Genomic DNA, 53614 nt, shown 5'->3' with positions numbered 1-53614 from the left:
TGCTTTCACCAACCAGAAATAATCATAGATGTGGCTTTCAGCTTGCTGAATATTTTATAACATGTGATTTAATCAAATTTTTAGCCCATGCATGGAATTTTTCTCAGACCTTCTCACATTTAGACACGTGGCATTTCGCTCTTTTAGCAGACACAAGTTGTTCAGTTCACTTAAGAGTTTTTATTGTTCTAATAAAATGCTGATATGTATTTTTGGTCACTCTCACTGATTTAGAAATCAGTGATCTTACAGACGTGGTGGCAGATACCTGCCGATCCTGACTGTACCAACATGCACCTTTCTCTGCAGAAAACGTAGCCGGCGTGGTACCAGCAATGGTGGGAACAGCCAGAAGCATTTCTACTGCTGGCGCCGACTTTCACCCAGACCAGTGAAATACTAATTTCTCATGCTGAGAGGGGTTATCAGAAGTTGGAAAGGTGGTGGGAGTTTATTTCCAGGCGAGCAGTATATTCCTAGCATGAACAATAAAACTGGAATCTGACTGTGCCCTGCCTCTAACAAGCTCACGGCAGTTTAGCAAAGCAAGGAGACAGACATAGGCTTAATATAAGCAGCTTACGTTAGTCTCGAGGACAAAGAACACGTGCTGACACACCACTTACAGTGCAGCCAGCCCGGCACCTGGGCATGGCAACGGGCTTGGGAGATGTGACACACACAGCAATACAGGCAGTGCATGCGGCGTTAGAACGGGGATGGCGGGAGGGGCACACACGCCGGGCTCCGCTTTTCCCCACGATCCCACAGCAGCTGTGCGGGGAAAAGCACCGAACTCACCGAGCTCCCAGACCCACCGCGACCCACCGCAACCCACCGCGACCCACCGGGACGCGGCAGCGCCGCCCGAGCCGCGCCTCCCCCTCAGCCCCGGCCCCGCCCCCTCAGCCCCGGCTCCGCCCCCTCAGCCCCGGCCCCGCCCCCTCAGCCCCGGCCCCGCCCCCTCAGCCCCGGCCCCGGCCCGGCCTCCCGGACCACGTGGCTCGCGCGCCGCAGCGCCGCCGCCGCGCAGGCGCCGTGCGCGCTCCCGCTGCCCGGCCGAGCCTGGGGCTCGGGAGCAAAATGGCGGCGGCCGGAGCGGGGCCGGGCGGGAGCGGGCGGCGCTGAGCGGGAGGATGGCGGCGGCGGCGAGCGGCTGCCGGAGGTGAGGCACCGCGGGAAGCCGGGCTGGGAGGGGATCGCGGGCTCGGTGTCACGACGGCGGAGGGGAGGGGGCAAGACCGTCGACGCCCCCACGGCGGGACTCGGTGCGCGCCCCCCGGGCCGGCTGCGGGCGGCTTGTCCCGCTGCGCCGCTGCCAACCCGGAGCTCCGCGGGGCCGCGGGAGGGAGCCTTGCTCCCCGTGCCGCTCCCGGCCCTCAGGGTCCGCGCTCCGGAGCGGCGGCGGCGGCGGCCTCGGCTGTGCCTGTGCCTGACCCGCGTCGGGTCCTGCCTCGCCGCCCTTTCGCTCTCTTCGCTTCTCCCTCCTTCTCTGCCCTCCGCCCGGCGCACTCCCCGCGGAGCAGCAGCGTTGCTCGGAGCCGTCTCCCCCCGGAGCTGGTGCGGGGCTCGTGCTCCCTGGCCGCGGAGCTCCGCCCGTGCCGGGCCGGTGGGAGCGCGGCCGCCGTGGCTGCGGGGCTCCCGCCGGGGCCGCTCAGCCCGGCCCGTGCCGTGCCCGTGCCCGTGCCCCTGGCCTGGGACGGCTGCGGCTGCTGCTGGCCCGGGGTCTGTGGGGTCCTGCCCCGCTCCTCTCTGTACAGGTGTTACCGCGGTCGGTGCTCCTGGAGAAACTTGGAGAGCTTTGTCGGTGATGTGTTTGCTCGTGCCTCTGGAATATTCCTGCTGCCCGTGGGATAAGTGCTGTTCTGTTGGTTCGTGTTTCTACTTGCTCTTCCCCGCCGTCCCATAAGAGACCGTTGGGTGAAGGATGACACACATGTGGAGTACTAACATAAAATACGATAGCAGGATAATAAAATACGTGTTGATGCAATGATAGTTTGTGAGAGAATTTACCTTAGGCAGTGTAGCGTCGCTTGAGGCTTTGCTTCAAACCTATGTAATATAATAACAAATTTAAAATGTTTGGCAGATATACCATTGGGATGTGATCACCTCAGGTTTTGCCACATACTGCATGCTCTGTTTTCATTTAGAAATTGAGAAAATAAAAACAGAAGTTGAAATAAATTTTTTTTAAACCTCGTAACTCATGTTGAGACACTGAAAAGCTTGAGGAGATAATGCTTTACCCTCTTTGTCTGAAAGATCTCAGGGAAGAGGATGAGTTTTCTAAGCTTCTCTTGTATTGTTTCAAACACTTCATCCTAGCTCTGTGTTAGTACCCTTCTTCACACAGGCTAGTGCAGGGAGGGGAATTTCTTCTTCGATCCTTCTGCATTTGAACCTTTTGCTTAAGAATTCAATGAAAATACTTTTTCCTCCACCCCTTGTTGACTAAGAGTCTGCTACCAGTGTAACAAAAATAATTCTGTAGATGTTATTTATGAGGATGTGGAACAGAAGGCTGTTAGTAATGTACAGATTCTGTGGACCGTGATATTTACAAGGCAAGGTCTGAGTGCTTATTATGTAAAATATCTGTGTGAAGATAATGAATTCAGAGGTATGGGTTGTGATGTTTTCTCCCTTTTTGGAATAATTTATCCACTAGATAACTAGTCTCAGTTGATGGACCAAAGCATTATTGAGCCATTTAAGAACTTGCTACTTTGCTGTGTCAATTAGTGTCGTGTAAACAGTACTGTCTGTTCGTGCTTACATGTAAACATGTGATGAATGTCACAGTAAATCAAGCTTGTGTCTTAAGTTACAACACAAAGCTGCCAATTGCTCACTGGTTTGTATTCAGCTCTAAAGTTAGACTTGCATAGTTGGGCTGCATGCAGGTAATCTTGGAAATGGAGCTCAGTGTTTTGTGTCAAATGTACAGCCAGTGTTTGTTTTTTTTCACTGGAGATGAAAACAGCTGTTGAGCCCTTTGTGTTTCAGCTCAGCTGCACTGAGCATTGTTTCACTTGCTTTCATACTTCAGCCAATGTATAAATGGGTTTGACATTCTAATCTGACCGTGCTCCTTTTATGTTTAAGCATACAAACCAGAAGTTGTCTTGGTTCATTTACTGTGGCATTTGTTGCAGTTGTTGCCATTTTAAAACTCCTTACCTCTTACATTAGTAAGTAAATTCTCTTCATATGTCCAGATTCCCTTGCTGAGTCATAGATACAGTGGTGATGTAGTGCTTATAGCTGGCATGGGCTGATTTGCAAAGACTCATACATGAAGGAATAGAATTACTTTTATAAGCTCTCCTGGAAGACTTGCATGGATTTGTCATAGGGATTTAATTTTTTTTCCCCTCTTAGTTTTCAAGCTTGTCTGAGAAGCTCCAAACTTTGTGTTGTGAAGCTATGTTGCTCACTGTTAAATTAGAGTAGAATGTGCTGCCTTTGCAGCCAGCTTCTTAAATTTAATTCAGTGAAACTGCCAGAGCTTGATGAATTAACAACAAAATATTGAGTCTTCATTTTGAAAGCAGCCTTTCAAGTTCCTGTATACATGGTGTCAGGTTTACAGATTAATTGTCACTGATGATAATTAATCTCACGGTTTGTTGGGGATGAATTTTAGGCTGGGACAATGTCTTCTTGTGTCCTGTTAGTAAGCTGCATTGGTGATGTGGTGTCTTGGGTGCTGCAGGTGGCCACAGGAGGAGGTGGGACATTAACCCTGCTTGCTCCTCTGCCACCCTGGTGCTTGTGATGTATCAGACCACATGCAAGAAAAGGGGAGTTTTTTCTGATGTCTTGGGTACACTGTGGTGATCGAGGTAGTTGTGGCTGCCTTTCAGAGGCAAAGAGATGAATGAAAACGTCCTATGGACATATTGATGGACTGTGTGTAGTTCACATTAATCAATAAATAGATCTATAGGGAAACTGTGAGATTGCACTTAAGAAGAAATAACTGTATTCCTTATGATACTGATGAGAATTACAGCAAATCTTGATACAGAACTGCAAGTTTTAGTATTAACTCTAAATTTCTTGTTGTTTGTTTGCTTTTTCTTAACATATTTAGATGACTTTTGATTTCTGTTACCACATGAATGGCTTTTCCTGTTTTTTCACACTAGTCTGGAAACCTGATATACAACTTTATTGTACATGCAGTGGGGACCAGGAATCCTAGTTCAGATATCTTAGGTGAGCTTCCAGGGAGTCCTCTGGCTATTGCTTTGTTTAATTTCCCAGGTTCTTTGAAAGATAAGCCTTGTCAGTATCCTTTAATCTTTGAATAGTAGCTATTGTGGATTTTAGAATGCTCTTTCCTATATTGGCTTACTAGTATGCCTGAACTCTAAGAAGGAGCTGCAGATGCCACAATTGGTTCTAGTGTTGCATTTTACACCCATCTAGTCTGTCCTGCATGTCTCCCAAGAAGGATACCATCTGTAATGATGTTTTCTATATAATGAATGGACACTAGGAGATTGAAATTGTTATTATGATTATTATATTTTGGTTTATTTCAATTATTTAATTTTACTTATCTCAACCCATGAATTTTACTGCATTGTTTTTTCTTTGCTTTCTGTTCTGTTCCCTATCCCATTGGCAGGGGGAACCCACAATAATAAGGATGCCTATGAGGTTCTTGATTGATGTTTAGAGGCAAAGTTGGTTTAAACATTTTCAGTCCACTGCTGCTTTCCCTTACTTCCTGCACTGTCCCCTCAGCTGTGTTGGTAGGGCTCTTTACATGGCTTCACTCTGAAACATTCAGGAAATTGATCTGTACGAAAAATAAACCACTAAAGCACAAAATAACTTCATGTCAGATCCTTCATCTGGCTCATCACATTGCTGTGCAAAGTCTGTTTGCACAGTGTAGAGGTGAGGCCAGGGAGGTAAAGGGGATTGGGGTGGAACTGTGTTGCCTGACATGCTGGATTCAAGTACATACCTAACTATACACTTAGTTAAATTTAAATCTGATTTGTTTGCTCCATTGTGTGCAGGTGTTGTGCAAGCTTACACCAAACACTGCTGAATGTGAACTTTAACTGCTGGTGGCCTTGCAGACATGTCCAGCCTGTTGGGGATTTTCTATCATCAGTGGATTTAAACTGGTTATTTAGATGTTTGAGTGCTAAAGCATGCAAGAAAAAAATTAACAGCAGTCAAAACTGATTAAGAAGAAGCTTTTAGTACTAAGTGTGGAGGTATAGTGTTTTGGGCAACATCTTAAATCAGTTTTATGTTTCAGAAGTATCTTCTAAGTGATTTTATTTTGTTTTTCAAACTTGGCATTCAAGTGTGAGCTGTTACCTGTTTAACTGACCAATAATTTTCTAAATCCTGTTTGATCTTTGTCCTCAGATTTTGTCCTAATTCTCAGTGATCATTCATTCTGTATATTTTTTATGGCATTCAAACGTCACTGTATGTTCAGGTCTTCCTGTATTAAAAGACTGGAGTTTTTGTATTCATCCTGGCTTTTCTGTGCTATCATACCCTGTTTCCAACTCACTGTAGTAAATAGTAAAAAGTAGAATTTAATTTTCTGAAATCTCTTTTAGAGCATATCTTTCTAGTTCTGCAGTTACTGTGATTCCCCATATTGTTAAAGAGCCTTTTTATCTCTACTCTCTCCTCCTTCTTACAGGACCATTTCATTATGGCAACTTGTAGCTTTTAGATTTTTTTTAATTAATCTCTTTTTCTTCATGGCTTCTGAACTTTGACATTATCTAGTGGGAAGTGCTTTGGAGAGAGATCAGGCTGGTTAATGATATGCAAGATTGCACTAATTTGGAAACCTTGTCCAAGATCTGTTGAAACCTAGTCTCAGGATAGCTATCAGGACATTTTACCATTCTGCTGATGGTAAGAATTGCTAAACTCAAAGGAGTTGATGTAAACAGTAATGTAATCAGTGACTGCTGCTTGGTTCTTTAGTTGGGCTTATTATTTTGTGACCTAGAACTTGCAGAAGCTCTGTGGGATCAGTAGAGCTGTAAAATATATCTCTGTGTGCTTGCCTGTGCATATTAAACTGCAGCTTGGGTGAGAGATTGTTCTCATAGTCTGCCACTGATTTTAAACAAGGTTTCATCTACAAAGAGCAAGAATACCAGGGTCTTGTGAAGGTGTCCAACATGAGTAAAACTTTGTAACTATTTGTATGAAAATTGAAGTATTTTTTGAGTGACCAAGTAGATCACATTGCATTAGTGAGAAATTGAAGTGCTGCTTTGCTTATCATCTGCTATTCCAGATCCCTGTACTGCAGTGAAGAATATAAAACACTTCTGTAAATGGGTAGGTTATTTTAAGTTCTTTAAAAATAATCAGTATGAGTGACAAAAGTTCCTTTTCATGCTTTTTTTTTCTCCTGACCCCAATATTGGAAATGCTGCTTGAGAGCTAATTAAAAGCATTCTAACATAACAAATACAATCAGAATGCAACAAGACAGTATTTTGTGGACTGGTGCTCCCTTATTCTTTGATCTCTTTTGATCTTCTGCTTTAGCTTTTTTCAAATGATGATTCTTCATGTAAAGATGGGGGAGAAGTGGTTCATTGACTGTTAGAACTGGGTTTGTTGTGGATTTGGTGATTTTTTTGACTTAGTCTAGGAAGATGTCTTTTTTAAAGCCTTCCTGCTGCTGTGATAAGTATACTGCTTATCCACTTAAATTCTGCAGTGTATAAGTTCTTGTGCTGAAGTTCTTTTTACATGTGGGGGCATTTAGAGGTTTTTCTCATGTACCCAGATGTGTGTCTTAAAATACATAGATGACTAACAACCTCTGAAGCTGCTTGTGGTACTTAACTGAATGACCAGGAGATTTCATCCTGAAGAAGGAAGGAGCATAGGCATACACAGTGGAATTTTGCATTACCCATTTAAAATACCCCTGATGAATCCCAGATTAATGAAGCATGTGACTATATTAAAGGCTGATGTCTTGAACCTTGGTTCATCCTGTACTGGTCATCTCAATTTCAGCCATCTTGAGAGATGAAATGAGATGCATATAAAATGTCTAGGATGCAGGTAGAGAAGATAATGTTAATAGGTTCATGGATTTCTTTGCAGTCATTCTAGTAGTGACTGCTGCTCTCTGAAATACATCAAATTGCTTATACTGTCGTTTTAAGTTGAAAATGCCTTTGCCAGCCTATAATGAGGTACTTCTAGGAAGCCTTTGAAATTGTTTTTTATTACACCACAGTGACAGGCAAGGCATAAGAATGCTGAATTGACAAAATGCACGCTGGAGATGGGAAGCTTTGTGTTACTCAGTACTCAGTGTAGTGATGGCCTTGGTGCTGAGGGAGGAATAACCTAGGTTGTGTCAGTACTGAGAGGCAGCAGTTGTTACTGGGGAGCTGCATGCAAGCCCATAATCTCTGCAGAGGAACCTGTGTGACAGCATGAGGGGCTACTCCGTGTCCTTGTGAGCCCCCCACACTCCCAGTGCATCAAGTATCTCCATCTTCTCTGCAGTTTATTTTCATGAGTGATTAGCTTATCTAAATTTTGGATAAGAATGTGTGTTTAAACACACATTTAAATTCTTTAAATTCTCACATCCCACCTTGGCTGACTGTTTCGGTTTTTAGAGGTTTTTTTTGTATGGCCAAAGATAATATTTAAGAGAATAATTTGATGTATCCTTTCTTAAAATACATTAAAAGGTACATTATTTAGGTCAAAAAGTACCTCCTGCTTCGTATTTGGTCATTAAAATCTCTTTAGGGTTTAGTCTTCCATTAAGCATTTCTGGAAATGTGTATTTGTACTTGAAATGCCAAAATATCCTTCTAACACAGTAAGGTTAACATGCTGTATGAGGCCTGTCTAACTGTATTTTGTAGTTCTAGGCATGGTTCTGAAGACCTGGTAACCTGTGGTAAAGTGACTCTCATAAGTATTTCTGCAGTGCATCAAAGCTGCTTGTCTTTAACTGCAGTTGACTACAGTCTTTGATGTTCTAGCCGGGGCAATTGCTACTTGAAGTTGGTTTTAAAGCTTAAATTACATGTCCTCTGAAAATGATGTTAATCAGAAGTACAGTCTTATTACAAACTTTCTAAAATACCTGTTCATACTACTCAGGGCTTTTCCACTACAAGTAAAGTAAAATTTGTCGTGTCTTGTTCTGAGTTTCTCAAGACATTTGAATTTCTCTGCTGAGAACATCTGAGGTAATTTTGTTACTGCATAATTTCTCAGTTAATTATTGGCTCCAAGTTTCCCCTTTGGATTAACAGACTTGTGCTGATCTAGGTATTTCCCCACCACTACCTTGGGCATCTGCTGCCCTTTCTCTTCCTTCCCTTCTTCCCTCATTCTGTTGTTTAGCTACCAATTTATTTTTGCTGGAGAATTAAATTGGAAAGTGCCACATTTTGTGACTTGAGTGTTAGCTACATCAAAGCTCAGTTGTATCAGGCACTTGCCATCTTCAATAGTAATGAGGGTGCTTTTATTTAAATATCTTGTGGATCTGGAGTTTCATCCTTGTTTTATGTTTGGAAGGAAAGGGAACTTGCCCTTTTCTCCACATATATGAGATTGATGAGTTTCATTATTGAAATGAACCTTTCATTTTTTGTTAATCTGAAAACTGATCCAGCTAAAAACTGTTCTGTTCATTGAACATGAAAGGAGAGTTGAGTGGGAATGATCATCTAGGTAGAGAGGGAAGTGAGATTTCTTTGATTTCTTTTTTTTTTTTTTTTTGGGGGGGGGGCAGTGTTGTCTTTTTTTCTATACATTAATGAACTTTTCAAATGATGGAAGAATCAAAGGAGATTTGAGGAGTAGAGCACAGGCTGGTAAAGTTACTGCATTTTGCCCTTTCTTTGAATGTGAAGGAATTGTGGAATCAAGGACAGCTGTGCATGAAACAGAAAGATGAACAAAATGTGGTCTAAAATTACATTAGGAGCAATGGGTTTCTTTAATGAAGTAACTCCTGTAATTAGTGCAATGCAACGAATTTTGCTTTTCTCCTAAAAGTTTTGTTTTATTTCTTTGAAAAATCCAGTTATTTTTTTAGTATTCTGGGACATCTGAAAAGCTTCAAATCTTGTGGGGAGAGAAGGAAGAGTTAAGGCATGTCAGCAGTCTGCTCAAAGGGCAGATTTGCCTTAGCAAATAGTTAAACAAGAAACCACCCCATAAGCTTTTCGAACTCTGCAGCCTTTAAAAGTCTGTGTTCATGAGTTATGTGTGGATGTTGCTGAATTAATGAAATTAAATGTGTACATGATTGGTGCCTCTGTTTTCAGAAACAACGTTATGTCAACATTCGTGATGCTCCTTTGACTGTTCTGTAAAACTTGCACATTCATGTTACAGAACAAAAAATGCTTTGGAAGTGCGGAGAGAGCTTGTTGCAGGAAATGTGGAAGACATAACTTCCTTTTCTTGCCAAGGGGAAAATGTAAACAAAGCTCCAACTTAATTGTAGGCTAAGTACTAGTCTGGTTTTCTGACTAAGCCTTTCCTTCCTTAATTGATTTCTTTTATCACTGAGAAAGTATGTTTTCTGAAATGAATTCCTGTAGTTTTGGGCAGGACATTCCTTGAAGTTTGTGAGCTTTTAGTTGTTGCTCCACTTTTATGGAATCTAAATGTAGGTATTAATGAAAATAACTACTGAAACTGAAGTTACTGGTATAACTTTTGAGGGAAAATATTTCAGTATTAATGTATTTTGCTACTATCTTCAAAATGGCTGAAATGTTTGAAGTATACAGCATAGAAAAACTTCTTGGCATCAGGTGTTATAAATGTTAGTTGGTAGTATCAGTGTGGCTCTTAAAATTTTCTGCTGAAGTTAATGAATTTAAAGTAACTGCAGAAGAGTCCAACCAATGGGGACGTCTTTCAAATGTCTAAGTTTTTAAGTAACTGATAAAATCTTAGTATATTCAGATGTAATTGATTTATAAGAACAGGTATAAGATCATTGTGTTAGTTGTGGGGGGGTTGTCTTAAAAACCTCTAAATACAAGGGAAGTGTTCTGTTGCTTTGACCAGGGATTTCACCCTTGCTCAGGGAGGCAGCAGTACATAACCAGTTCACATGGTCTCAGATAAGTCAACTGTTGTATAAATACCATGTCCAATCAATTTTACAAATTGATTTTGTATTGCTTCCTGTAGCAGTGAACAGAATAGACTTGGGAAGGTGTGAGTGTCACATCTGGTGCCAGGCCAGGGTGACTCGAAGAGAGAACAGAAAGCATGACTGCAAGGGTATAGTTTTGGGGAGGTGGGAGGCAGTCTGATAGGAGTAGTCTGCTCTCTTCATATTGAGAGCTGTGAGATCCAGTTCCAGTTTTAGCTGCCTGTCAGACAAACGTGCTGGAGTTCCCTCTTCCTGTCTGTTATCTGCCACTCTCTCCAGCAGTGGGATGATGGATCAGCCATTTGAAATTACTTGGTTTGTGATCATATAATCTCTGTATGCAGTGTGAGGAGGAGCAAGAAAACCCCTTGGCAGGATGGAGTGTGAGGGAAAAGTACACAAAAAAGTTCCCTGTTAGTTTGACTTTGGTGGTAGTATCAGATCACCCTGGTGTACCCGTGAAGAGCTGACAGGCAGTGAGTCCTGCATACATGTTCTCTTCTCTCTGTCAGAGGATGAGTTCACTGCATTGAGGGGAATATATTTAAAAGGCACATAGGCTTGGATTTGTATTTTTTCCTATATGAGTAATACCTAGATGCATGTGTATTCTGGCACTGCAAATTTAAAATCATCCAAGCATTCAAAAAAGCAGCAGCTCCCATGGACCTCTTCAGTAGTGATGGCTGCTATGTGAAGTGTTGTTCACCAGGGAGGGAACAAACTGCACAGACACAGAGAAAAATAAATACAGGCCAAAGAAGCAGCAATCAGCCACCTGGATACTGGGAGCTTTGTACTGGTGAATCCCAGCAGTAGCTGCTGCTGTCTAAATTGCCTTTCTCTGCTAGGACTGCCCTAGCTTTGCAGGTGATTTTTCCTACTGTTAATTTTTTAGGAGCTCTGGAGAAGAAAAGTGTATTGCAAAGGTGGTATTATAGCTGCCCACTTAAAGTAAGATGTTTCCATTGACAGTGGTAGTTGGCTGAGTGAAGATTGAGGCAGTGCTGTACTTGGGCAGCAGCTGGGGCAGCCACACCAAAGGATCAAGTGAAAACAAACACGGTCCAGTCAGGACTTGCAAACCTCTCCAAACATCTGCTACAGTGAGGAGGTACAGCTCTGCTGCAGGAATAGGTGCGTGGGGACTGGCAATGTTTATTTTTTGAAGACTGTGTCTACTGAGTATTAGTCAAAGTGAATGTTGTATTTGATTGTGGGGAGCAAAGTAACCTTTTCTTGCTGTTCTTCTCTGTGGCATCATCTGGGTTCCTTGAGCCATTTGGTAAACTGGTGCAGGGAGCTGACTACACTGGGGAGAAAAAAAGTCTCACAGAAGAGAATTCCTGTGTTCAGTTGCTGACACAATGGAGGAGCTTTGGGGAGGTGCTGGTGGTAGCTGTGGTGAGCACTGGCACTGAAGAAATGTGTGTGGAACTAATGTTGGTGAACCAGCTTAGGTTTGTATACACCAAATAATGCATTTTGAATCCAGATTGCAACTGTAGTTTTGTTGGATGCAGGACTTGTCGTGGCTTGTGGCTTACTGTTGAAAGTATTCAAACTGTAGCTGTAATGAGTTAATTTTATGGCTGTGACTTAATGCTCCTCAATGAGGAAAATCAGTGTTTCTTTAATAAAATTCCTGATGTCTCATGAAATGACTGGACTAGATTGCTTTTTGAGTTTTTTACCACACCTTTTCATGTTCCCTCTTCCAGTTTTTCTATTGTATATAGATGTATCCATTAGTGTTAAATGTGTAAGAAATGATGCTAGGAGCCAATACTTCAAACTTGTTTTATCAAAGAGAAGAGGCTGAGTGGGTGAAACTGCTGTTGTGTGATGACAGAAGGACCCACAGAGAGGATGGTGTACAGAAGAAAAGGAATGGTGGTGTATTAAGGCCTGAAGTGTAGAGAAAATTGTTTTGGATATACAGCAATATTGGTAATGGCAGTTTCTAGCCACAGGCAGGGGTTTCAGTGGAAATAGATGAACTGTGTATTGTTACCAAGCATCTTGGAGGCTTGAGTATAAAGGAAGAGTATTGTATAGAAACACTGTAGTCATGAGGAATGATGTTCCAAGCAACAGAAATGTCACAAGATGTTGTTACTGATACAGTGACTGGCTGGCAGGATGAAGAGTTGATTGCAGCCAAAGTAAAATAGAAGTAATTTTTCATCTGATCTATTAAAAGAGGCCACCTTCATGGGAAGGATGATCAATATGTGGGTCCAAGGCTTTTTAGTTTGCTTTGATGTTGGAGCTATTGTTGTGAAAACCCCAAGCAGTGTCATCACCAGAGATGACTCAGGCTGTGGAAGTTAATAAGGGAGCTGAAGCTGAGTGATCAAAAGGTTGCTTTGTGAAGGTGAGTTGAAAATAGTAAGTCATAAGATGGGGTGGGTGCTGCTTGCCTGCTGAGGTAGGCACAGAGCAGTGTCTGGGATTGCCCTGTGAGTTACTCTAATGCACCCTCACAGGCAGAGCATGTTCTCAGGGGAAGTGTGAGTGTGACTGTGCACTGAATTGACAGGCACTATTGTGTACAGGAAACTCCCACGTCCTCATTCAGAGTAAATGGCTTTCTGTGAAATAATTGGGCCTGGATAAAAGGGGAAAATAACTCCAGTACAAGGAAAACTGTAGGGTGTATGGATCTTCCATATGATTGGGGTTTGAGCCAGGATTTTCCCATCTTAGTAGATTTGTTAATTGAAAACAGGATTTTGTGTTGTGGTTGGGTCACAGCTTGAGCAAGAGGACGAATTCCCTTTCTTAATGAGACACGGAGGGATCTTTGGAAGGCACTCTCAGACTAAATGGAATAAAATTCCTTGGGGATAGAAGGCTGTGGAGATGAAAGACTGCTTGCCCTGTTCCAGAAGAAGCAGCAATCCTGTTGACAGATAAACAGTACGGGGATGAGAAGCCTGTGAAATAGGCTCTGTAAAGGTGGTACAGCTTCATGTGGAAGGTTATTACTTCTGCTCCACTTTTGCCTTTTCCAGAGGGGGAAAAAGAACAGGTGACCATGGATATTGCTGCAATAATGGACAGTCATTATCTGGAGACACACTGAGGAGGAGAGTGGTCTTACCTCAGTATCCAAGGCTGAATGCAGCTGAGATCTCCATGAGTTAGGTAGCTGCCTGACAAGACAAAGTGTTGGCCTGAACTTTGATTGAAAGAAATAATGCAGGCTACTTTAAAAAAAGAAAAAAAAAAGTCTCTTCCTTTTTCTGAGGTACTTTTCATGTAATTTGGAAGTTCCTGTTTTTGTCTTAACCAACTGATGTGTTCGTATATGTAAACCAAAGAATATTTGCCGTTCCTAAAAAAAAACAAAACAAGTGGGTAATTTTTGCTCATAAGAGGCCTTTTGAAACACATTTAGACTTCTCAAAATTTATCACAGTATGTCAGACTATGCTGCAATTATTCTAGACTGGCTAAAATTAATTATCCTCATTTTCCTGTAAATGGATATGTTCATACCTAATTAATCTGTTTAGTGATATTGATAAAGATTTGGTGGATAGGATTTTTCTGATTTTCTTATAAAGTAGATTTAATTATGTTTTTATCTAAATCAGATAATGTTCCTTTCAAGTAAACTTGTGAAAAAATGGAGTCATTGAAGAATACATGCTGTCATTTCACTTCAAGAGAGTCCTAGAGGGCCATAAATGAGCTCTTGCTCATTTGGCTGAAAGAAGTGTTTTGAATTCATCTTCAAGAGCATTACTTGAGTCTTTCATATGAATGTTAAAAATCAGAGTAGACTTTTAGTATATTAGTGTGGTTTTGCAACTAACTGTAAGAATCACTGATGTGGAGAGATGAAAATTTATTTGCTGGTATATGAGGACATTTAAGTTGCTTGGGAGGAACAGCCTATTCCTGCAGGATTGTACTGCTGTAATTCACTTAGTCTCTGTGTCCTTTGTGTGTTTGAATTTTTTAGCTGCTGGATTTTTTTGTGTTTAGAGGAATCTAAATATGTTGATGTCCCCCACCTCCCCACTGCTGTTAGTGATTTGACCTGTCAGTCCCTGTTAATGACATTATTTTTTTACTTCTACAATGTGACATGTTCATATCATACTTGAAGTTGCTTTGCCGATATCAGAAATACTACTTTGAGCACTGTGTGCAAAGCCAGCATTGAAAAGAGGTTTTTTTTCCTGTAAGTTCTGTGGATTTTTTACAACTGTTGAAATGGTGCTCAGTGTTTTCAATTTCTGAAGTGTGTGTATCCTCAGGACTACACCTTTGTGCTCTGTTTGAGCATAGTTCTTTTAACTTTCACTCTGATTCCTCAGAGAAAATGTTGAAAATCAGTACAGATTGTTTGTTGGTGGGTTTTCCCCACTAAAACTCAGTCCAGTGATTCTCAACAAATCTAGAAATAAAAAGCTAGGACTGTTATGGTGTTTTTATCACCTCTGTTTTGAAAGAACTTCTTGATGGAAAAGCATACTACTTCATGGAAGAGAAAATGCTGTAAATTTTGTGCTTAACTATAAGAAAGGGTTCTTTGTGATAGCTGGAACTCATGATTCTCAGCAAAGACTGAGTAATGCAGTCACTTTCATAATCTGGTTATATCTGCTTTTTCTTGCCCTCTTGAGCTGGTAACTGCTGATGTGGCTTAAGTTCTGGTGCTTTTCCTTATTGGATTTTTCTTTCTTTCCAATGCAGTGAATAATGAAACAACACAGATTCATTAGCCCATGTAGAACATTACCCATTTCTTATATTTGTACGGAACTGATCCACACCACAACCTTTCAGCTGTTGCAGTTGCATCTTACTACTGTATCATCCAGTTAATTTTGAATAATGATAAATGTTGATTGCTTGACCTGATTATAAAAAGGAGTCAAAATAGTCTTTGTGTGGATTTGCATGTGTGTCAGGCATAATCAACTGAGCCTTCAAATTTCAGTTGTTTCCTTTGAACAGAAAATCACTTGCCAGTTATAGGATTTCTTTAAGGTACACTGTCCCATATACATTCAGTCCTTTAGCATGTACTTTTCCAAGACTGGAGACTTGACCTCCACAAAATCTGAGAATGTGCCAGTACCTCTGAGTGTCCCATCCATGGAAAAAGAGGAAGGTCAGGACAAGTAGCACTCAGTTCCTGTCAGCCCCTCTTACTTGGAGAACCACTTTCTCCAAGGAAATTGAGGTAAATACTCCATGCATATCTGAACAAGCAATTGGAGCTCCAGCCACAAGCAACTTCGTCTTCGTTTTTAAGAGCTTGTGCCTTTGGATATTGTTGGCTTGTAATTCCGGCAGTGTACTGCATGACAACCAGCATGGGCTGGCTCTGGAAACTTCCCAGTGGATGGGAACTTGCTTCTGTTCTTCTGAGCATGGGATTGTTCCTGAATCACTTTGTGATGGCTCAGGGCTCTCAATTGGTCACCAGATCACTGTTCTGCTGGAGACAGGTTCAGGATGTTAAGGTTGGTGGGATACACTCTGGGCATGATAGCAATGGCCCATTCTCACAAGTTCTTTCTGTTTTAGTTGATCTACCTAACTTCTATGAGAATAAGTTTCACCTTGCTGAAATTTAGTTGACGTGTTTCCTTACTAGGGTTGGTGCTTTTTATCGCTGCATCTTGTCATCTCATCTTGCAGTGAAGTTGTGCTTGTTACTCGAAAAGAGCTGTTGGGGCAAAATAGCATAGCATTTTTAGGCTGGATAAAAATCTAAGCAAACATGAATAAGTTGTTCTTATGATGCCTGGGTTGTCATTTACTCATTGTAAATTTAAAGCATGTTAGGTAAAATGAAAACCTGAAATACCATGTTGGTACAGGTATGTGCATGTACTTGATATAATTTCCTACTTTAGTTTTAATATTATGCTATTACATAATCCTATGGCAGCAACTCCAAAAGAAATACAAAGGTCTTAAAATTTTACAGGGGAAAAATCAAATGGTTGTAAAACCTGTTGTAGTACTCTTGACTTTGCCCTTTACATTAATTGGATCCCAGTGATTTACAGGAAATTTTATGAAACATTTGTATTGAGTGATGATATAAACAAAGTGTCACTGTTACCCAAAGTCCATTCTGTACAGAGACTTTTTGTTAAATCAAAATTCCCAGTCCAGGAATACCTGGCTGCCAGCCCAGATACCTCAGATGCATGTCATCTAGCTTCTTAGGATTTTAGATTCAGTGTGACAAATATTGAGAAGACTGAGAAATTTATTTTAGGCTGGAACCTTTAAGCAGACTTGTGCTTATTTTAGATTTTATTCTGAGTATCAGTACAATCTGAAAGTCACTTTTGTGCTGTTTTGTAGGATTTGGAGTGGTAATTTTGGTTTCTATTAACTTCCTCATTTCATATAACACACTCCATATACTTTTTCTGCACTACAGGCTTTTTTAAACAAGCTTTGACATAGTTGAACTCCTTTCCTGTGTATGTGTGTACGTTCAAACACATCTGTACGTGCGTCACTGCCCTCAACAACGGCTTCACTTGGTCAGCAGATGTTGAATTTAGTTTCACTGTGGTAAGGCTTATGGGGATGCATGCAGGCTTTTAATAAAAAGTAAAGAAAAAGCTCACCTAATGGTGGTTTTTAAAACAAAATTCCATGGGTGTATCCTGAAGCTAACATGCAATTTAAAAATTCTTCAGATAAGCTGAAATAAGGGAACTTTTGGTGTGCAGGATAACTTCTGCAAGAAAAGACTAAATCTGTCTTTCCTTTTGAAGCTAAAGATCTAATTGTTTGTGGTTTTGGAGTTTTTCCTCTCCTTTTACCCTTTCACTGTGGAGAAGCTGCATTCTTGACTTGGCATTTTTGTAGTAGCTCAGTTGTATTGTCTGGACTGAGCTAGACTAGATGATGCTAGACTAACTTCTGTTCAGGTGGGTTGTGTTTAGTACAGAGGCTGAAGTGGACAATAGCAAACAAACCAAACCAAAAAAGGGCATCTAAATCCATGGGTAGTTCAAGTACACTTTGCTGTCAAAAGATGCAGTAGTGCAAGTATTCAAGTGACGCCCTAACAAACAAATTGGGTGGCTGATACTGTTCCAACTTCTTGTTCAGGTTGGCTGTAATGTGGGTCAGTTCATCTGATTTACAAACTACTTGGGACAGAACCAACAAGGTAGGAAAAGTGGGTATGAGAATGAAGAGAGGAAGGCAGGGCTTCCTTCAGGACTGAGTTCACCTCTGGTGCTAGCTAAATTTTTTGGAAAATGCAACATGGATTATATAATATTATCTTGTAAAATTTAGTGCTGTATTAAAAAATAAATGTACTTTCAGTTGATACATGAGGTTAAGGACAGTAGTGGAACTAAAGCTATGATTGGTTTTGAGCCATGGGGCCCAGTACACTTTATGAACTACAAAATATTTGAATTCAAGATGCAAAATACTCTTAAGAAATCAGCCTGCACACAGATGACTTAGCAGTGCATGGAAGTTATGTATTCTAAATTTAGTGAACCAGGGACTTGGTTCTGAATATTGAGTGCTTATTTATTAAAAAAAAGCGCCCAACACTTCTATTTTCTTCTCTCTTTTACTTAGCTCCTGGGCTCTTTCCTGTGTCAGGAAGAACTGAAAACTGTTAGTAGACATCTAATAGACAAATTATCACACCACAGCTGAATGCAGAAAAGTGGAATAACAATGGCATTATTTCAGGACTCAAGTCCAAATGAACCAAGTCCAATTTTAGGTGAGAAAAGGGAAATTGTTGGCATATCTGCTCAGGTTGCTAGCCTTTACCTGTAAGCAAGTTAGCATTTAAACTGAAAGGTGACTTTTGCCTTCACAAAGTTTGTCCTGGGTGTAACTAATTCCATCTAGAAATTTATGCCACATTTAAGCAACATATTCTTGGTGCGTATAGAAATTGCTTGGAGCTTCACTGTATTAATGATTTTATTTTCTAAGTGTTTTTTCTAAAGTCAGTGAAGTTTTTCAGAAATGAAGTAGAGATCCACACCATATGGATTCAGTAACCTTTGAACAGCTTATTTCTGCACAAGGGAGATGAGTGCCTGCAATGGCTAACACTGAACTAATCCAACACCTTGTGTTTGCTGAGAAGATTTACTGGTATTTGCTGGTGTGATGTTTTGTGTGTTCTCTGGTTCTGTCTTCATCCTGAGTAGGCTTCTGTTCGTGTAGGAGGGTGTTTTATCTTTGTTTCCTGATGTGTAGCAAGCTGGATCTGCATGGAGGCAAGTTCAAGATTGCATGCAGTTGAGGTGGCCTGGCTGTGTGGCTGGGCAGGGCAGGCATGGGAGCTGCCTTTGCTCATTTACGGGCCTGGAGGTTGCTTGAAAGCTGCTGTGGTGGTTTCATGGTTGTGTCTCCTGCCCTAGCAGAGCTCCACTGGTGCTCAGGAGGCTGCAGCTGTGTGAGGCCACCCTGGGATATGCACACACCAGAGCAGCAATTCTGCCTGATAACCTGGCTTTACAGACATGGCTTTCAAACCCTTCCCTACTCTTCCTCCTCATGTAGCCGGCCCTCAAATGCTGGAGCACTTGTTCCCCTCACCTCTTTGCCTGCAGCAATTTGCAGCCTTTTTCTTCTGGGCCTGTCTCTCACTTTCTGCTCCCCAGGATCTGCACTTTGAAACATGAACTTGTATGTCACTTTCTTAGCCAATTTAACATGCCAGAGACTACCAAGAAAGGAAAAAAATTCAGAAGCATGTAGCAAATCCACATGTGTTCACAATATTCAAGGGAATCTAAAAAATTCTTAGCATAGACTTTATCTTTCTGTTATTCTTTATCTTCAAGTTTGTGTTTTGAAAGGGGACACAAGATGACAGTTGTTCTTCATGTGGTAATTTTTATTTTTCAGTATTAATATTTTAACACTGCTAATATTGGAATAAATTATAATGACTTTGTTGTACATTAGCAATGAATCCTTGTTCAAATCACCTCAGAACTAATTTCTATGATGTTTTCAAATGCCAAAAAAACCTTTAATGAATCCTTAAATGCCTTTTTTTACTATTTTAAATGCACTTCTAGGTTTTCTCAATTCTAAATTTGAAAAGCAGTAATGAATGAGAACTGTGTAAATGTAATGAATAAAAATGCAGCTGAAATAAGTCATGATGGTATAATCTCCATCAGGACTGGCTTATTTAGCTTTCTCAATCAGTATAATTCAGTTTGGGATTTTTTAACCATGTGGGAATAGGTATAAACATGCATGAAAGGTCGCTTTTGGTATAGTCATAGAAGAGCATCTAGTCTAGACCAAGTTCTCCTTGAAAATTTCTTAGCTAAAAACTTGATGGCCATCCTATTCCATGTTGCAATTTATCATATGATTTGGGAATGGTTTGGAACATTACAGATTCTCGTGGGGAAAAAAATATTTCTGGTCTTGGTTTAGTCATGCAAATAAAAGGGTATCTTGAAAGTGTTTGAGGTTTTATTTTATGAAAATACTGTGTGCTGGAAGCTGAGTTTGTTTTATCTAAATCATGTAACATTTAGTGACAAATAATGAAGTCACCTTATTGGTGTTTTTGTTCTTCAGAAATGGAGGAACAGAACGCTGGACCTGGGATTGAAGATTTCTAAAGGATTATGGGATTATACATTGAAGAGCCAGCAGGCGGAATGCCTGAGTGACTGAAGAAAATGGGTGCTAATGCATCAAACTACCCTCACTCGTGTTCCCCAAGGGTAGGGGGAAATTCACAGGCACAACAGACATTCATAGGTAACTCTTTCCAGTTATCTTGTCACTTTCATAAATGGCTTGGTGGATTGTGAATGGACTGGATTTGATTTGCTTGCAGAAATGTTATGGAGAGCTGCTATTTTCTAGGTCACCAGTTTGAATCCATTCAAGCTCAATCGTGCATGAAATTCGGTACTGTCCATCTGTTTGGCCTCTGTGTGCAATGAGTTGATCTGCCTTTTGCCAGTAAACAGTTGCCAGATTATTTAAATAAAATAAGTGGAGCTTTTTTATAATTAAGCCATGCATGCTAGTTTTCCTGGTTCAAGAGCAGTCACTTTCTGTTAACACTCATACTGTTTTCTGCTCTTCCTCAGAATTTCTGTCAAACTGTGTCAGAGCATGTAAAAGCCTTGATCATCAGTATTCATTGTAATATTGACATTGTGTCCAAGTGAATTACCTCCCTACTGCTAGAAGGGATATCTCTGGTAATAAACCTGTTAAAGTAACAAACAGGCTTCTCTGCCTTTTCCTGTTTCTGTAAATGGCGAAGGGGATGCTTACTGTCCTAACAGTGTTATTTACAAGCCAGGACTTTGCTTAGCTGGAGACATGTGTTGAAGTGCCCTTAAGAAAGTATTTTCTCATCCTAGTCATAACTGGGACAGCCATTACCTTTATGCGTTTTTCAGTTTAGTACAAAGAGACCTCAATGTAGATCTAAGTACTGTCACACTATAAATAATAAACAGCTATGTTATGAATCTGAAAGAAGGCAGTCTCTGAGAAGATAAATATTCCTTAAAAAAAACTCAACCCTGACAGCCTGAAGAATGATCTTAGCAGTAAATAACATCAATAGTTTATAAATGCTTTTCTCCTTTATGCTTCAGCTTGCAACACTGCATAAGTAGTTATTGATATTCAGTGTTACTTCTCTTTTTAATCACCGTTGAAAGCAGAGTGATATCCTTAGCAGAGGAAAAATTGACTCACTTTGTAAATTTTCTCTTTTTTTCTCAGCTTTCATAGCATTCCTGGCTCTGAGGTCTGTCTCATTTGAGGACAGATCACAAACTGTTACATTTAAGGATGTGTATGCTGTCACAGCATGTCGAGGAAGAACTTTTAGTGCTAACATCATGGATATTCACGCTGTAAAGTTCCCCTCGAGGGTTTGTGTATTTTCAGTGTATCATACCTAACTAGTAAAAGATTTGCTCCAGTCTGCATATGTGCTTTCTAAAATGTGGCTAAAATGCTTCTCTTACATGTCTTGGTGTTTTTAATCTGCCCCTATATTGAGTGAAGAGAAACCCTAAGAGGCCTTGAAACAGGCAGATTTGCAGAGTGAAACACCTTTTGAGCAGATTTGAAGAGATTTCCAAAGGCTACAATAAATTCCCAATAAACTTTCTACATGATATGTGGAAGGTTTAGTTGATGCTCTTTGTTATTAAACTCAAAATAGAAACCCATTATGTAGTATGTCACAAGAAATTTACTGACCCTCATAACCTATGGGAAATGGTGGCTGAGACTCTTTTTGAGGAAAGCCTAAAACCATGTGCTTGTCTCATCTTAGGGAAGGCAGATGAGCTTTCTGGGTAAAATTCTTGCTGAAAATATCCTGATATTATGGGGTTCAATGAGTGTGCTATCTACATCACATGGGTACGTCTCTTCTTCTCACTTTGTGGCATTTGGCTCTTTCTCGTTTTGATTTTTGTTTCCATTATTGGTTTTTGTAGCTGTCTCAGCAGAAAATAGGTGTATCCTAAAATTGATAGCTGAGGTCTTCATCATTTGCTAATACTAATGTTTTAGTGTTAAATCAGCTTTTACATGTTTGGGGTTTAGGTGTTATGGGGTTTTTGTTTGTTAGGGGGTAGTGGAGTGGAGTGTCTGTATTGTGAGGTTTTTTTATGTAGAAGGCATTATATCTATTCACTGCCCTAAAGCAGAACTGGAGGACAGAGTTAGAATAGCTGTATAATATGTATTAGTTGCCTTATTCCTGGAAACTGGATTTAGGCCTGTAGGTTTGTTTTAGACATGCTACTTTGCCATTAAAGCACTGCACTGTGTTTCATGCTAAATGTAGGATGAGTGCTGAAGTCTGAGAACTGATATGGGCAAAGCACAGTAGTTTCATAGTGTGAGCTCCTATTGTTACTTTACTTCATCCTAGTTTGCTTATAGTTTATGAAGAGGAGATAAATCAGTAAAAATAGTGTAGTGCACTTACTGGAAATAATGCTTTTGTTTTAGCAAAAGCTTAATTAGTCATCTTCTTGCTGTTTTGTCTGCAGCATTCAGGGGGAGGATTTCACAGCATTTCCTAGGGTGGTACATCTGTTCAAGATGTTTGCTTTTTTATATAGAGCTCTATAATTAGATATTATAATGTGTGGGCATGCAAAGAACTAAACAGATCCCATTTTTCATTGTCAAGTTCCCAAGCAGCTCCCCTAGGCAGTCATCTGTTTCTGTAAATATTTGTCCCAAGCTGGGTATGGTCTAGGGGCATGAAGTAGCAATTGCTTTTGAACAGCATTTAATAGATTGATACCTTTCAGTATAGTGCTGAGGAATAATTAATTTTTTTCCTACTTTTAATGCTGCTACCTTATGAAGGAATACAGGCAGCCCAAAAACATTCTCTTCCAGATTCTTTTCTTTGAGAGATATGGGGCCAGCAGCTGTTGTGAACCCAGAGAGGCTGTGATGGTGCATCTCTGTTTCTTACAAAAAGCAGTTTTGTGATGGTGCTTTTGCAGTAGTGCTTTATCTGTTGGTAAGGGTTAATAGCACTGTTTGCAGTACCTCCAGAGTTAAATCTTTTAAGTAGCTCAGGGTACACAAAGGTTTGAATGGCGTTTTAGTATTTTGTGGTGATTCATGTGCAAGTAATACCTCACAGCAGCCTGTAGGGAAGAAGGAAATTAAGACTTGCCGTGTCCTAGTTTTCCTTTAGTGGAATGTTAGAGAATGTTCTGCACTCAGATTTGCCATCAGAATCCAACGTACTTCAAATAGAAATGAGCTGGCATGTTCTCTGGCAAGAGAATCTGTCGTTATAGAGTGACCAAAGTGTAGTTATGCTTCTATTGTGAAATGTACTGCTTTCAATGAAGGAGGAATTCTACACTTCTCTCTATCAGCAGGAGGCTGAAGCTCTACTTTTCCATTGTCATATTTAGTATAGCATGTGGAAGGATTTTTTATGGTGGATTTTGCAGCACAAGCTCTTTGTTGAAGTTGTCTTGTGTTACTCCTATTATTTTCATTTAAATTGATATTCTTTTCACTTCTTGAAATTTTAATATTATTAATAACATGTTGCCTGACCAAGCAAATTTTAAACTTGGATAAAATGGTTAGATGTCTTTCCTCAAATAAAACCAAGTTCTTTCTCAAAGTTTTTACTAATAGAAGAATAAAACCACTGCATTGCATGGTTTGTGGGAGTTTTAATTAGCTGGACGTAAAAGCCACTGTGTAAGTTATTTAGTTATTGAGGCTTAAACAATAAAACAATTTACAGAATTGTTAGGTTGCTACAGCTGCCTTAGTCTCAAATACAGCTTTGAATTAGTACTGTGTCTTTCAAAGTTCAGGAAATACTTGAAATTACATGGTAACTAAATGCCCTGTGTTTTGTCAGACTGGGCCATAACATCACTGTGAAACAGCATCACAGCAAATCTGCCTGTTACAGGTGGAGCTGTGAGACTCCAGTGATAGAACACATTGTAAAAGGCCCCAAAAGTTCTGGTTCTAGGGTGGACTTTGGAAGATTAAAAAAAAGGTAACAAGTAGTGAACCTGCACAAGTGTACTAACAGAAACATAAACTATTCCTGACAGAAAAGAGACAAATACTATTTCAGATGAACCTGTGATTGTTATTGATCTGCGTAGCATTTGCAAATGTTTCCTTCTGATTCTTCTTTGGTCCAGAAGTGGGAGTTTGGTTTGTGTACTTCCTTTTCTCTTTTCTTGTTGTGTCTGAGGTTCTTCACCATCTGGCTTAGAGTGAAAGCTCTGTAAATAAACTTAAATTAGAAAATAACCCTTAAACAGAAGCATGACTCTCACATTAAAGCTATGGTTTTTAACTGCCTTTTTTCCTCCTAAAACACTACTTTGGTTTTCCATTACTTGTTGAAATGCAGATTCTAATTCCTTTTTTCCTCACTGAATTGCTATCAGTATTAATTCCTAATAAAATTTCCCTATAAATTATTTTTTGAGAAGAAAAATAATTATATGTATACTTTAGTTGTATAATGCTCTGTTCACAGGAAATCTTCAATAATACAGTAAAATTTCCATTCTCCATATTATTTTTGATGGTGTGTATGCACAAATGAGTATTTGTAGTTCTGTGGAAAGGAGCCCATTTTATGTGTCTGACTTTGGCATTACTTGATTATTGCTGACAGGATTTTTACTTTTCTTTCTAAATTATCTCTGAAAATAATCCCCGAGTGTTTTGGTACTATGTTCTCTCTTTTTCTGTTGTGACTGTAGCCATCTGATACCAGGTATGTGTCTGTTGTTTTAGTGACACTTAATGCTAGAACAGACTTTGAAAACACTTTGAAGGGGGGATTGTGAGTATTTCACTGAGATATTAGACCTAGAAAAAGTTAATACAATTACACTTCTACTGTTAAAATTGCAGTATTCTCTTCCTACTTAGATAAGTGTACCATATGCTCTGGAGCTACATCAACTGGCACTGCTTGGTTCTTAAAATTGAATATGTTTTTTTAAAAACCCAACCAAACAAACAAAAAAACCCAGACATTAAAAACCAAACCAAAACACCTTGAAACCCAGCAAACTACAAACTTTGTAAATGCAAATAAAAGGCTTTGTTCTTAAGGGCCAGAAAAGGCTTCAGTTGTGATCTTATCTGATGTGAGGAGAAGGAAGAACTGTATAACTTGCAGAATCATTGATGGAGTATTTAGGTGTTATGGCCCTTCCTTTTAAATATAAAGAATAAATGTGTTCGATTTTTCTTTTTGCCTTTAGGGACATCATCCTACTCTCATCAAGGTTTTGGCTGTGAATCAAAGCTGTATAGCCTTGACCATGGCCACGAGAAACCTCAAGACAAGAAAAAGAAAACCTCTGGCCTTGCCACCCTCAAGAAGAAATTCATTAAGCGTCGGAAATCGAGCCGCTCTGCCGACCACGCCAAGCAGATGCGGGAGCTCCTCTCAGGCTGGGATGTCAGAGATGTCAACGCGTTAGTAGAGGAATATGAAGGAACATCAGCCTTAAAGGAACTTTATCTACAAGCTAATTTGGCAAGACCAGAAGCCAGGACGCTACAAAAAGACATGGCTGAACTTTATCAATACAAATATTGTACCGATGTAGACTTAATATTTCAAGAAACTTGTTTTCCTGTGCATCGTGCGATATTGGCGGCAAGATGTCCATTTTTTAAGACGCTGCTTTCTTCCTCACCAGAGTATGGGGCAGAAATAATAATGGATATTAACACAGCTGGCATAGATATGCCTATGTTTTCTGCTTTGTTACACTACCTTTATACGGGCGAGTTTGGAATGGAGGATTCGCGATTCCAAAACGTTGATATTCTTGTGCAGCTTAGCGAAGAATTTGGAACGCCAAATTCCTTAGATGTTGACATGCGTGCCCTGTTTGATTATATGTGCTACTACGATGTGGTTCTTAGCTTTTCATCCAACTCTGACTTGGTTGAAACTTTTGGTGGAAGTCAGAACTGTCTAGATGAAGAGCTCAGAGCACACAAAGCTATTATTTCATCACGGTCTCCCTTTTTCCGCCACTTGCTGCAGAGAAGGATACGCACTGGTGAAGAAATCACAGACCGAACTCTACGGACTCCAACTAGAATTATATTGGATGAATCTATCATACCAAAAAAATATGCTAAGGTCATTTTGAACTGTATGTATACAGATGTGGTAGACCTCTCCGTTTTGCACTCCAGTCCTTCGGTGGGCAGTTTAAGTGAAGTTCAGGCTCTTGTAGCAGGAAAACTAAACATGACTAGGGCTGAAGAAGCCATGGAGCTTTATCACATAGCACTGTTCTTGGAGTTTAACATGCTTGCACAAGGTATGTAATACTGCCCTCGTTGTAGAATGTATGACCTCATTAGAACAACTTTTAGCAATTTTGCAGTGTAGGGATGCTTATTGTCAGCTATCAGTGGCTGACAGTTCCTTTAGAAATGGAATTTGTTTTCCATCTGTAAGTTGTCAATAATGCATCTATTTTCTAGGGACAGAAGGAATGTCGTGCAAGAGATTTAGTTGTATGGCACATCATTGTTGAAGCATGTTAGTTTTATCTAGTATGTATAACTGGTCCTGATATTTCTAATGCTTATCTGCTTTCTGTAATCCATTTTTTGGGTGTAAACTACAGAGAGATCCTTGCTAAGAGGAGGAAATATTTAGACTTGTTAGGAAGTGTCTGTGTATGTTTACAGGGTGGTAAACTTGAATTACTATTTCTGTGGTTCATTTCAAAGACACCAGCCCTGCAGTCTTGCTGTTGGAAGGAAAACTTTAGCAGCTTGATTGCAGTAGTCTTAGGTCTTTAATGTCAGCTCTATGAACAGAGCTGAAGGCAGGGTCAGTCAGTATTTTCAGACATAAAGTTTAGAAAGTTTTACTGCTTCCGTTATTCAAATCTTGGTTACATACAACCTCCTGACCTGAATTACTGCAATCTCAGGTGAGGTGTCCAAGCACTGATCAGTGCACTAATGGTGCTTCTTGTGGTGGCAGCAGCTTTGCCTACAGTTTTGTCTGTTGGTGTTTGAGCTGTTCAGTGGCCATATGATATATAATGAAGTATGAGAATTGCTTCAGGCCTTGCTGATGGGGAATAAGAATTTTACTTTTGAGCTGAGAAAGGGAAAATGGAACTCACTGATATATCAGCAACATAATTTGTTTAAATTAGTTTAATTTTTTTTTAACAAAAGTAACTTTTTACAGTAGGTCTGTACATCTAGCTGTCAGATTAAGTTTGACAAGATTGAAACCTTATATTGTAAGCTATAAAGTAGTTCTGAGTAAAATAGGAAACTTGATAAAGAGTGGACAGGAAAGGGCGGTATAAGCACTACAGGAAGAGGTCATATTTTTAATGAGTTCTCCTAATGGTTACATGAAACTGAGAGTGATAAGGATATGACAAAGTAATAGAACTACTGTAGCTCATGTGGAGTTTGCTGTTAGGAAACTAATTTTCAGATTGTGCTGAAAGCTGAAATAATTGTACTGCAGTAAAACTGGCACAGATCAAAGGGGATGTGTTTTCTGAGGCAACACGCTACAGGATGCAATTGAACTGTTCTTAGGCTCAGAATCATCCAATCCCAGAGCAGCCCGGGTTAGAAGGGGCCTCAAAAGATCATGGGATCCAACCTATCCAAGTGAGAAAGTGAGTTTAGGTGAGATTGTCCAGCATTCTGTCCAATCACTTCTTGAAAACCACCAGTGCTGTGTCCCTGGGGAGATTGTCCTGGTGAAGTGATTGTTCTTGTTGCAAAATCCTTTTTTGTTGAGATGTTTTCTAGTGCAATTTATACCTGCTGCCCCTTCATGTGGCTTCTTTAGAGAAGAGACCCTCTGTCCTCCTTATAGCTGCCCTACAGTAGCTCAGGGTCTGGGAATACTGTGGCAAGGTCCCCTGAGCCTTCTGTTCTTGAGGGAGAAGAGACCTCACTTCCTTCAGGCTTTCCTCGTAGGCTGAGTTCTCCAGTACTTTGATCAACATCATGGCACTCCTTCAGATCCTCTCTTCTCTGTCTGCATATTTCCTATTTCTGTTGTTTCCTTCTCAGTATGTTTCAGAACAGGCAAGAAGTTTTACTATAGTTGAACTATGGTATTAAGTTAATTTCTATATGATATGCACAAACTAATAGTACTTGAGAACAACTCCTTGGATCAGCTGAAAGCCAGAAAGGAAAATGGGTTGAAATTAAAGATGTGATGGAGTTTCTCAATTTTGGTGTGTGCTAAAAGGATTTAATGTGGTCAGGGAATACTAATGAGAGAATTAAATAGTGAATGAAACCCTCAGTGAGACACTGAATAGTTATGCACTGTTTCATAGATGAAGAGGGTGCAATTCTTTTCCTCAGATTGGAAACCTAAACTGGAACAATTGTGATCTGGAGGTGCTCTGATGAAGCAGTGTCAGTTACAGCAAAGCAGAAAAGCAATGGCAGATAGAGAACTTTCCACAGAAACTTAGGTAAACTTAGAAAATAAAAGCCATTTTCCTATCTATATGTTAGTAAATACTGAAAAATGAGCTGATATTTTATTTGGTGTTGAGTTTGTTTCTGCTCACTTTAAGTTGAGCTCACTTGGATCAGCATGTCCTAAACTGGCACTCATTTCAGTAGTGCACTGCTCTGGAATGTATAACCCATGAGTCAGTGGTAACAAGATCTGTACTTTTTCCTGGAAGTTGTCCCCAGTGCTGCCTCTAGGAGAGTGATAATTCAGGCAGCAGCAGGAGCTGCACTGGGCTTCACTTCAGCAGCACACTTGAGTGGCTGGAGCCCGAGAGTGCAGCAGGGCAGGCTCAGTGCTGTGGCCCTCTGGATGAACTGGAGCTGTAGTGTTTTGGGGGTGGTCATAGGGAGCAGGTAGAGGGGTGCAGTGGCATTCAGAGGTTTTCTTCTTTCTATAGTAAATCCCTTTCTGACTGCAAAAGTAGTGAGATTGAGGGGTGGGGCTGTTGTTACACAGGGGAGAAATGCAGTAAAATCAGCAAGTGTTGAAATCTATTTAATTATCAAATACTAAAAAATGTAGGTTTGGCACTCCTTCAGATATTGAAATTCTAGATGTTAACTTCACCTAATTAGGATTTTACAAATTGGTGCTGCGTTCCCTAGCTACAGGAGAAAGTAGTAAGCACTGTGTAGATCTGTATATGCCAGTGGAATCAGAATCTAATAGTTTCATATTTAATTTGCAGAGTTCATGTTTAGGTCACTGGTACTGTGCAGACATGGAAGAACTGTTCTGGTATAATCTTATAATCAAAATTAAAAAGAAGCTTATTTGGTCAGGGAAAACTGTGTGCCTGCACGTGACTGAGATCACTTAAAGATGTGCTTTAGTCATGGCCACTGTTCTTGTTTTTGACTTACTTGTAGCATCTTGTCCTCATTTGTATGATACTTAACATGAGGTAGATGGGAAATCTTAATTTCAGTAGTGTCCATCCTATTCCCTGGTTTCACAACTAGGAGACTTCTGTGCTGGAAGCTGTCACTCAGACGTCTGACTTGCAGGTGTTATGCAGAGTGATGGGGAGGAGACAGCCTTGTGTGGGTGTTGGAGGTCACTGAGCAGGCAGTTCACCTGACATCATCTCTTAGCCTGGATCTCTGGCAGTGTTTTTCCACTCTGTGGTGCAGCAGGTGTCCAGTTCTCCCCAAGTACTGACTGATCCCATCAGCTGGCTTTTGCAGGAGCTGATGTCTTAAGTTTCTTCTCTAGATTTCCACATCCTCAGTTGAAGTTTTTTGTTTCAGTTCACTCCTGCTGGCCAGTTGTGAACTTGTGAAGGCTTGTCTCCCTGGTTTCGTGGAAAATATTTTGGGCTTATTATGTTAAGTCTGGATTCTCTTTCCAGTTCATTTTTCTCACTTCCACTCAGTTTTGCCTGGGTGTTTGTAACTGAGTGTCAAGTGAAATTGATGTATTTTAAAGCTTCTGATCAACTGTTTTTGTTTTCAACAGATTTTAGTTTGATTTGTCTTCAGGGACCTTTCTAAGTATCCAGATGTTGTAATTTTTCTTCAGTTTCAGCAGATGATTCAGCTTTGACTATTTCCATGGAAATTTTCCCATTCCTAACACAGTGATACTTCTTTTTCTGACTATTGTGATTTAATAGGTAATTTCCCTATGGTGAAGATGGTGATGAGTATGTGCAATGAATCTTTACCATCCAAGTGAAGCAGGACAATCTTTATCTAGAATTTCCTCTGCCTTCATCTTGATTTGTTTTAGCTGAGGAGTGTCACTTATCTTTCAAGAGAAACTGAAATGAATATTTCAATGAACTATTTTGAGTAAATGAGCTAATCAGCAAGCATATCTGGTCAATAGAGCTGATCATACTGAAACCTATTTGTACCTAATACAACTATCACTGCTCTTAGGGGTGCTCAGGTAATTTTTACAGTCAGAAGTGAAACTCTTCAGGGGTTCCACAGAGGCTATGAGCAATAGAGCCCTCTCCAGGAGGTTGGAGCACATCCCTTAGTGGGATGTTTCTGTGCTCTGCCTGCCTGTTTCTGCCCTCTGCTGCAGTTTTTCTGTCTTCGTGCTACCTTACTGCTGTCTATCAACTGTACTGGTGCAATTATTTTAACACATTGATTCATAAAGATTTGGTTTAATATCACTTATCCCTTGTTCTTCTGTAGTACAGTTACTAAAATGAAATTAGTTCCCTAGTCCTGTTCATCACAGATTGTTAAAATACTCCCCACTTCCAGTCTTACAGGACTGCCCTGCTGTTGCAGGGAGGTTGGATTTCAGGCATATTAGTTTTAATAGATAGCTGTATTGCATATATGAATCCTTTACTGCATCTTGGCCCTGTTACCCACTGTCCTGAGTAGTCCCACTGAGGTGCAGGTACAGAATGTTTTGCTGTGATAGGCTTTTGGATACTGGGACCTTATGAAATAGTCTTGCCTGGGAACCTTTTCTGTCACCTGATTAAAAGAAGTTTTCTTAAGAAGATGGGCAAAAAAACCCCTCTATTTCCGACTTTTTGCTTTACTTCACTTTTATTTTTTAGGTGTTGGGTTTACTCTTGACAAGTACAAGAACTTAGAAACTTTATTGGAAGTTCTGCTATATTCAGTAGTACATTGTTTGATCTAGAAACAGATGTTGCCTGACATCAAAAGTACTCTTGGTTATAGGAGGGCTGAAATGCCAGGGATCCCATGGTAGCAGTATTAAATACACCTTCAAAAACTATGGTTCCTGTGATTGCCAGCATGGTCTCTCCTAATGTGACAAACTTGAAAAACATTGAATAGCTTCTAGATTTCAGTTCAGTGTTAAGATGAATTCTTACTATTTTTTTTCATTGGCTCCACTGGTGTGCACAAGTTTAGGGGGAAAATCTTCACTACAGAATGAGCTCAGTCAAGCTAACAGCTCTGTAGTAAAAGGTTTGCTCAATGCCACTTTTGCTAATTGTTGAAGGCAGTTGACTTGTCTTCAGCAGGTCTGTCGCTGTCCTGATCCCAAGGCACTAGCTAGAGTGCTAAACATGGGCTCAAGCTGTTCCTGTCTGGAGGGACAGTGGGGCTGCATTTGGGAGAGAACTGCAGAAGCAGCCAGGACCTGATGGCAGGAAGGCTCCATTGGCATCCAGCAAAAGGAGTGCATGGAATAGCATCATTTGTGCAAAATGTGACAGTTATCTTTCCCTTTTGTAGATTCTAGGTTGAACCTCTGAAGGATAGTAATGGTCACAGAAGCTTGTGGGACACTGCAAATGGATCTTGGGCTGGTTGTTGCTGCCTGAGTATTAAAAAATAATATTCACAGGAAAAAATGCTGTGTTCCACTGTGAAGAGCAATATTGTGGCTATTAGATGACTACTTTTTTTGCCAAGTGGCTGATTGCTAAAGCAGAAAAAACCTCTGCCAAAGAAGAAAGGAAATTGGATTCCTTCCATAGCTAGAATTGGGTTGCCCCAATTTATTTAAAAGCTCAAAAACTGCTTTAATTATTACCGTATGCTTACTTCAGAAGAAATCCTTTTAGTAATCCCACACTTCTGACCCATTGCTAAAATTACTTGGGAAGAAGACTTTCATTTGCTAGTCATCCTTAGTGAGCTTTTCACCTGATGTCATATTATTGTTAGTTGTGCAATAATTGAACTTGACAGAAGAACTGAGACTGAGCTTATGCACTGTTTCTATGAGTTGGTGTTGCTCAGATCTTTGGAACTGCATTTCTGGTGTCTTTTCAGGGGGCAGGCATCTTTACTTCAAAAATAAATGTCAGATGAAATACTAGGAATGGCATTAATTTTGAGATAAGTCTCTGCTGTTGTAGTTTGAGTTTCCTGGTGACTGATTTCAGTGTGTGGGTTTACTGGCTTTGAAATGGAGCAGTCTTTCTGTGTGATGTTCAGAGTTCAGGGAAATGCAGTTTCTGCTGAAGTCAGCTTGCATGCAAGCAGAATAATTGCATGCAAAAAATTGTGTTAGGATTTAGCAGGGGAAGGCTGAGTGCAGATGACCCTAAATAATGGTTTCAAACTATTTTGTTTCTTATTCATGGGAGTCAAACTCCTCTCTTAACAAATTGCAGCTAGTCACCACTTTCATTCACGTGCCAGGTTTGCTGCTAACTGAACATTTTCCTTTCTTGAGCCCCAAAAGAAAAGCTGAGAGAGACTCACATGACAAAGTTAAATGCAATGTCAGCCCTTTGCTGTTTGGATAAAAATGGATCCTGAAGTGGAAAGCTTCAGACTTTATTTACTCTGTGTTTCTGACATATGCTGAAGTATTTTGAACTTTTTTTGATGATAAGTTGGGTTTTGAATGGTTTGGTTTCTTACTGTTTGTTTGTTTAAGGCTGTTTCTCAGATTCTTGACCAGAACTTTTTAAGACTTAAGATTTCATCCTTTAGGAATCTGGGGAATTCCCCCTTGTAGAGAGGGCAGTTTCACTAACCTGTGCCTCAGCCCAGGGAATGTATTTCAGAACAGTGCTCATCCTCTGCTCTTACCTGTACTGGTGATGACTGGAGTGATGCTCCAAGTGCCTCCAGCCCAGCTTTGTTGCCTGTGCCCTGCTCACTTAAGGCCAGTGCTTGCCATGCAGGTTAGAGGTCAGTATCTATTGTGAGGCATCTATTCTTGCTAGCAGTAGTAAGGATATATGTAACCTCACAGAGATAGGTGGCTCTGAGAAGTGCCATGCTATTTCAGGATGGAAATGGTGAAGGACAAAGCAGTTGTGTTGAAAGCTGACTCACCACTCACCCCTTTGTCAGAAGCAAATGGAGAGTCTGTCTGGGGATGCACAGTGTAATGCTGCATGTGCTGCAATTGTCACAAGTGTGTGTGCTTTGGTTAGCCCTTCTGTCAGTGGCTGCATTCACTCTTCCTCTTCTTGGGTGAATCACACGTATGAAAAAAAATCATCCAGCTGCTTGTTGAGGAAAGTTTGGTTTAAATATGAACTGGTGTAAAATGTATTACTGTTGGGGGACAGACATTACTCTTATAAATTGCTTTAGAAATTTAATAAGGATTGTGTCCAAAATTGTGTATACATTCAGGCATATTCCTGAAAAGCTTAGAAAATTTTAGTGGTAGAATATTGTTCTTACAATTACCACATTGTGGTTGTTACAGCATTGAGTACAAATATGTGTGTCTAATAGGACAGGTAAATTTATAACCAGTCTCATGTTTAAACTGTGCTTTCTACTGCCTTCTTAATTCTACTGTTTAAATTCCCATTTTAGTGACTTTACTTCTAAGTAGTAGCTCCTTTGACAGATTCCCTCCTACTTGAAGAAGCTTGTTCATTTGTTACTACCTACTCCATAGCTTTCATGTTATTATGATGGAAATGGAATGAACATATATTCTGTATATATTCATACATTCTGTATGCTGCTCTATGTAGAAAAGTAAGATTTTTCTTTTATTTCTCTGAATTGTTGCTAGTGTGTTTTATCTGTATGCAGCTAGTACCAAAATACTGTCTTTGTCTTGACTAGGGTTGAGATTACTGTGCTAAACACTTTTTTACTCAACTTATTTCAAGAGCTCAGTAATGCAATGCACATCCCTAAACAACAAAGTTTAGTTTTTAGGTATCTTTGAGAGAAAAATGATGATGTACAAGAAGTAAAATTGCAGTGTAGCCATGTAGCTCTGAACTCTCTAGGCTCCTCTTATAGGCATAAACACAACTGTAATTTTGTGGCTGTAGTGGGTTGAGACTGGAATGTATAATTCTGAGAATTTTTTTCTTTAAATTGCTGTCTTTGTGCTAAACCAGATATACAGATGAAATCAACAAAGTGCTATTGGAAACTTCAAGTTATCAACGTTGTGGTATCATCTCTCTTAGTCCCAAGTTCCCATGTTTCCAGCCCTCCCACAGCATGTCTTTCCTCATTTCTTCCAAACCAGCTCCATTTCCCTTCAGGAGTTTTAACTGTACTCTCTGTCCTTCAGAAGATGTGTACTCTGTGAAAGAGTAAATCCTAACAAAGCTGTGGGTAGGAAGAAACTGTAGCAGACTCTCATAAATCTGCCTCCCTTCTGCTTCCCTGTCAGAGAATGTGCTCCCTGTCCTGGCACCCTCTGTGCCTCGCTGGATATTGAGGCCATCGTGGTGGCCTGGAGCAGCCATCCACTGCTTCCTGCCTTTTCTGTGAGCCAGAAAATGATGCTTTGCTGCCCTCATCCTGTGCTGAGTAGCTGAGTACCAGCACTGTTCCAGCTTGTGTTTCTTTTCCTCTACATGGTCTGTCTCAGGAGGGTCCATGACCAAAGTGATACAGGCAAAAATCCCACCTTTGTTACAGTTCATGGGTTTCTGTGAATCTGCTGTGAGCAATAGTGACTCAAATTCTCAATGTTAAAATATGTTAAACACTCAGATAACCAAAGGGAGTTCTGATTGGGTTGAACTAGCTTTCCAGTTGTTTATCCAGGTGTGCCAGCAGCCATGATGCTTCATGTGCCTTAAAAAAGTGAATAACTGTATAGTTGGAATCATAAACTTAAAATCATTGTACTTCTAGTCAAAACACAACCTTGTTTTGTAGGGCACCTGTCTTTACTGTCACTGAGTGTACATAACCCTTTCTACTACAGATTTAGCCACATGTATTGTTCCTTCAGGATGAAAGTGCCTCTGTAACACCACTGTTGATTGTTGCCCTTGTTTGGTAGGTTGTGAAGATATTATTGCTGAGAGCATCTCCCTGGACACCTTGATTGCCATTCTGAAGTGGAGCTCTCAGCCCTACGGCTCCAAGTGGGTGCACAGGCAGGCGCTGCATTTCCTCTGTGAGGAGTTCACCCAGGTCATGACTTCAGAGGTCTTCTACGAGCTCAGCAAGGACCACCTGCTCACAGCCATCCAGTCTGACTATCTGCAGGTAACCTGCAGTGCAGAGTACAGCTCTCCTGTAGAACCAGCAGGATGTGCTCTTCCATGATTGGAAGTGCTTGGCAGCAGTTGATTTTAAATTGTAGGCTGAAGAGGGCTTGTGCACACTAAGCACTCCTTCTATACTATGTAAAAAAATTAAATGGAAATAGCGATTAAGAAAATTGTTTTGTTCTTGGATTGTAACACAACCCAAATGTGGTATATGCTGTTGCTTGGAAGTCTAATAATAGTTTATAAATGCATGGAAATTATTTTAAACAAAGCATTTCTGAATCTAACATTTGCCTTGCCTGTTTAAGAGATTTATAAAATTACATGGTGGGAGTAGTTTTGCTGTAACAACCCATGCTAATTTGGGGCAGTGGGAGCTAATAAACTAGAAATGGTTCAGAAAACTCAATTTATTTTCATGAAGAGAGAAAAATACAGTCTCTGACAAGTATTGCACAAGATTTTTTTTTCTTTTGGTCACTTGCCTTCAGTGATTGTGTAGTTTTAGGGAGAGAGAACTGTACTGGCCAACAGAAAGACTCTGGATTTTTGCTGCCACTGCTCTTCAGAGGAGATATCTTTATAATGATGACCACCCCTTAATAGCTTAAAGATTACTAGATTTTTTTTTTAAATGCATTAATCTCAATCTTACTTTTTTGTAAAGGATTAAGTGCTAGAGGTTATTTAAAGTGGTTTTTTAAAAACTTTTGTTAACTTGAAGCGTTTCAGAAATTACAGTTAACAGTACTGTTGATCTTCCATGAGAGCTTATATTGCTGAATTTGTAATGTTAAACAAAAGCTTGAAATGCCCAGAGGTAGAACTACCCCTTTTAATTAAATTTAATAATTCAAACTTTACAGCTGTAAGCTTCCATACTAAATAAAACTTCTCCATCTGTAAAAAACTTCCTCTTCATAGGGATTTAGTAATATGAATGTAGAAATTATGGTGTGATATACCTGTAGTAGAGCTTAAAATATTAGGAGAAAGTGGTAAGCAGATCATAAAGTGCAAATACTTCATGCTTGGGTACAACTGTGTTTCTTTAGACCTGGAAAAACTGGAAAAGACCTGTCTGGAAAAGACCTGTGATTTTTTTTTTTTTTTTTTTTTTTTTTTTTTTTTTTTTTTTTTGTGTGTGTGGGCATGTGACATTAAGCATGTACAGATTACTGACTTCCTACTTCCTCTTTCTACAGGCAAGTGAACAAGATATTCTGAAATATCTGATTAAATGGGGAGAACACCAGTTGATGAAGAGGATAGCAGATCGAGGTGAGGATCCCTTAAACCATCCAGTACTAAACCAAATAAACCCAAATTTATGGCAGTTATGTTTGGTGAGTCTTAGGGAAAATGAATCTACTTTGTCGATAGTATAGTCAAAACAAAGCGAATGCTCTTGCTTTCTTTAAAGGTTTTGCTATCTAAAATGAGAACACAGCATTCTGACAGAGATGGGATTGTTTAGCCTGAAGAAGAAAAGGCTTAGAGGGGATCTTAGCAGAGTCTATAAATATCTGATGGCAGGAAGCAAAGAAAATAGAGCAGCACTTTTGTCTTGGCACCCAGGACAAGATGAGAGGCAGTGAGGCACCGGCTGAAATACAAGAAACTCTGCAGGTGGTCAGACACTGGCACAGGTGGCCCAGCTGGATGCAGTGAAGGGCAATGTGTTGTGCCTTACCTGGAAGCTGTGGACATTGGTGGTGACTGATCCAGACTTCTAGAGGTCCTTTCAGCCTCTATGACTATCTGATTTTGAAATCTCGTTGGCTTCCTGTTGTCTCAGAGTTATTCTTCTTGTAACTAATTCATCAAATAAAAACTCTCTGTGGTATCTTGTTATGCAGGCTTCTCGCAGTAGTCTTACTCTTAGTTTACTGTGTCAGCCTTTCACTTCAGTTTGAGTGTGTGTCTCTGACAGGAATCTGTGGTAGTGAGAAACAAGCCAACAAGTGGCATCAGTGTTTTCCCTAAAGTAGATGTAAATGTATTTTTATGAGCCTAGATGCACATTATTGCTACAATGGTAACTTCAAGAGCAATCTTAATGTGTTGGATATGGGAAGTAGGTTAAACATGTATGTCCCAAATAACAAATGCAAGGATCTTGTAGTTCATCTGCACTACGAAGTGTCAATCCCATAGTGCCAGAAGAGGAGCAGAAAGGGAAAAGCCTGCCTGAGTAAAAACAGAGCAGTACTGGTGTAACTACTGCCTTGGGAAGGCTGGCCATGCTTCTGAAATCCACTGTCACTGCTTGCAACACAACTGCTTTGTCATGGACATGTTTTATGAAAAGCAACAAAAAGTTAGTTAAAGGATGTGTTTCTAGTGTCCTGAGTCATTTAAAAGTATTTACCTATTTCCAAAACAGGATTTCCCAAGTGTTTGTCCTAGGGCACACTGGAACATAATGGAGCCAGTTAAACAGTAACAGACCTGGGCTTGGGCAGAAGCTGCTCCTTTGGGATCACTGCACGGCTTCTTGCTCTGGCATTCATTAAATAAACAGCTCACATCTCTTATCTGGGATTAAGAGAAAACACAATAAGCAAAAGCAGAAATAATGGCGACGCCAAATTCGGTCAGATTAGGGCCAGATTTAGTCTAGTAACTTCATTTAAATTCCTCAGTGGCACTCCTTGTATTGCAGCTCTGAATGTGTGATGGTGTCAGTGCCACAAAGCACTGGGGAACGTAACGAGCTGTGTCCAAAGCTTGAGCTGCATGTACTGAGGCAGGGTGGATATGTTTGACAGGTTTCCTCAAAGAGGGAAGCTAGTCAGTCATGTGCAGGTTGGGCACAATACCTAAAATACACATGTGGCTGCATGGTCATTTTGCTGTCTCCAGGAAGATGCCACTTCTGGTACAAATAGGTGTCCTGTGACCATGAGAGCAATTTGAGAGGGCTTGACACCATGTTACTGAGGTGGGTTACACGAGGATGCTAGAATAATGTATCCATGAGGACTCTTCAGACCTTAATTGATAGAAAGTGTCTTTGAAAACTGCTGGGGAAAGGCAAAGGAGCTACAGTGGAGTCCTTGGGAGAACTGCTAGCAGGGAAGTACAACTGCTTTACTGCTTTCATGGCATAGCTCTTAATAGAGCTTTCCAAATGTTTATGGCAATTGCTATGTTTGTATTTTCTGCCTGGCCTACACTTTGAAGCTGGCAGCTGTGCCAATGACCCGTGCTGGTATAAACTGAACCTGTCTCTGTGGGTGCTTCGTACAAGATTTTAAGGCATGAGATAGAATCGTAGAATCATTTAGGTTGGAAAAGACCTCCAGGATCACAGAGTCCAACCTTTGACTAATCCACCACCATGTCAGCTAGACCATAGCACCAAGTGCCCTGTTCAGTTGTTAGTTTTGTGGAACAGTGCTGATGAGCCCTACTGGTATAAAATGAGAATTTGCCTTCCTTTTCTTTAACCTCCCCTGTAAGGTAAGCCTTGTACCTCCTGCTATCCTCTCTAAACTTTCTGATGAAAACTTAGCATGTCTTGTTCCTTCCCACAGAGCCTAATTTACTCAGTGGTACTGCTCACAGTGTGAATAAAAGAGGTGTGAAGAGGAGAGATCTTGACATTGAGGAGCTGAGGGAGATCCTGTCTCCACTTTTACCTTTTGTCCGCATTGAGCACATCTTACCCATGAACAGTGAAGTACTGAGTGATGCAGTAAGTCAGTAGTCTCATACAAACACATCTATGCATGTTACAGTGTTCAGGTGTGAAGGGTTTTTTTGCATTGGTGGGTGTTGGTTTTGTTTGTTTATTTTAAGGATTAACTTCTAAAATGTTGTCATTGACAGTAATAGATGTGTAACACTGGTTTTCTGGTTAGGTTTTGTGTTCTTTAAATCTATCAAAAGGCTAAAAGTGTAAAGAATGCATTTATTGCAAGTTTTTACCATATTAGTATTTAAAAAACCGTAAAACTCTTTCTTGATTCTTAAAGATGAAGAGAGGCCTGATTAGTACTCCTCCTTCAGACATGCTACCAACTTCAGAAGGTGGAAAGTCAAATGCCTGGCTGCGGCAAAAAAATGCTGGAATATATGTGCGGCCAAGACTGTTCTCACCATATGTGGAGGAGGCTAAGGTAATATCAGCAACCCTTGACTGTTCTCAGCTTGGAGTCATCAGGGGGTTCTGTAAACAGGGAAAGATTTTGGGATGTTTTGTCTCTTTACATGTACTGGCCTAAAATACTAACATTTTCAGTTTAACAAGACTTACAAGATTGATCATCAGGCTCAAGTCTCTAGAACTGGTCAGAAAAATTTCAACAAAATTTTTTTTTGTCGAAATTGAAATGTTTGCGAGACAGATGTTGATGAAATTCCACCGGAAACAAAGCAGCGTTGTGAGGGAAACCCCCCTGGTTTCCAGCCAGCTTGCCGGCCCAGCTCCTCGGCAGCCCTCCAGGCAGGCGGATGGCAAGGTGAGAGCCTGAGAGTCCCGGTCTGCAGCTAGTCAGCAACCTTGGTGCCAGCTCTTTCAGGCTCCCCAGCTCCCACCAGAGCTGGGTGGGGAACTGCTATTCCACTGGGCAGAGGACTGATATTTCATCACCTTGTTTAAATCAGAACATACCCAAAATCTTGTGATCCTCCGCAAAATGGAATAAGAATCCTGTGTCCGATTTGAATGAATTTGTTTCCCTCTTTGTTTCTCTCTCAAGCAGTTGCTTCCCTGTTTAATTTCTTGCATGAGCACTGTCAAGCTGAAGGTCTTGTAGCATCTCTGGTGGTGATGTTTGGTGGCAGGGTGGAGATGGTGCTGTGTGGGGCAGGAATGTGCCATGTTCTGTTGGACAGAACGGGAGCCTTCTGTGTCACTGACCAATGCCACCACTTCAGGTGGCTCTGATCTGAGTTGAGAGCTTTGAGTTCCAGCAGTGCAGGTGACAGCAGAACAAGAAGGTTAGATGAAACTGTGTACATCCACATCACTACAGACTCTGACATGTGCTCTGGTGAATTTGGAGCTTTTGCCCTGTGCCTGGTTGTTAAAGGTATAAGATGTTGTTGATGGTTTTTAAAGGTATAAGATGTTGTTGACTGGGGAAGGGAAGAAATGAAACTACTTTGCATTTTGAGCACAGCAGTTAGAGAGAGCACCAAGTGGCAGTAAAATAGCAAAAGAAGACCAGCTGGTTAAAATGTTCTCTTTGTATCTTGGATTGCTAAAACTAACAAAAACGTGATAAAAGCTTTGACTCTTAGTTTTCAGGTGTATGCTATGGGAGTGCTTTAGTATTTATGCAGAGTAAAAAGTACATAGTTACAACCTCCATATCCCTGTCAGAATTCCTGCTTGTTAGTACTGGTTTCATATTATGCTGTTAGTATTTTAAAATAATTTTAAGGCTTTTTAACCATAGAGGGAGGACTGTCACAGTCTCTGGTAACTTTACTTAATTGTGAATGAGTGGTTGTTTTTTTTGGAGTTTTTTTTGTGGGTTTTTTTTTTTTTTTTTTTTTTACTCCCCTGCTAGTCTACCATTTTTTGAAATAAGTTCATTTGATCTTAAGTAAGAATCTTCAAAGTGTAGGCCAAAATCCTTTTCTATTCTTTAGATGTCTGAGAAAAACAGGTTTCATTTTCAGGCTAGTGCCTTCTACTCAGTGGCACAGAAAGTTGAGACTCATAGGCAGTAATTGTCTTAAGTCCATAGAGTCTGGCCTTGAGAAGATCAGTTCTAACCTGACAAGTTAAACTAAACAAAGCATCCTTCCCAAACTATTCTCCTGCTTGCTCTTAGCTCAAACTCAGCTATGATCATGCCTGGAAAACAGGATAGAAAATGCTGATTAAAAGCTGGATGTTGTGACCTGACCAAGTTACTGTGGTGTGGACACAGCCAGCCTTGTGTGGCTGGGCTGTGCTGGCATCAGTGGCAGTGGGGGCTGTGCAGTGCCCCCACAAGGCTCTGGGGCTGTCAGTGCTGGATGAGATGATGGTGGAGCAGCCCTTGTGTGGCTGGTCTGTGCTTCCAGTAGGGTGTGTGCAGTGCCCTCACGAGGCTGTGGTGCTGTCAGATGGTGGAGCAGCCCTTCTGTGGCTGGGCTGTGCTGGCAGTGGGTGTGTGTGCAGTGCCCTCATGGGGCTCTGGTGCTGTCGTTGCAGTTGGTGCTGGATGAGATGATGGTGGAGCAGCCCTGGTGTGGCTGTGCTGGCAGTGGGTGTGTGCAGTGCTCTCACGGGGCTCTGGTGCTGTCAGATGGTGGAGCAGCCCTGGTGTGGCTGTGCTGGCAGTGGGTGTGTGCAGTGCTCTCACGGGGCTCTGGTGCTGTCAGATGGTGGAGCAGCCCTGGTGTGGCTGTGCTGGCAGTGGGTGTGTGCAGTGCTCTCACGGGGCTCTGGTGCTGTCAGATGGTGGAGCAGCCCTGGTGTGGCTGTGCTGGCAGTGGGTGTGTGCAGTGCTCTCACGGGGCTCTGGTGCTGTCGTTGCAGTCGGTGCTGGATGAGATGATGGTGGAGCAGACAGACCTGGTGCGCCTGCGCATGGTGCGGATGTCCAACGTGCCCGACACGCTGTACATGGTGAACAACGCGGTGCCGCAGTGCTGCCACGTCATCACCCACCAGCAAGTGAGCACCAACCAGAGCAGCCCTCCCTCAGTTATAGCCAACGAGATCCCAGGTGAGCTCCTGAGTGTGTCCTGTGCCGAGTCAGCTCCTGGGAGTGTGGGAGTGGAGTGAGTGCACTTATTGAATTCATCATTTCCTCAGAGAGTAGTTCTGCACCAGGAATAGTCTTGCTTTGGTCTGTCCTAGAGACATTAACTGGTTTTGCATGGCAGAGTAACTAGTTGAGTTGAACAACAAAACCCTTGGACCGGTTAAACACAGTAGAATGCTTGCTGGTGCCTGGCTCTCTATTCTCAGAATTTTCTATAGGGTTCTCAGTTTTCTACAAACCAGTTGTCCAATATAGGTAAGATCTGTGAGTCTGGAAAACTTCTTTCAAAAATCAAAAGCCAGAGAATATAATTTGTAAGGAAATCAGCTGAACTCAGTATGCCAGAAAAGTACTGGAAATGAGAATTCAAAACACATTTACTTCAATTTACCAAATCCACTTTAGCTTTGAAGCCAAACCAGCTTAATTCTTTGTGGAAGAATGTGTCAGAGTGCATTTTTATAGGCTCAAGTAAATATGGCCCCTCCTGACTTCAGGATGATTGGTGTGACATTCCCCATAGGCAAGCCAGGAAAATACATACTAAATATATTTTGTCATTTATGCATATGAACTTTTGGTGTCAGACTGGAAGAATTTATATAGTGAGGTTCCTAAAGCATCTAGCTCTTCCTGTCTTTCCCCTGTCCCATTAATACTCAGTGTGCATAGAGAAGACACTGTCAAAGCTTGCAACTGATGACAAGTTGTCAGGGTCAGTGGATGTTTTGGAGGGCAGGATTAGATAGCTAAATGACCAAGATTACATTTTAATTCAGTGAAGGAAAATGCTGTGCTATGGCATTCCCCATTTTGTAAGCTCTTTATATACCAATTAGGTCTCTCTTCAGTCAGCTATGTTGAAAGGAAGTAGATAAACTATTCCTACAGATGCTAGACCCAGGACCAAAGTAATGGATTGAAATTGCTGCCAGAGAATTTAATTTGAAGTGTTAGGAATATTTGAAACACTGTTTAGTTCTAAGATTTCTAGGAAATTTTGTGGAATGGTTTTGATCTGTTTGCTTCTTGTAGTCTGGGAAGGAACTTGATAAAGCTGAAAATGAGCTTCTGAGAACTTACTTTTGAAAAAATTGATAAAAGTACCAATTGTTTGTTTAGAAATCTGGAGCTCTCAGCAAAAGTGTGGCATCTCAGCAGTGCATTATAGTACTTGGGCTTCCCTCCCTAGAAAAGTGTAAATATACTTAGCATGAATTGAATATAAAGTATTTCATGTAAAATAGGACTTTGATAACACTTTGCTCAATCCTAATTTCCAAAGAATTTGAGAAAGGCAGCAGGTTCTCAGAGGTTTTCAGTGTTTTGCCAAAGTTCTTATGTTCTTAAAAAAACTGGCTCTGTTGGCAAGCATGAGACATCTTGACCAATCTGAAACTCCCCTGTGTCTTGATTCTGTACAATTTAATAGGTAGGAATTATTGCCAGTCCTTTGATTTGAACATAGATACGAGCTCTGAGCCTGGCCAGTAGTTGGAGTGCAGGAATTGTGTCCTGGCAACTGTTTGCTTTGCTTAGTCCTGTAATTGAGCAAAAGAATTGATTGGTTTGCCAGTGCCTTTTTGCTAGAATGGGCAGATGGGACCCATTAATGTGAGGAGATTAAAGCCTGTCCCAACCTCTAACTTGTACAGGAGTCCATCCTGAAGTATGGATGGGGCCCAGGGAGCCCTGGGGGCCGAGCTGGGCAGCGTCACCTCCCTCTGTCCCTGCCTTCTCCTTGGAGCCTCTGCCTGGGCACTGTGTTTGCACAAACCTGCTGGCAGTGTGTTTAGTGCTCTTCCTGCAGCACTATTGTAAAATTAGTTCAGCTGAAGCCTGCTCAAACTTGAGGCCAGGTTCTGCAAGTGGTTGGGTTTCTTTACGCATTTTTCAGTTTCAGTCTAAATTAGAAGTCTTGCAACTGAGATAATTGTATTTTTTTATACACATAATCTTTCTTCCATGTGTTTCACATGAATAGTAGTAAAAAAACCTAGGGTTTGAGAAGACAGTGTTTTTAAATGAAAACTCTCTATCATTTTTATGCCTACTAGTTTGGAGATCTGCTTCAGACTTCTCTTAGATCCTCTTTTTTAAGTATTAGCAAAATACTGGCTATAGCTAAACATCTGGTTGCTAAAACAGGTTTTCTCAGAAGAATTTAAGTGTGTGGAGGGTAGAGCCTTAAAGGCTGGTTAGAATGGGTTCCTTCCTTCCCCTCTCAGTACAGGAACTCCATTAAGGAGGGGAATATTTTGCACTGTATTTTACATATACTTCTCCTTCATGTACCAGTGTAAACTTCATGAAATTGGTACTAGTTGTAATTGTGTGGTGTTTCTCCTTCTCTGTTATGCAAATACTTTTTCACACTGTTTGCTGTATGATCTGGTTAATTTTTATGAGTTTTCATTACAGACATCTATCTGGTCATGGTAGTACATAACACTTGTAAAGCTGGTAAAGGATCAGACACCAGGACTTACATTTGTCTTCCCTATTTATATGCACATTTTCCTTAGGACAGAAACAGCACAGAGAAATATCATTCATCATCAAACAGCAGTAAGAAGTGGTATGAGAAAGTTTTGCAACAGGATAAATACCCAAAATTATACATTACTTTCTTTTGGAATGGTTTTTTTAAAATTGTTTCAATATGAGTGCATAAAACAACATAATTTTAACAGGTTTTTGTTGGCTTACACTTTGTGTAACTTGTGTAAAATGCCTTTCTCTAGTTACATACTGGTGTTATGGTCTTTTGATTATAGAACTACATTAGAAATATGAAATGTATGCCAAAAAAATCAATGAATTCTTGGCCTGTGCAATTCATGAGGGAACATTCAGTTGTTATTTAAGATATCCTGCCCCCACCTCTAATCATGGAATTCCTGCATCATGAGGGGTTTATAAAGAAAGCTCTATTTGGGGCCCATTCTAGCAGAAGCTAGAGAAGTGGTGTATGTTTTTATCATTTGTAGGATGTGTGTTGTCCCATGTGGCTTAATGATGCTCCATGGAACATGTGTTAAGTTGAACAGTTCTTGGCAGAATGCTTCTTAAAAAAAACCAAAATCCAAGGCAGCCTGATGCTAGATTTTTCCTTCAGAATAAATCCAGCCATTGCAATCAAACTTACTGTCTGACAGTTGAAAGGAAGGCCTCTCTGTTATCCCCCCTGCATTGTCTGTTCTCCCGCAGTTCCCAGTCTCGTGGTGGTGAAGGAGATGATCCGGCGGCTGCAGGAGCTGCGGCACACGGAGCAGGTGCAGCGCGCCTACGCCCTCAACTGCGGGGAGGGCGCCACCGTCAGCTACGAGATCCAGATCCGCGTGCTGCGCGAGTTCGGCCTCTCGGATGCTGCTGCTGAGCTCCTGCAGGTGTGGAGCATGGCTGGGAGAGCCTGAAGGGACTGGGTTGTGTGCTCTGCATAGGAGTACTTGCTGTGTATGCACACAAGTGCTTTGAAATGCCTGCGTGACTGTCCAGGTGCAAAGGCCAGTTGCATTTGATGTATGATTTTATAAAGCTCTAAGTGCAATGTGTAAATAGTTTTCTCAAGCGTCATTGCCATTCAGGAGGCTCTTATTGACACAAATTTTGGGGACAAATTAAAACTGCTAATGAGAGTGGATGAGAACAGTAGAACCATAACTTGAAACCTAGATTATTATTTATTCTTAAAACAGAGAGAAGGAAACATAGTAACTTATGCTTTAGCTCTGACCGTACATGTCAGGGCTGGGAAACTGAAAATCCCTCTTCTGTTTATATACTGGTGCTAAAGCAAATGCATCTGTTGGTCAACTTACAGTGAATCTGATGCTTCTTGTCTTATTTTAGAAAAGCCCCAATCAGTTTTGCATGGTAGCTGTAGTCACCTTGTAATGTTGGTGAGCTTGGATGTAGCACAGCCCGGCAGTTACAGTATTAGCATGTTTCTGAGGGTGTTAGTTGGGGAGATTTTTCTAGATGTCTTCCTCCTTTGTCGTGTAACATGCTGGGTCTTTTACCTCTGCAGAATCCTCACAAATTCTTTCCTGATGAGCGATTTGGGGATGAGAGCCCACTGCTGACAGTGAGACAGTCTGGACGATGTCGCGTCAACAGCACTCCCACTGCAGAAACCATGTTTACAGAACTGGACTCTTTCGTGGCCTTCCATCCACCATTGCCCCCTCCTCCACCTCCATACCATCCACCAGCAACTCCTATTCACAACCAGTTCAAAGTGGGCTGGAAGCAAAGGGTGCCAAGTCAACATCCCTCCCGTTCCTTCTCTTACCCGTGCAACCACTCTCTGTTCCACTCGTCGCGCGCCGCCCCCAAGGCCGCCGCTCCCGCGTACCTGCCCGGCGGCAGCGCCAAGGCCGCGCCCCCCGACTGCACCAACACCGCCGCGCTGGGCCGACAGACCGTGGCAGCAGCGGCCGCTGTCATGGCAGCTGAGAAACAAGTGGTAAGTGTGGGCATTTCTCCTCTTTTGCCTATTTCTGGCCGCTCAAAGTACCTCATCGAAGGAACTGGAGAGAATGGTTGTGGTGAAGTAGCTTGGCTTTGTTATATGAAGTCAGCGCCTTTGTTGGTTAGGAGGTTTTTCTACCAAACTGTCTGTCAGGATTCTCTATCCTAAAGGCAAGCGAGAATCCCTATAGGAGAATGAACATTCCAGGGCAGGAGCATTGTTGGAGGGCCAAATGGCACTCAGGAATCTTCTGAAATCATAGAATATCCTGAGTTGGAAGGGACACACAGGGTCTGTTTCAGTGTCCAACCACCCTGTGGGTGAAGAACCTTTCAGTCCTGTCACTGGTCACAAGAGAGATCTGTGTCTGCCCCTCCTCTTCCCCTCACAGGAAGCTGTAACTGCAGAGGGGTCTCCCCTCAATCTCCTCTAGGCTGCACAGACCAAGTGACCTCAGCAGCCCCTCGTGTCACAAATGTAGTTTGCTCTACACTAAAACAAAGCATAAGCCAGCCTCAGTAGTGCACACTGTAATTCACAGGTAGAAGTAGTGAGGATATTTTGGCTAATTACAGGTACATAGTCTAAAGTAAACAGGTTGTCTTTATACATGTGGGAAGAGTATGAAAGCTTTACAGCTGAGAAGTACTTGAAAAGGAATTGGCAAGCAGAAATTGGTAATTGCTGATAAAAAGGAGTTTGTAACAGCATGTAAAAGCAGTCATTATAGTTGCTGAACTACAATATGATGCAATAAAACCAATAGACTATAGGATATCCAGTAAAGACAGCTTTATAAAATACAGGAAGTGCTGAATGAAGAATTTCATTATTTATTTCTGCAGTGAGAAAACTGTCAGTGCATAGTTGTGCCACATTAGGTGCAGATTTGATCCTCAAGTTCTGATTGGAAAAATGGATTTTATTTTCTTCCCATTAGCAACTGTCTTAAATATTTTGCACTTCTTTTTTTATTTTAGAATAAAATTTATAACTTCATATTAGAAATGTGTGCCATTGTTTGGTCAAAGGTGGGATTCATAGCATGTCACTCTCCTTTGATCAATACTGACTTCCCTAAGGAAACTATACTGTAACCTTTTTCATATTGGAAATATTTCTGCCAGAATGTGTCCATAAGTAATGCAAGGAGGAGCATAGGCTTAATATAGGTGATATTTTTGTTCTGTATTCTTTCTGCAATTTGTCAGTTACTTAATCAATGATTACTAAAGTTGCTTTCATGAGAAATGATAAGTGTAAGTAGAAATTCTCACTCTCCTGTCTGGAAGGCTGTGATATGAGCAGTTCTGCACTGAGGCAAGCCTGGGATAGGTGAGAAGAACGCCACGCAGCAGTTTCCTTGTACTCTGTGGGCCTAGTGAGCCCTGTAACTGAGGCTCCCCCTGAGCCTGTCATGAGCACATGTCTGCAGTTCACTAACTTTAAAATGGGGAAGCAGAAGGGTTGTGTCTGTAGTGATGACAGGTGTGTCGTGGCTTCCCTACACTGGAGCTGTGTGCTGTGACAAACCTTTTGTTGGGCTCTGCACCAAGTACCTTGTTTGGTTGATAACTGTAAATGGCTTAAAGCAAGCCTGCTTTTAAAAAGTTCAGCAGTATGTTGTCCTTTACTGCATGTTCAAGGCAGGATGCATTTAGGAGAAGTAAATGTAATTGTGACACAGCAGCTTCATGAAGGAGAGAAGCAGGAAGGTGAAGGTTGGTGGATAGATGTGTTCTTTAAACAGTGCAGGAAACTTGCAGGCTGAAGTTGACAAGACTAAAGTTGATTAAGAAAATGCCATTTTAAATTACAAAAAGTATCATAAACAGTTTGTGTTTAGCTCTTGTCTTTGTTTCCATGGACCCATTTCTTTTCTTTCCCAGTGCACTCAGCCCCTGCTGAACGAGCTGATGCCGGACATCGCGATGGGGGTGTCAGCAATGTCTCTGAAGGACAGAAGGTTGCCCGAGCTCACGGTGGACACGGAGCTGAGCCAGGCGGTTACAGAGGTAGGGCCCGGCCCCCCCCAGCACATTTCATGCATTCAGAACAGACACCTGCCTACTTCTCGGAAAAAACATGCAATAGAGCAAAAAACAGATGCTCGAGAAAACCCACAGGAGTATCCTGACTTCTATGACTTCTCCAATGCTGCATGCAGGCCCTCCACTCCAGCACCCAACAGGCACAGTCCTTCACCTTCACAAGGCATTTATTTTGGCCCAGATTTGTACAGCCACAATAAGGCATCACCAAGTGGCTTAAAGTCAGCCTATCTACCTTCCCAGATCTCTCCTAAACAGCAAGAGGATTCTAGGAGGGAGTACCTGCTCTCCCAGGATGGGCATCAGCACAGGCAGAAGAATGAGCCAATACACCTCGATGTCTTAGAGCAGCCCCCCCAGCGGCTGGACTTGGCACTGGCTGCCCAGGAGAGTGCTGGGAATGGCCCTGTTCACGTCAGGGGAAGAACAAAAATGGAAACGGATTTAACCTACGGGCTAACCTCCAACAGACCTTCCCTCTCTGCATACAGCTCTGACGTGCCAGAAGAGAGACCCAGTAGGAGACTGGCAGATGATGAGCCATTGGAACATGGAGCACAGAGAAATGCAGATTTGGAAAGGGAAGATGGAGTAAGCAGAGGAAGGAGGTCTCCAAACAAACCAGACTTCCTGTACAAAAAATCTGCCCTATGAAAGCAACCTCCACTATTTCTCTGTGCCTAAGAGTTGTAAACATCCCGTTCCTTGCAACTTTTGGCCTGACTTCTGTCAGAGAAATTCTTTCATGCCAGCAGAAAAATTCAGCTTTGCTCACTTGTTTTGTACATACATTGCTTTATTAGAGACAGCATGTTATCAGTTTGGTTTTAATGCTGCTTCTGGGTTTATTTTATTGCAGGTTTTTTTTTTTTTTTTGAGCAGATTTAATTAAGCCTTTTAAAAAAACTGGTACCTTTTTTCTACAACCTGGTAGCCTTTTGCACCTGTACATCTATTTTAGTGTATTAGTTTTGTACTAATATGTTAAACTTTAATGTCACATTTAAAGGACTGTATTTTCATACTTTTGCATTTACCCTTTCACATGCTGATTCTCTATGTGCATTGGGTTGCACATTATGAAATGTATTTTCTTATGAGATAATAACAGTGCGTTTATTTTTTAATTATAGGAATTCCAAAGAACAGCACATCAAAAAAAATACATTTTTAGTTGAATTTTTTTTTTGTTTGTTTAGATTGAAATCTTCCTGATTTTTATGACTACAGCAAGAATCCAATCTAATATTTTGTTTGAAAAGTTCTGGCAGCTGGTCTTCTCTTTATATACATAGCAAACCCACTTCAAGAATTATATTTGGGGTTTTAAAAATCCAGAGGGATATTTAGGAATCCAAATTCCTGTGAAATTCACTGGAATATGACAGTATGAGTCTGTTTACTTTTGTTTTGGCTGTGACCATGGAGGACTCCATGATCACCTGGAAGCAGGAAGCACTTACTTGACAGACTAGAATTGCTGATTTGCCCATTTAGAAATAAATCTGGAAATACTGTAAAAATTACAGTAATTACTTGTTCTTCCAGCTGCTCATCCGTGGGTAAGCCAAGACCAGGTGAGCGGATTCCTGCTGACTCCTGGGGCGTCAGGAAGCCGAGGCTCGGAACCTTCGCTGTTGCCCGGACACGTGGCAGGGTTTCCCTGCCGGGGTGACAGCCCATGGCCTTGCTTTCTCCTGCCTGTGCTTTCTAAAGGGCTTCACTCTCAGTGACAGTGCTCCTCACGTGGTGCTGCCCCACAGGTGCAGCTGTTCTGTGAGCAGGATCCAAGGGAAGAGTCACTGCTTCAGCATCACCACGCTTTGGCGCTCCTAAATTACACCTCCATTGCCTGATTGGCTTTTTGAAAGCACAGAAATGAGATTGCCCTGTTAGCAGGGTGTGAGGAGGGGAGGATGCTCATCTGGGCTGGCTCTTGCCACTGGGGCAGGGTTCCGCAGAGCACCAGGGGAAGGGTTGCAGTTATGAATTACATCCTTAATACTCATGGTGCAGTTCTAACCACAAATTCATTGCATTCATTGATCCCTATCTGATGCCACTGCAGAGTAGTGATTGCTGGTAAGCTCCTGTTTAGTGGGAGGTTAAATGCAGTTTCTGTAATGAATTTTTCTACAGCAGAAAACTACAGTCCCAGGTGTGATCTAAGGACTGCTTTTAGGTTAGGTAGGATTGTTTCCTGCAGCTCAAAGTGCTTAATACTGTTTAACAGAAATCTTGCTGCAACTTTACTTTTGGTTTTAGTTGATGGCAAATTCTTACCTAATGTGTTTCATTAAAGTATCGAGGGCCTAGTAACAACACAGTGTTACTGAAACATATTGAGTTCTGCATTTCCAAACTACCAAATAGCTTCTAAATGAATTAAGATATGGGTTCTTTGAACCAATAAACTCTGTGTCTCCTGCAGACACATCTGTAGGCCTGCTTCTGTGGTGGTTCTGCAGGTGCTCCTTTTGAGATGCAGCCATGGGAAGCATGGGGTAGGGCTGGAGCAGGAACTTGCCTAAACTCTGCAGGTGATGTGCCTTGTGGGTGAGGGGAGATTTTTTTTCCTCTGTCAGCTTTTTTTAATGTTGTTTTTTGCCCACAGTCAAGGCACTGGGTGGTCCTGGGTGGCTTCATCACCCATGTGTGGGATTTCCATGGGACTGTGGTGTAGGACACTGTTAAATGCAAGAAGGTGTCAGTGGGGGGATGCTGCTGCTGCAGGTTCAGGGGCTGAGGCTCTCTGGGTTTCTCCTGAAGAGCTGAGCACAGTGCTGACTGCATAGCTCTAACCACACACAAGGGTGTCATCCTCAGCAGAACCAGGACCTTTCAGCACACACCCTGAAACTCCCTGGACTTGCATCATGTATGTGTTGGTAGCTTAACTACTAAAAAATTACAACTGCCCTCAGAAAACTTATTATTCTCAATATTTTTGCCTAAAACTGATAGATGTACTTCAGGAAAACTACTTTGATTATCACAGTTTGATGTGGCACTGTGTACTTGGACAGAGGTGGGACTGAGATCTACAGATAAAACTCTAAAGCTTGAAATTTGGGGAGGGGGGTGTGGCTGATGAAGATGAGAAGTTCTGAGGTTATGTTTTGAGGGAAATCATGAAATGCTTTGGCTTTGGAATAATTTCTGGTGAGAAATGCCTCTGGGGAGGACGTGTCTGCGTTTTAGAATACAAAATTGTTTCTGAAGTCTCAGGAGCTGTGCAGTATTAAAAAAAGGATGAATTAAGTGTTTAAAAGTAGATGCAGAATGAAAGACAAGTCCTTCTGAGGCCACAAAGACAATCAGGCCATATAGACAATCTGTTTTCACTTGCATATTTTGAATTGGGAAGAAGATGGCAGCTAATGGCAGCTGGTTTGAAGTGGAAAAGAAGGATTTCTTGAATTACTGGAACTTTATTTTTGTACTCCAGAGCAGGATTTCCTACTTGGGATGTGCAGAGGGGTGAGACCATTTTTCATGGCAGCATTATTCAGAAGCCAGTGTTCATCCTCCATCTCACTTGCACACCACACATACCTGTGCTACCTGCTACTCCTTGTTCTCTGTCTACTGAAACTTTGGTGCAGAAGCTCCTTGTTTACATGAAGCACTTTCTGATTAGGCTGGAAATTGACATCTTTTCCTTCTATAAATTAGATGGAAATGACAGATTATTAAATATTTTGCTTGAGGATAGAGTTATAAACATTGTTTTTTTGAATGAGGGAGACTCATGTTCCTTGTTCTGTTAAAGAGAGAGGTCAGACTTGCATTTAGTGAGCAACATGCAAAAAGGTCTTATTCCCCTTTCCCCAAACCCAACTCCTCTTTTCCTTAATATATGGATGAATAACTTAATTCCTAAAACACATTCTTCCTTTGAAATGTTTTGTTGTTCCACAGAATTACTGTAGTTGTGTATTAGTAACTGCTGTGTTGATTGGCAGTTTCATGTTGTATTTTCCTGTTCTTAAGGATTTTCACTTATGAAATTTAAGGCTGTGGCCACCTGTCCTTGTAAGCCTTGGGTTTTGATCCCAGAATGTCCCAAATGTCTGTCTTTAGGGGTTTCTTTGGTTTGGGTTTGGGAAAGGGGTGGGGGCAAGGGGGTTGGGTGTTTTGTATGGGTTTTTGGTTTGGTTGTTTTGGTTGTTTTTTCTGGTTTGTTTGGGTTTTTTTGAAAGAACACTAATGCTGTTTGAGGCACTGTTCTAATAATTGTATGCTTCTATGGTAGAGGTGGTGCTGAGCCCTGCTGGATGCAGGGAACAGCTTTGAGGGAAACTTGTAAAACCACATTTGGGGTTTCTGTAATTACCTGTACTGCCAGAAGGCAGCCCTGCCCTCGGCAGTGTTAAGAATTTGTTTCTTGTCCTTGTGTTGTTACTGGTATAAAGTCAAGTGCCTTCAATGCTAAAGGCTCAGAAAACTTTCTTAAACTGACTTCATGTCCTATGCAAGTGTTTTTTCTACAACCTGCATAACCAGTACTTTGTAAAACTTGTTTACGCTTCAATTGTACATAGTGTTTTTTTAAAAAAAATAGTATTTTTATTTAGGTACCTCCAAACTTGAATTCTAGTCTTGTGTGATGCATTGTAAAACAATACATTTCTCTTTTGAGTACCATTACAGTTGTAAAAAGGTTTTCACTGGTTCTATTTTTCTACTGTTGCTGAGAAGCATGTAACACTGACTTTATCCTACGTATAGTTGGCATTTCAAATAAATGGCTTGTATAGAACGTGGTTGTGTGGCTGCTTCCCCTGAGCTGCTGCTCCTGGCTGCACCCAGCACCCTGCCCTGCTCCCTCCAGGCTGCAGTGACTGGGGCTGGGGTGAAGGAGCCCAGCAATAAAGTGAAAAGGCTTTTGGGAAAAAAGGGGCACAATAATGCTGTGAACACCAGACATGGTATCAGCCAGTGTAAAAGAGGGGTTTGAAATGAGTCACTGATCAGGCAGTTAATACAAGGGGAAAGCATTTCAGTGAAGTAGCTCTGTGAGCCCTGGCTGGAGCCTGCCTGAGGCCATGCCCTGTGGAAGGCAGTAGGGCTGCTCTGAGCTGGGCCTTGGGCCACAGCCCTGCGTGCAAGAAGTGCCTGTTCATTTTCTCATCAGAGCAGCTGGACAGATGTTCAGTACCCAGCATTCCCAGGCTGCAGTTTCCCTGCCAACTATTGCAGCTGGCAGTTCATTACATCTGGGTCTCAGGAACAAGTGCCTCACTGCTTCA

General features: G+C 41.2%; 1 protein-coding gene across 2 annotated transcripts; it reads left to right on the top strand.

Moving 5' to 3' along the window:
- The first annotated feature begins 1091 nt into the window (after positions 1-1091).
- Positions 1092-53124, top strand: BTBD7 (BTB domain containing 7). 2 transcript variants are annotated; one of them, XM_054275993.1, is made up of 12 exons: positions 1092-1165; positions 19754-19939; positions 24949-26028; positions 34914-35122; positions 36333-36408; positions 38667-38827; positions 39108-39251; positions 39480-39593; positions 41609-41798; positions 45048-45226; positions 45868-46305; positions 48201-53124. In XM_054275993.1, exons 2-12 carry the CDS (start codon positions 19858-19860, stop codon positions 49014-49016), a joined length of 3489 nt encoding a protein of 1162 aa, XP_054131968.1. In that variant the 5' UTR covers positions 1092-1165; positions 19754-19857; the 3' UTR covers positions 49017-53124. The 2 variants fall into 2 exon arrangements, with proteins under 2 accessions (XP_054131968.1, XP_054131969.1); XM_054275994.1 differs by lacking the exon at positions 39480-39593.
- Positions 53125-53614: the final 490 nt, after the last annotated feature.

This window comes from Melozone crissalis, unplaced genomic scaffold (genome assembly GCF_028551555.1).
Source record: "Melozone crissalis strain CALT ecotype California unplaced genomic scaffold, PUWL_Pcris_2 ptg000018l_1, whole genome shotgun sequence".
NCBI lineage: Eukaryota > Metazoa > Chordata > Aves > Passeriformes > Passerellidae > Melozone > Melozone crissalis.
Note: the sequence above shows the minus strand (reverse complement) of the source record. Positions and strands in the feature narration are given on the sequence as shown.

Bases quoted from the DNA above. Each gene is read 5' to 3' on its own strand.
- BTBD7 (XM_054275993.1), top strand. From the start codon at position 19,858: ATGGGTGCTAATGCATCAAACTACCCTCACTCGTGTTCCCCAAGGGTA. The intron at 19,940-24,948 runs GTAACTCTTTCC...TTTTGCCTTTAG, and splicing joins GGCACAACAGACATTCATAG to GGACATCATCCTACTCTCAT. The intron at 39,594-41,608 runs GTGAGAGCCTGA...CTGTCGTTGCAG, and splicing joins CCAGGCAGGCGGATGGCAAG to TCGGTGCTGGATGAGATGAT.